A 72,089-nucleotide genomic window follows, 5' to 3' on the forward strand; every position below is an offset into this window, starting at 1 on the left:
CCTCCAACTCCACCCTCCAACGTCACCCTCCAACTCCACCCTCCAACTCCACCCTCCAACTCCAAATCCACCCTCCAACTCCAAATCCACCCTCCAACTCCAACTCCACCCTCCAACACTCTCCAAATCCAACCCCACCCTCCAACTCCAACTCCACCCTCCAACTCCAACTCCACCCTCCAACTCCAACTCCACCCTCCAACTCCACCCTCCAACTCCAACAGACGAGTTTGGTAAATAGTTATAGTGATACAAATTCACAAGCCTGTAGCGACTAACGATACCTAGCAAATGTATTAAACATATTCGTGCTCCACCCTCCACCCTCCAACTCCAACTCCACCCTCCAACTCCAACTCCACCCTCCAACTCCACCCTCCAGCTCCACCCTCCAACTCCACCCTCCAACTCCACCCCCTTCAACTCCACCCTCCACCTACAACTCCACCCTCCAACTACAACTCCACCCTCCAACACCCTCCAACTCCACCCTCCACCCTCCAACTCCACCCTCATCTCCACCCTCCAACTCCACCCTCCAACTGCACCCTCCAACTCCACCCTCCAACTCCAAATCCACCCTCCAACTCCAACTCCACCCTCCAACTCCACCCTCCAACTCCAACAGACGAGTTTGGTAAATAGTTATAGTGATACAAATTCACAAGCCTGTAGCGACTAACGATACCTAGCAAATGTATTAAACATATTCGTGCTCCACCCTCCACCCTCCAACTCCAACTCCACCCTCCAACTCCACCCTCCAACTCCACCCTCCAACTCCAACTCCACCCTCCAACTCCACCCTCCAACTCCACCCCCTCCAACTCCACCCCCTCCAACTCCACCCTCCAACTCCACCCTCCAACTACAACTCCACCCTCCAACTACAACTCCACCCTCCAACACCCTCCAACTCCACCCTCCACCCTCCAACTCCACCCTCCAACTCCACCCTCCAACTTCACCCTCCAACTCCACCCTCCAACTCCAAGTCCACCCTCCAACTCCATCTCCACCCTCCAACACTCTCCAACTCCACCCTCCAACTCCAACTCCACCCTCCAACTCCAACTCCAACTCCAACTCCACCCTCCAACTCCAACTCCAACTCCACCCTCCAACTCCACCCTCCAACTCCACCCTCCAACTCCAACAGACGAGTTTGGTAAATAGTTATAGTGATACAAATTCACAAGTCTGTAGTGACTAACGATACCTAGCAAATGTATTAAACATATTCGTGCTCCATCCTCCACCCTCCAACTCCAACTCCACCCTCCAACTCCACCCTCCAACTCCACCCTCCAACTCCACCCTCCAACTCCAACTCCACCCTCCAACCTCACCCCCTCCAACTCCACCCTCCACCCTCCAACTACAACTCCACCCTCCAACTCCAACTCCACCCTCCAACACCCTCCAACTCCAACTCCACCCTCCACCCTCCAACTCCACCCTCCAACTCCACCCTCCAACTCCAAATCCACCCTCCAACTCCAACTCCACCCTCCAACACTCTCCAACTCCACCCTCCAACTCCAACTCCACCCTCCAACTCCAACTCCACCCTCCAACTCCAACTCCACCCTCCAACTCCAACTCCACCCTCCAACTCCAACTCCACCCTCCAACTTCAACTCCACCCTCCAACTCCAACTCCACCCTCCAACTCCACCCTCCAACTCCAACCTCCAACTCCACCCTCCAACTCCACCCTCCATCACTCAGGAACACCACAACACCACTCGGGGACACCACCACATCACTGGGGGACACCATCACATCACTCAGGGGCACCACCACATCACTCGGGGGCACCACCACATCACTCGGGGGCACCACGACATCACTCGGGGGCACCACTGCATCACTCTGGGACACCATCACATCACTCGGGGACACCACCACATCACTCGGGAACACCACCACATCACTCCGGGACACCACCAGATCACTCTGGGACACCACCACATCACTTTATTACACCGCCACATCACTCTGGGACACCACCACATCACTCTAATACACCACCACATCACTTTAATACACCACCTCATCACTCAGCCCAACCACATCATCACTCAGCACCACAACAGCACTGTGCTTGCTTGCTACCAACAAGCATTGCCATAGCCAATAGGACTCGCATTAGGAAAGTGTAAGCTATTGGCTTTGTGAATAACGATGCTATTAATTTATATATTTTCAAAGCCAACACATATTAAAAAAATGTGTCATTTACAATACCAATAGCTCACACTTTCCTAATGCGAGACCTATTGCATTGCAAATGCTTGTTTCATTTACGACCTGATGAGACCCAAATATTCTTGAGGAAGCTCAAGGACTCATGAGCTAGGAGTGAAACGTGTCAGCTCCAACAGATATATTCTATACTCATGGTGAAATGAGGAAGGTCTTTTCACCTACATTTCTTGAAAGGAAATAATATAATACTTTTGACTAAAATTAAATATTTGGATTGGATATTAAATGGGTACTAAAAAAATGAAGATTTACAAACAGTATGACTGTGGTATTAATAGACTCTAATAGTATATGCAGTTCTCTAGGCACAATTCAAATGCCTTCCATGTTGAAAGAAGGATGGGAAAAATAGCACTTGATTTCTTTGATCCTATCTCAACCAGGCAACAGTTTCTGGTTGGTGAAGATGAATATTTCAAATTTTTCACAGTCTCACCCTCTTTTCATAGCATGCCAGAGGTGGTAAGCCCTTTACTGTACAATATCTACTTGACCTAAGGGACACCCAGCGCAGATGATGGGACTCCATTTAATAGGAAAGACTTTATGTCAAGTCATAAGATCGTCCTCGATTGGAAAGGCAAGACTTCAGTGACTTTTATGGTCATGGTAAGGCTAGCCATGCACGTTGTGAAACTCACCAAAGTTCCCATTATCAAGATTTTGTGTCATATACTGAAAATTATTGTGACACCCTAAACAGCAATACTGGACAATCTCCTGCTTAATTACTGTTTGTGGGAAGAATACACACAAGCAGGCCTCATATAATGGAGGTTGTGAAGAGATTCTCCAGCAGGATACCCACATGAAGAGCCACATGAAAAAATGCAGAGACAGGAGAAGCAACGACATCCCGTCTCACTTATGCCATGGTGGTGCCATACAGATTAGCTTGAAAAGCTGACATAAGAATGAGCTATTTGAGCCTCGTCCATACCTGATCAGTGACGTGAGAGGATCATTGACAGAATGCCTCACCACCATACTACCTGTGGGATAGGTCTAGTTCTTTATGGTGGTGCATCTATGTATATATAGTGGGATCCTACCACCGGTGTTTAGGTGATGTGTATCAGCCTTAGAATTTGTTTTTTAATCCATGATTATTTTGCTCATTCAAGACCCAGCTAGCCTGCTCAGCATACCAGTATTGGTCACTGGCCTGGACAGAAGAGAAGGGTGCGGTCAGAAAACTCTGTGGAATTCCAAATTCAACTTGGCATGTTATCCCCCCCAACCATCCTTTGATTTCCTTCCTTGATTTCAGTAACTCCATCATATCCCAATCACTACCCAACCTGGTCCGGTCATGGTAGCCTCTCAGCATCAGAAGGGAACAGATGCAGCTGAGTGGGTTCAGGCTTTTTATATCATCCTAGGTTGGCATCAGTATGGTTAAGGAGTAACGTCCATTCCCCTTTCCCTTCTATGAGCACCATCACCCTAACTGTGGGGGCTGCACTTGTCCACAGTGTCTCAGAGGCTGTAAAGACATGCCCAGGAATAAAACTTTCCGTGGTGTTGAAGCGACCGACAACTGGCTCCAGTCAATGTAATGTCCATGCTGAAGAACAAAGGGATGTTCCAAAAACAAGTGTTGACGTGCTGAGTAGCATGAAAGAGGAGTTATAGTGTGGTAGAAGGAACACTTGAATTGGTGCACAGAGGGCACCCTAACACCCACCTCACCCACATGCTGACTTTTGGTCAGGGGAGACAGGAGAAAGCCAGCTGAGTGAGAAAGGATGGCTGCATTACCTGACAGCAACAGCAAATCCAAAGCAACTCTGCAGTTTGTCTAACTGGTAGGTGATGACCATGCAGTGGGAACATAAACACTGAAGCATCGCACCAGGAGTGCTATCTGAAGTGTCCCCAGAGCTCATTTAAGAACGAGGCACTCCACCTCGATCATGGCATAATCCATTTCATGGGAATGCAGCTACGAATGGTGTGTAAAATGGACTGGGCGATGTCTTCAACGTCCATTCATTTAAAGGTCAGCCCCAAAACCTACTCTGTAGAAGTCTATTATGGAGATGAAGGGAGAGCCAAAACCAGGACAGGGGAGTACAGGATCTGAACCCAAAGCATGTTTAAGGTCGTAGAAGTCCATATATTCCTGTTGATCCTATGGAATCCTTACAGGTATTGCTTTCTGCAGTAGAACATTAGGCTATTAATATTAAGGGCCCTATTTATAGTTTGGTGAAGAGGGAACTCCATCATAACAGCAATGGCATATCCCCTCCACCTCTCTGAAGGTCCACCCATCTCATTTAGATATGGACAGACCTTCAGCACGTCGTCGATGGAGACTAGACAGTCTCCACTGTCAACATACACCTCCAACAGCCCAACAGAATTAGGGCTGACGGAGTTTTGGCCATTTGTCCTCCCACCCTATTTAAAGTGGGTGGATAAAGGGACAGTTTTCACTGTCTGTCACCTCCAGGTAAAACCTGGTGGTAAGAGACAGTGAAAACTGTCCATTGACCCCCACCCCATGGGAGAACACTTCAATGGCGAGGGGAGCTTAGTGTTTTTTTTATTTTCAAAAAGTAAATCCTGCTTTGGGATTTTCTTTTCCGAAAAAAACCATTGAAAGTTTGCTGCACTTCTCCATCATGTTGACGGAGCTATTCGTCAAACTTTCAATACATTTATAGGAACTGCTGTGACTACCGTTTCTGTAAATGCAAAAGATTTTTCACTGGACCGGCAGACATCTCTAAATTTGTCAGGCAATCACTCCCTCTGGGTGACTGAGTACTTTACTCCACTTAACAGTCATTTCCATTAACTGAGGAAACTTGCACTGCTTTTCCCCAGGGTTAGCATTATTTTAAAACTTGCTTGATGTGTCAAACCCTTTATGCCCAGACATTTTTGCCAAATACGCTCATGCCTAAACCCATTGAAATCAAAAGCATACACATACAATATCCTATCAACTCTATCTTGCATCATTCATATGTGTTCTTTATTATAGCAGGTGATAACAGCTTTTTTACTACACCCACCCTGCGTCAAGTTTTGAGTTCTAGGATCCTTGAACATGGGTTTACCATCAGTATCTACGTCATTCACTTTTTCACTTTTTCTTTGGTATCTCTAACAACCAACACCAAATTCTTCATGGATCTTCCCATACACATCACCTCTTCCATTTTCTTATTCTCATGTACCTAACAGCAACCCTATTCCCTTCTCTACCCATATCTCCACATGCTTTACATTCCTCAGACACCAGTTTTTAGCCATACATGATGGTACAAGGAGCATACGTGAAACATGTAACCTTATAATTTTCTTTATTTTTCTCTTTCCCGCTTTTAATTTTTTCACATCACTTAGGATCATTCTTGGTCGTCATAATGTTGACTCCCCTAGCAGTCGTATTCAATTTTCTTGCCCATTATTTTGATTTTTCCATGCTCTTTTTCCACATGAATCGCTTTATGAAAAGGCAGATTTTCACTGCAAGCTGATTTTACATTATCTTTAGATTTTCTCTGGTAACCAACTGGTCTCTTAGCAATTGCCCTCTGAGCCTCTCATATTCTCAGTTTGCTGCTAAGAGTTTGAATACTGAAATAAAAGTGTCAACATATTGGTTAGATCCTTGGATTCTTGTAATGAGTTGGTGACTGTACATATCCGCTCTTGTGTCCCTCAAATGAGTTTTCTTGTTGTTTACAAGTTATTTGAAACTCATCTAAATACCCGCTCTTGTCTGGTGCATGTTCTAGTAGATTATTTTAACCATTTGGACATTCCACTCCAAAGAAGAAAATCAGGAGTATTTTGTTTCTTTCAGGCCGAAATCTTAAAACTTCATTTGCTCTTTGGATCTTTTTTGGAAAGGTCTCCACCTCATAAGTGGATTTCCTGGCCTTTGCAAAAATAGAGGTGGTGATGCAATATTCTGCACACTGCCCCATAGTTAAAGTGAAATAAACTAAAAAAAGAATCTGTGTAATGAAACGGTTGAGCTATACAATGGCATGCTTATCACAGTCAACTCACAGGGTCTGTTTATACCATGGAAGTGTCTACAATCCAGATGATTATATTCCTTTTCAATATTATACTACTGATCTTCACACCAGCTAACAATGTAAAAATGCCATTGCGGACTGTCTGTTGCACTACCAGTTTCAAAACAGTGCCAAATGTAGCATGTGGATTACTGAGGAAGGCTCAAAATGTATCACCCTATAGTTACTGGCAACAAAGTCACAAACCTGCAGAAAATTGCTTTAACCCAGAGCAGACCTGTGGAAAATTGCTTTAACCTAGAGCACCCTCTTGAGACTCGCTCCAGAGAGAGAAGAAAGACTGGGACACTTCTTGACGAGAAACAGGTATATTTACTCGTAAAGGAACAAAGTGAAGGGCCCATCCAGCAGTGTCCAACCCTCTAGGATCCGCGTCTCCAACTAGTGCTGGACTGGGAACTCAAAGCAGCCCTGGCAACTTTCTCGGACCAGACCTAGGGAAGCACTCCCTTGGCCCGGGAGGCCAGAAAAGCTTGCTTGCTACTTTTGTTATTAGGAGCCGATATTGCATCACTGCTGCAAAACCGGCCCCCAGTAACAAAACAGGCCCCACTGCTGCAAAACTAGCCCCCGCCTTTCCAGCCTTCCGGGGAAATTCCCAATGACCGGTACAGCTAGTCCAGACCTGTCTTCTATCGACTCCTCGCCCACAGATCCAGAACCAAAAATCAAGGACAAGCCAGCAGGCAAAGGTGCAGGAAGCCCAAAATGTTATGGAAAACATTCCATTACCTACAATGGTGATGTGATACAGTGCACCCATATGTCACTGTTACTGTGCACATTCCAGGGTATATGTTTTTTCATGGGTTAGCTCATCGCTTATCTCTTAACATGAATGTTGTGTCTCCATTTTACTGCTTAGTTCACTGTGCCTCTGTCTTCATACAGTGTTGTAGACTAAAGATGGCTGCCATGTATGTGATGTAATGACCTCAACACCAACACCAACCTAGCTGAAACGGTACCGCCGCATCACAGTGTTGCGTCTAACGGTTGTCGGTTCCACATGTCACCAGCAACGGCTTCTTCAATAAATGTATATGTGTGTCAGCTGATCATCCTCCAGATGTCAAGAGACTTGACATTCACTGGGCTCCAAACGACCCCACTCGTAGACAATATCACCACCCTTCAACAATAGTGATTCTACCAGCTTTAGATGAAAGACAGGTGAAGGTATTGAAGCCTGTATGCACGTTGTAAATGGTCCAAATGTGCAAATATACATCCCACCTGGCGCACCTCTTCTCATACAGTGGGTAAGCAGGCACTCACCACTTTTCTATAAAGTACAAGCACATAGAATTAAATGGAAGAGGTGAACTTCCAGAAGCTCAGACTCAACTGTTAAATACAAGATTATTTGTTTGAGCAAACATGTGGAATGAAATCACACACATTACAATTTACATTATAGGAAAGTCCCCCTTTTTGTATGGTCACACCCACTTTTCGCCCCTAATGCTCATGGTTATGACTCTGCTGCCCAGACCCCAGTGCCTGTGCTCTCTTCCAAAACGGTTGTGTTCAACTTGGTAATCCCAAATTGGCAAAGACTTTACTCCCTTATAAGTTCCTAGTATATGGTGCTGGGGGTATCCAGGGCATTAGTAGTAAAGGGGTCCCCAGAGCTGCAGCATAGTTTTGTCCCACCCTGGGTGAACCAAGCAAACTACCGACAGCAGGCCTGCCATTACAGACTGCAGAAGCAGTGCAAACTGCTCAAACTCGACTATGCCCTCACCATGTGTGGCACTGTCAAACGCACCACTATTACTATATATCAGACACCCCTAAGGTAGTCCTCCACAGCCCAGTAGGCAGGGTGTAGTATATTAAAGGTAAGGGCATATAAGTGCAAGCCTATATGTCACTAAAGTGGCGTTTCCCCATTGGAAACTACTATAAGTGTTAGCTGTCCGTAGGATAACAAGGGCTGTGAACCAGGCACTTTCGAGATTGGCATCTCCATTATGCCTTTGAATCTCGGACTTGCTGAAGCGCGGTACTACGAACCCAGTACATTCCCTTAACATGGGGCGACTTTTACTATAGCGGTGAACACGATTAATAGATGCAACATCGCTTGCTGTTTCTTCGTACATGGAAGATCAATATTGCCTATGCATAACCTTGAATGATTAGGCTGTTGCTATAGGATTGACAACTCGACTTCTTTGTGGCCTATTACAACTGACGGTTCACTCTAGCCCTGACGAAGTCCCCTTGGGGATGAAACGCGTTGGCTGAGGCCTTTTTAACATTTAAAATAAAGGAACTTTTCCAAAATTACTTTGCCGTCTATGAACCAGTTCTTTTGGTGCACCATCCTTCACTCACACAATTTGCTATCTGTCTCGGCAGTGGAGCTTCTGTGCGGCTAGCCCCGGATGTGATTTGCACGACTACCAAAATACTGCAGCTTTCTTTTTCTCACTACAATATATCATGTTTGGTATCAAACAAAATGCCTTCTAACCTCTAAAATGAATCTCGTACCCTGGGAGACATGGCATGCACCCAGGTGGAGACCTTAGAGGTTGCTTACCTGGTTGTCAAAGCTTCACTGTGTTCTGGCTAGCACTTTACCTTGTCTGCTGCTGCCAATACAAGATTCTGACTTCATGCCAGGCAGTGTGATCACACCCAGGACTAAGGAACATAGGCTTGGGCAGGAAGGAGGTCACACCTCGCTCCTCCCCAGCAGGAGAGTAAAGTGGCACATCAAGGCAGAGAGCTTCAAAGGCTACACTGCCTCTGACATGCACAAGGGCTGACTACCAATGTAGCAAAGCAGCACTTCCCCTGCCCCTGGCACAATTGCACCAGAGCAGGTGGGAAATTACCTATGCAGGGAGGTGTACACCCCCAGAAGGCTCCCCATAGCTCTAGGGTGAGCAGCCTGGTCTGTACCCTACAATTCGATTTCTGCCATCTTTAAAATGACAGAATAAAGGGTTCTGGGTAGAAAAGGTGACCTACACACCCCAAATGTGTTCACCTCAGGGGCGAACTAGCTGCAGGGACTAGCTGTCCATTGGTTACTAGCTCCCTCAACCCTAACTCTCCTAAATCTAGGATTTAAGGGACCCCCTGTCACCAGAACCTCAAATCTGAACAACTTGCACCAAGAAAGCCAGAAGTACACTCAGACTCCACAGGACTAGTGGCACTAGTCCCCTGAAAAATGCAGGAAACAAACCCCTCACTGGATACAAAGAATCGCTGTCCATCAGGCCCTCCGTGGTATCGCCCAAATCTAGGTGGTCCAGTGCATTGTGGGAGTTGTAGTCCTACCTGTCTGAAGTTTCAGGCTGCTACCTCACTGCCCCGGAACCAGTACAGATCCAGTACCCTTTTGCTGTGCTTACCGCTGCCAAGACTTGTTGGTCACCAATCCAGTAAATGACCCTCACACTCAACGCTGCGTCTACAGGGAACACTGTGCAACCTTCGTCCTAAGTCAAACGCTGTGTATTTGTTGTGTTTTTACATGCTGTTTCTTGCAGCACCATGTAAGCAGTAAAATCAGCACCAGCGCAGCTCCTGTTCAGCACCAAGGACAACTCTGCACACAGATTCGAGAAACACTGATTCGTTATTTATTAGCCTGTTCTGTCTGCAGCTCTGCAGACAAAAAAAGTCTTAAAAACAAAGGGCAAGCTGTAACAACGGGGATGGATGCAAAGTTAATTATAGAAAAGGAGGCCCATAAGGTAAAATAATGAGAAAAAGAGAGGGGAGCAGAAGGAAGAGAGAAAGGATGGACATATGTTAAGAAGGAAAAAACTCTGACAAGGAAGGATCAAAAGGATGAAAGAATGGACGCGAGGGTGAAAGGATTGAAGGATGAAAAACAACATTTGCACGGGTGGGTGAAAGAAAGAAAGAATGGATGGATGGATGAATGCCTGAATGGAAGGGTTAATGGATGGACGGCAGGTTGATAAAAGGAGTGAGAAATGATGGCTGGATAAAAACAATTAATGGGAGTATGTGTAACAGGAAGAATGAATAATTGGGAGTATAAGTGGAAGGATTGGTGGAAGACTGTAATGATGAAATGGTGGGCGGGTTCTATGATAAAGGACGGATAAATGCAATGGTGAAAATATGGATGAAAGGAATCGTGAAAAGACGGACAGATGGATGTAAGGCTTTATGGATAGGAGATAGATGGACGGAAGGAGGGATGAAGGGACCTCATCTAGGATGGATAGGCCTCACTTGCATTGCTCTCCCAATTGCATTCCAGATATGGATCGAAGTGGTGGGTATTTTAATTTTCTAGCTACTCCACTGTAGAGGACGTTTGAAACAGCAAGCAAGCTGAAGATGCAAGTCGATGGAAAGAAAACATTATTTGCATGTGAAGATTGTAGTATATGAGGTATTTCTGATCAGCAATGGATCAAGCAAACAGTCTGTCAGCTGCTAGGCTTCTGCTAGGACTAGACCCTCGCTCCAGCAAGGTCGGCTGATCAGCTCAGAGGTTGGAAGCACAAAGTAATGACTGACAAAAAGAGAAACGTTCTATGTCTTTTTTTTCAGGTGGAGTACATATAAAATTAAAAATAAATACCTTCAATTTGCAGGTTCATAAATGGCAACAAAATTGGGTTTATATTCTGGGCTGTCAGCAGACAAAAACACACCCCTGTATTTAGCATGGCAAGGAGATCATTAGCACTACAATTCCCAGAATGCAGGTGAGAGAAACATTCAGAGCTGACTAAACTCCTTACATTAGAAATAGGACAAGTTCAGGTCTCTGATTCGAGGTAGTTTCTTTCTGTGTCTTTGTTTAGGTAAAGCATCAGACTTTTTATTCTCTTAGACAGTATTGTTTGGACGGGGCAGATATTTTGGGAATGCGGACTGGCTGAGATCATGTGAGAAGCGAGCATTGTCTTTTCTTTCCCTCTTCAATTGAATGCACCACTGTCTTTTTAAATCGTGGGTCGCGAAGCTTTCTTGAATCGAACCAAGGCCACTTTGGATCTGCGCGCGCTGCTCCGTGATTGGCTGGTGATTAAGCGGGGCTGATGAGTCCCACCTGGCCCCTTTATAAGCTGATAGAGAGGAGAAGACGTTGGTTCTCTTTTTGGTGCAGATCTTTAACGGACTTCTCAGGTGAGTTGCACGGTAGGACCGGCTACGCGTTGATGCGTTTGGGCCAAACCCATGGCTGCGGGGCTGAGCTATGTTAACTTGCCTCAAAGCTTTATGTGCTTTGAGACTTAAAGTGCGCCGCTCAGCCCCTAACCTTCGCTTTTCAGAAGGTATGCGTGTCACGTTGTATGCAGGGTTGGATTGGGATTGAAAATCGGCCCGGGCACGCAAAAAACAAGCATTTACAATGCAATGGTCTCGGCAATATTATAGGTGGAGCTATTGGCATTGCTCGTTTTTTTTTGTATCCCTAAATAAATGGCATTGTCATTTATATTGGCAATAGCTTAATTGCTTGCATATGCGAGACCTATTGCATTAGGGTAGAGAGAGAGAGAGAGAGGTAGTGAGAGAGAGAGAGAGAGAGGTAGTGAGATCGAGAGAGAGGCATGAGCTGGAATAGAGACTACACAGCCTGGGTATTCGACAATCCCAACATTTGGCATTGCCAGTTGGTTGGTGGGGGGGTGAGAAAACGTTGGGCCCGACACTTGTACAAATTATGCGCTGGGCCGTCAGTTTTTCCTTTACTGATGCGCGCCATATGTGTCCTTATAAAGGCACGTTAGCATCACGTCGCTTGAGGCAGCGTGAAGGACACGGATGTGCATAACATGGTCATTGGAGTCTCATGATGCGACATGTTGTGCACACAGGAGTGCAGATGTATCTGGAAATAAAGCCCCAGGCAAGCGGCATGGCACGCACGGTTTCACTCGCAGGGATAATTTTCACAAACAAGCTCTCCGAGTGAATGGGTCTTTAAATAGACTCTTAAACACGCGCTGTTAAACTACGCGGGATTGTGCGTGCCGGAGAAATAATCTTTATACTGTCACTTCGTCAGCTGGTGGCAAGCTGGGCACAATGGGTTCTGCTCCAGATCAAGTGGGGCTGGCATGTCACACCCCAGAAGTCCAATACTGGAAACATGCACAGCGAGTGAGTGGTTCCTTGGTCCTACGAGTATGAGAGATATCTCTAACTCCCGAGGCGACAACCCTTCAGCCACAGCCTCGAACTGACCATAAATCATGTTGATGACAGATTGCGTCAACCGCCCACTGTCAACAAATGACGCCCTTCCACCTCTCCCCTGAATGGAAGGCTGGATGACGTAATTACAGGTGGTAAAATCAGGGATTCTTTTCTCTTCCCCCCCCCCCCCCCCCCGACCCCTTGCTTAACTCTAAACACTGTGAGCCACACGTGCCTGTTGACCAGACACCCAAAAAGGAGAGCTCGACCAGCCCCGGCTAGCAGGGGAAAGAGGGGCATTACTAGAGGCTGTACCGCGTGCTCTCTGTTTTTATTCCCGGTCCACCAGCTGCGGATGCTATTTACTAAAAAAAATTAAGAAATGCTCTTCTCTCGTATGGCTTGAATAACGCCTTCTATGTACATTTGACAAAGGGCATGTTTGCTTATAAAGTTTGTAGTGCAAGCTTTTGTAACAGTAAAGGAACTGTCCCGCGCTGCCTCTGCCATCTTTACCAGTAACTCAAAATCAAGGGGCCTGGGAGGGCGGTGAGAGGGTGGTTTGGTGAATAGGTTCTGCACTCCACCAAGGTAGGTGTACTGTGTGCCCTCCCCTCTGTAATGAAGAGGCTGGGCGCAGCTTGGGGTAGATAAACCAAGATTGATGTAGTCCAATAAGTAAACGCCTATGACCGGGAGCCACACGTGAGCCTCGCACGACGCGGACGGCGTCCACGACACGAACACAGCACACCACTCAAATGACAACAATGTGTACCACTGGCATGCGCGGCCTCGCAAAACCAGACCACAGAGCCGTATATCTCGTGGCTACACGAGACCCATCACTACACCTTCCCCCTAACACACTAACACATACACACCAACAACCCCCCATTCAAACCAGTGCGCACAACTGCAGTTCACTGCACATAATTCATCATTGTGCTCCAAGGTCAACCTTTGTTGCTTTCCCTCTCCTACATGTTAGTACAGTAAATGGCGTAAAACAAAGCCTTAAATACTTGTAAATGCATGCCATCACGATATGGCTTGACCACTGAGTTTGTATGTATACCTTGCATTAATGTTTTGGCACTCTGAAGTGGCATGCTTTTCCCAACACATAAAGAGCACATTTATAAAATTAAAATAAAAAAGAGCCCCCTGTTTAGTTTGCAGCCACCGTTGGTGGGTGGCAATGTGCATTTTCGCTGCGGCGGCAGACATGGGTGGAGGTGAGTCCTTCCGGAGTCTGCTCCAGACAGGGGGACAGTGCCTCATCACGCACACATTCCAAAATAACTGGCTTCAGCTACCACCAAGGAGAAACCTCCACTGTTGAATAAAGGAAAGCATCTGACATAAGAAATAAACTGCCGGGGGGCTAGGTGGCGCACGAGCTGGCGGGCCGCACTTCCGTGAGGCTCCAGCAGCTCGGCAGAAATATCCGTTCGAATCCTGCCCAAAGAGTTTACTATGATGAAATATAACAGCAGCAACTTATGTACGGTGATCGAGGCTTCCCAAAACTAAAGACTGAACTTCGGAGAATGCGGACTAATTACTGAATCGGAAACGCAAAACTGGCTCGGTCCCCCTGACACTGCACCATGCAGTGAGAGGCAACGTCACGCAAGTCCGAGGCCACTGTGGATGGGATAAGCCTAGCGAGATAAAACCACCAGGTTACGATAGTAACGCAAGGCAACAAGAGAACCCTCCAGTAAAGCGGTAGAATCCAGGAGAAATATTGCCTGGGAAGTGATCCGGTCTCTGAGCCAAGCTGGGGAACTTAAGCCGCCACGCAAGGTAAAAGCGATCTCTGCGTAGATTAGAGGCGCAAGGCCGCAAAGGAAGCTCTCCTATATCGCGGCAGAGATCGAATCTGATACAGCCCGTGAAGAGACCACAGGACAGGACCGCGCTAGGGATCAGATGCCGCCGGGCACCCTAACAAATAAACCAGGCGGCATAGCAACAGGTAAAGGAGACAGTGGTAGCCGGGGACCGGTTGCCGCCTTGAAGTACCTGCATAAACAAATGACATTGCAAGAGAGGTCTTAAAACGAGAAGAGCAATTGCTGAGCCGGGTGCACTAGTATTTTTGCGCCGCCCGCCCGCCCACCGCGATGCGATCGATGCCGTGGCTGGCGACCATGGGTCTGTCGCGTCTGGTGGTCGGACAGAAATGGCGGCCTCAAGCTTCCGAAATTTTTCGGATTCGGGGGCGCGTTTTGCTGTCCTGAGTGACGGACGACGTCACGAGCTAAAGAACAGCAAAACTTACGCCCCCGAATCCGAAAAAGACAGAGCTTCTTTGGAGGGACGGTTCTCTCCTCCAATGGCTGGCCTCTGTTTAGGAAGCCAGCCAATGGAGGAGAGACAGGGCAGGGAGGCGGGATCCAAAGCCCTACTAAGGGTCATTAAATCTCCGACCCCAGACTGCGCAAGCGCAGCCTCTAGGTCCGAGACCTAAAAAACGGCCCACATTTGCCTAATCAATCTGCAAATCACTGCTTTGGCGTACTCTTATGAAAAAACTAGCATTTACAATGCAACGGTTTCACCTTTGGAAAAGTTGGAGCTATTGGCATTGTAAACGACAATTTGTATTTGTGTTGGTTTTGAAAACGGATAAATAAATGGCATTGTCATTTACATTGCCAATAGCTTAATCTAACGCAAACGTGAGACCTATTGTACCCTACGGATGAGCTCAGCAGACCGCAATTACTACCACACACACACACCCAGAGCCACACACACACACACACACCCAGAGCCAGCCACACACACCCAGAGCCACACACACACACACACACACACACACACCCAGAGCAGTCGCATACACACACACACACACACACTGGAGCAGTCACATACACACACACACCCAGGAGCAGTCACACACACACACACACACACACTCTGGAGCAGTCACACACACACACACTCGGGATCAGTCACATATACACACACACTGGAGCAGTCACACACGCACACACTTGGGATCAGTCACATATACACACACACTGGAGCAGTCACACACGCACACACTCTGGAGAGTCCCATACACACACACTTGAGCAGTCTCACACACACTGGAGCAGTCGCACACACTCTGCAGCAGTCACATACACACACACACACACATTGGGGCAGTCACACACACACTCTGGAGCAGACACACACACACACTCTGGAGCAGTCACATACACACACACTCTGGAGCATTCACATACACACACACACACACTGGAGCAGTCACATACACACACACACTGGAGCAGTCACATACACACACACACACACACTGGAGCAGTCACACACGCACACACTCTGGAGCAGTCCCATACACATACACACACACTGGAGCAGTCACATACACACACACACACTGGAGCAGTCACATACACACACTGGAGCAGTCACATACACACACACACTGGAGCAGTCACATACACACACACTGGAGCAGTCACATACACACACACACACTTGAGCAGTCACATACACACACACACACACTGGAGCAGTCACATACACACACACACACACACACACACACACTGGAGCAGTCACACACACACACTCTGGAGCAGTCCCATACACATACACACACACACTGGAGCAGTCACATACACACACTCTGGAGCAGTCACATACACACACACACACACACTCTGGAGCAGTCACACACACACACACACACACACACTCGGGATCAGTCACATACACACACACTGAAGCAGTCACACACGCACACACTCTGGAGCAGTCCCATACACACACACATACACACACACTCTGGAGCAGTCACATACACACACACTCTGGAGCAGTCACATATATACACACACACTGGAGCAGTCATACACACACACACTGGAGCAGTCACACACACACACACACACACACACACACACACACACTGGAGCAGTTGTGTGGCCCCCAGAGCTCTAGTTGGGTGCACTGTCTCCTTCTCTTGAGTTTCCCTGCAGCCATGGGTGCTTCAGACCCTAGTGTGTGGCTAAGTGGCTCCCACAATGCCCTGCGGCAGTGAGCTATAGTGAGGTTGCTGATGGCAGTGCACTGACTTGTGATGACACACTCACTGGAGCAGTTGTGTGGTCGGCAGTGCCTGGAATGGATGTCCTTGGGCCTACCACAATGCCCTACGGCAGTGAGTTGTGATGGTAATGCACTCACTGGCTGCGGTCGGTGCCCCGCACACACTGGAGCAGTTGAGTGGCCGGCAGTGCATGGTTTGGGTGCCTCCCACAATGCCCCGCGGCAGTGAGTTGTGATGGCATTGCACTGGCTGCGGTCGCTGCCCCGCATGCACTGGAGCAGTTGTGTGGCCGGCAGTGCCTGGGGTGGGGTGTCCTTGTGCCTCCCACAATGCCCTGCGGCAGTGAGTTGTGATAGCAGTGCACTGACTGGTGACACACATACACACTGGAGCAGTTGTGTGGCCGGCAGTGCCTGGTTTGGGTGCCTCCCACAATGCCCCGTGCCAGTGAGTTGTGATGTCAGTGCACTCACTGTCTGCGGTTGGTGCCCCGCACACACTGGACCAGTTGTGTGCCCGCCGGTGCCCTCAGCGCCTTGGAATGTCTGCCTTGGCACGGCTGCCCGCAGCCCTGCCCAGACGCTGCTGTGATCTTGGCCGCACGCAGGTGAGTGGGCGGCGCTGCTGGTGCATTCACGGGGCACTCTCGGGGCACTCAAGCTGCCGGGGATTTGTGCACATTGTTCTGCTGAGGGGTCTCACAGGGAGGTGTGTCTGCCTCCTCTGGCCCTAGCTGCTGTCAGCGGAGGGCCCCGGGCCTGCATCCGCCTTCTTGCCACATTCCTTCTCCTTCTGGCAGCCAATTAATGAAATGTCTGACATAGCACCGCAACGGGACTCAATGGATGCAAGGTGCTTCCTGCTGGAAGAGGGGGTGCGCGGAGCATCCGGGGAAGGTGAGATGGATTCATTCGCTGGGATCAGGCAGGAGAAGGGGTTAAGGAGCGGGTAATGCAGAGCTGGCTCCCACGCCGGAGGAGTAACTCTGTCCTACTCGGAGTTGTAATAGGGCTGTGCGGGGATTATTGGAGCACAAGGAGGGACGGACGGAGAGTGGGAGAGGGAGAGAGCCGCTGCGGCAGCCAGAGACGAGTCGAACTGCAAGGAGCGCAGGCGGTGCAGCACTCACTGGATCTGCATCTGCAGCAGCACGCCCTATTGTCATGTTGGGTATACTCTAAAGGAGATAGCATATGTATACAAGTCCAGTCCCGGGCCGGCAGCCAATCACAGCGCGGCCCGGGGAATGACGTCAGGGGGTTGTCCCGGGCCGACCGGCGGTGATTTTCACACGGCAACAGATGAGGGGTGAGCTCCCTCGAAATAAATAAAACGGGACTGAGCAAATTAAAAGAAGCACTCCTCCGCGCGGACCTCGGCGAGAGGGAGGGTGTGGGGGGCGGGACTTAAAAGAGACAAACGCCCCTGAATCGCGTTGTGACGGGGGAAAGAGTAATTGACAACCATCTCTTCCAATGGCTAGCCTCCACTTATGGAGCTAGCCAATGGAAGAGAAGGCGGGACAAAGCCCCACACTGTAGGATCATAAGATTTCGCCTGCGCGCGAGCACTGCTGCGCAGTGCTACGGCCAGGCGAAACCTAAACTTTAGGAGGGGGTCAAAAAAATGCACGCGTTAGTTCACAGTGGTGAAACAAGTGAGGCCACTTCTACTCAGGCCCCCTGCCACCTCTCAGTATGTGCACTCATTAATGGGCCGGCCCGCGAGACAAAAGGAGTTACACCTCTTGCTAAACTAAGGTAATGAGCGCCCATCTGCCTCTAGAAAGGCCACTCAGACACCCACTGGGACGCTGGCTGTGTTCAAACAGTAGAGAAAGCGTCCAAATGGCCCCCCAGACTGCTAAAAAAAAAAGAGGCCCCCCGCAGCACTCAGACACCGGCCCCTCGGGCATTGCCCGAATGCCTGCGTTACCAATCCGACGCTGGTTGTATGTCAAAATTCGTGCAAACACGGGTGCACCTTCCCAAGCTGGTGTCGTAGCTTGATGTGAGTAGTTTATGCGGTTCACCTGTCGGTCCAGTATGTTGGAGTTGGACCTCTGATTATTTATATATTTACTAGGTTAAGGGGCCCTGCCTGGGTCGAGTAGAGTGGCACCAATGGAGCTGCGCCGAGCTTAGGTGCTTTCACTTTACAAAAGTCAAAATGTATTAATGCTCCTATAGCAAGTCGTTGGACCGCCCTATAATGCTATAACTATCTACAACGAAGGTTGCTTTTTTCCTGTAAGCGTAAACTTCACTTTTTTTAAATTTTTTTAAATAAGAATGTTCCAGGAATATGTTTGGCTGTGTTCGGGCTTCTGGGCCTTCACGTTGCGTCGTGTGACGCAGTGTGTAATTTTTGGCTGCTCTCCTTCGGGCACGTGGGCCAATGTGAGGCACGTGCCTGTTAGCTGAAAGCACAGGGGTGTGAAGTAGCACCTCAGCAATTGGCTCCATACAAAGTGCCTAATAACCTGCCCAAAATTTGTAGTCTGCTGCCTCCGCCCCGTAAAGTTAACTTAGTCACCGTGCAAGGCTTCAGTTTTTTTATTTTTTTTATTTTTTTCCTTTTGTATTTTTATCTCCCCTGTAGAAATCTTCAGACATGGGACATAACGCTAGCAGAATGGACAAACCAGTGGCTCTGCTGTGGAGTAAGTTGTACCTGTTTTTTGGGGGAGTTTCTTTGTGGCATATGCCCTGATCTGTTCCTTGACGGCCGCATCACAGCGGAAACCAATGCAATATGTTCACTTTGTCATATTTCACTCTTCCACCCCCCCCCCCCCCTTCAAATGGATCAACTACTTTGAAGGCCAGCTTATCTGACTGATATCCCACACATTAACATCTATTTGGGGTGCAGTGGTGGGGCGGGAGGCGTTGTACACTTGCATAGCTGCTCTAAATAGCTCCTCCCTACTCAGGTTGTGAGTTGACTGAGCAGAATAAAAGCTTTTCGTTTAAAGTGGAGGTGGAAGAGTGTGAGCAGAAACAAGCCCTGAAAGCGCGCCCAGGCTCCATCAGCACCGGCAAATCCTACCATCGGTTGGTTCTTAACGCGGTAAGTGTGTATTTTGTCGAGGAGCAGTGAGTTTTCTGTTGTAAAATAAGTTGTTGTATACCCTTTGTGACCTTTAACCCTAGAATTGGAATTGCTTCTCTTTGACACTTCCCTTTCTAATTTCACACCCTTTTACCATGTGTTAAAGGTATCTGATTTTAAAACTTGCTTTGCCTTATGAATTCTCTAACTTGCCCAGCTCTTTGATGCCATCCCTGGATTTCTGAAGTATTCCAACTTATCTACTGTAGTTAAATAAATAGACCTTCTGCGTTGGCTTTTTCTTTTACGCCTAGTGCCGCTGCAGAGTATCTCTGTATATTCAGAAAACCTTACGCCTACCTCTATCTCCTTTGGTAATTTGTCTAAACACTTAATTTGTATGCGTTAAATGACATAATGGCAATCTACAATTTGACATCCCAGTAGAGGAGTGCTCTGAATGTTTAAGCAGGCCCTCCTCGCCAGTATGTAGGGATACTTTTCAAATGCCGTGCTCTAGAGTTGCCCTTGCACTGGGATGTTAGTGTTAGTATGCTGTATGACCTATTAATGTAGCCCCAGTGCTAATGTCTCTCGAAATAATGCAAAACAGACCATCTTGCATACTTACTATCAGTTAGAAGTGTTCTGGGTCTACAGTTGCAGACTTACTTCAGGAGTTTTTCCTAATTGGAGGTACCCTAATTTGGTTTAGTTACTTGGGAGTATGATCCTTTTTTGGATGCAGTAATTATAAACTATGTAGCCTGTTTGAATAAATAGAACTCTGATTGTTCTCAACTAATATATGAATCGGAGCTTGCTTTGTGTCCGTTTTTTTTTTCTCCATATGTTTATGCTTCATGGTGGTTTAAAGTTACTGCCTCTTAAGAGGCAGTTTCCTTTGCCTGATCAGAACAGCATCGGCGCCCATCTTGTCCCTTCCCGGTGAGCTGCTGGGTCCCCCTAAGGACTGTAACACTGGTTCGGGTCACCCAGGAGAGATGCCCTGTGGGTATCTTGAGATCCTATTCTAACCCCGAGGATTGGGTGGCTCTCCATATTCATTCAATGTCCCACGATACTGCCTGTTCACAAATAAAGTGGCCTCTGCTTTGAGGTCCGGAATGGCCATGGAACGACTAGGGGGGGGGGGGGGGGGGGGGAGAAGCGAGCAAGGCAGCTACGGGGTTCCATGAAACCAGTGGTTGATGCATGTTAGCTGAAGAATGGGTGACCACTGTCTCTCCCAAGCATTTGCTTGCTTATGGATTTCTGTTAAGATTCCGAGTGCTCATTTGAAGTGTGTATGTAGATAGATATATCCCCACTTGCATTGTATTCTGCAGCCTGGCACTGCTTGGTTGGCTCATGTACATTTCCAATAACACTTTTTACAGTCAGCACGCATCTTGGCACTAATGAAGGTTCAGCCATGTGGGCCACCTTCCATAAATACTTTAAATATCTTATTCTTGTCTCGCCTCTGATCACTTTGGGATGTGCAACCTGGGGCCTTTCGGAGTACTCCATATAAACTGTTAACCGTTAAATACTAAATTTAATGGGGCACCTTGGAGTGGTCCTATAGCTATAAAGCTTCCATATCACCACGGACACTCTACAGGCAGGAGGAGAAAACGAATACTGTCTGGCAACAATCCAAAATGAAGGCGCCCACAGAGGAAAGTGCTGGAAAGACACTAATCACAACAAACCGGACACGTTTTGTCCTGGAGGCCTGCGTGTGATTGAAGCCTGAGACGAAACGCATTACGTTGTGGTTAAACAAATGCTTTCAGCACCTCCTGTAAGTGCTTATATTTTGGATTATGAACTAAAACGTTGGAGTGAACAATTTGACAGCTATATGGGAGAACCGTTTTGGAGGCCAGGACTACCTATTGAGGCTGCAGCAGCCCTAACTTCTCATTCTTTCTTTTACCGAAAACGTAACTTTTTTTTTTATATTCAGAAATGTTATACTATGTCCTTGCCCTACTTATTTTTACGATTAAAACTACAGTGAACTAGTAATTTTCCAATAGTCTATTCTCTTCCCTCTCTGTAATTAGAGTTCGCCCAATTTAACATGTATTAATTATCTTAACACATGTGGTCTTTTAATTTGCCTTCAGCACTGGCTTGCTCTTCAAGCATTCCTTTTTGACCAGCTCATTTACGTGCGTTTTTTAGGTCTTCAGACTGCACATGCCCTCTGGCAGACCCTTGCCTTGTAGGAGCTTAGAGGCTGCCTATTGGTTGGCTTCGTTATCCCTCATTTGCTTGCTTGTCAACTTTTGTATGCTTCCTCCTTTGCTCCCTACCGGCACATGTACACATTCCTTGTATCCTTGCACTGCTTAGTTGTCCAACACCCTTTTTTTTCTTTTCTTTTTTTTAGTGCATGTCTCTTACTTCAGGTGTTTTCCTCTGCTTACTTCACTCCCGCAATTGTACATGTACTTGCCCCAGCCCCTCCTATGCATACTCTGCTGTCAATGTGTTTGCACTAGGCCTGATCACCTGTCCTCTGCCACGACTTCCCTCCCATGTTCACCAAAGAGCACATGACTACAATAAAAAATATATCCAGCACTGTGTAGATTCTAGCACTTATCTAGTGTTGACAGTGCTGCTGCTGCACAACATGGCTACACAACATTGCCAAAGCAAATAACACTCATAGGTGAGACCTAATTGTTTTGCAAATGCATGTTTTTCTTTCCTCAACTGCCCCATGGTCTCTGATCTAATCTTCTCCACCTGGTGCCGTAGCTTCAACCTGAGAATCTACTCCTTCATACTTCTGCTCTTTTTGTATTTGACCAGCAGCATGCATTAACTGTGACTGGTCTGCTGTACCCATGTTAACATGATCTGATGCTACTTTCATTTCTTGCAGTGCCACTAATGGGGCTTTAGTTGTGCACACCTGCCATACAAAGCCTCAGTCACAGGAGGGTAGTCTGTGAAGATGGGCTTGATGGTTAAGCTGTGAGCTCCAGTATGCAGACCTGTTTCAGCTGCTGCTGATGTATGTGCTCTGTTTTGGTGGTGGTAGTATGCAACAGGGTGGCTTGACTATTACTTATCTCTGCTCCAGGTTTGTATGGGAGAAAAGGCCAAGGATGAGCTCCACATCATTGAGATTCTGCCAAAAGAGGACGAACAAGGTGCAAAGCCCGTGCCTATTGCCTCTTTAAAGCCATCAATCCTTCCAATGGTAAGGTAACACTTGTTTTGCTGTAGCGCAGCGTTACCTGGCTGGGGCTTGGGGTTTGCGATGAGCCCCACACTACAATGCATCTTTACTACTGTGCCTACCCGTTTTGTTTCATTACTTGTTTGATCCTTTGCCTCTTCACTCTACCAAAGACTTGCAGTTAAAGCAGATGGGTTCAGGAAGAAAACAAATTGAAGTCCTGAGAGGTAGGTAGAAACTTTTTAAGACTGCCCGTCTCCTTACTGGCTCAGGGCACATACTATAGTTTCTTGCAAGCATCAACTTGCTTCCTTTTTCTAGGCTGTACAGTGGTAGGTATCGATTAAGCTTACTCAGAGTAACCCTTTCTGGGACCAGTCAGGCACTTCTTTGAAATCTTACAATGACAGACGTGACCTGAAAACAAACCTCCCTGCATTAGATACAGATTAATTAATTGATATGCTATTGGAACAAGCAAATTGTTACTGCCCAGTTTTCAGGGAGATTGTTAGCTTGGGTCTGCTCCCAAATCATTCACGTCTTTTGGATCATTAACAGTTTTCACTGGAATGTTTCTTGAGTGTTGGTGTTATAGCATTTAATTGGTTCAGTGTGTGGGGGGGGGGCTGTGTTCTGGAGTGAAAGCTCTAAGAGCAGCTCATTTTCACTTCTGGTCGTCCTATCTGACTACATATAGCCTGCCACATTTATTCCTGGTAAGAACATTGGCTGGTGTTGGAGCCTCAAGGTAGATGGCCTTGGGATGAAATGGAAGGCTTTCTTGGGATTCGTGTGTGTTTCGATTTTATTTTCTCTGCAGGCATGATGGTACAGTCTGAATGCCACCACCTTGGTTCCGCTAGCAAAGGGCGAGGAGTCATTTAGAGCTTTCTTCAGAAATGACCTACCATGTCAACAGAGGTGGGCTGGTGGTATTCGAGTATTCCAGGTACTGGAATGAGTCGTTGGCTTTCACTTTTTGGGATAACTGGAAAGTGGATCCCCTACAAACTATGCAGGAACTTCCCAGTAGAGCTGTTGTCACCCAAGATGTTACTAATTATTGAAGCTTCAAATGCCTTACGCATGCCATGAGGCACTTTGGCCATTCTTGCAAGGCCTGCATGGTAAATGGAGGATTTAGATTTTTAAAGCAGGTTGGGTGTCTTGAGGTTACCAATGGTGTTTGACTAACCTTTATTTCTCAACAGGCCACTTTGGTGGGCTGGGAGCTGACTCCCCCGGTCACATTCCGGCTGAAGTCCGGGTCTGGCCCAGTGTACATTAGTGGCCAGCACATAGCATGTAAGTTACTCACTGGTTCTCCAGTCCATCCCCCTTACTGACAAAGGGCCCTGAACACAACCCTTGCGGTAGCTGAATTTTGCTTCATGAAATTTCACATGTCTCCTACATGGTGCATGCAAGGTCTTGGATGCAGCTTTATGTACTGGACCACCATTCTCATCCCACTTACCTGACCGATTTCCTTCCTCTGAATTTTCGCTGCAGGAATCACTCATCCAGTCTGATACAAATTATTTGTGCATTAAGTAGTATTGATTTAAAGGTTTTACCCTATTGTGTTGAACTTGCAGCTGAAGAGGAAGCTGAAGAAGAGGCAGAAGTTTCTCCTGTGAAGCCCAACAATAGGCAAGCCACACAAGAGAACTTGCCCCGCTAAGGTAGGACAATCAGTGAGCAGAATGTCTGAACTCGGTATGTTGGCTTTCGGTTTTTATTCAGTTCATTTCCAATTCAAAGTTGCCGCCTCAATATTATCAGTACTTGTGTATCCTACACCAGCAGTTTGTGTGGGCCACAGATGTGGCCTTCAGATTTGTCACCCCTCTAGCGTTGAGTACTCAAATTATCCATGCAACTTCCATATGTTGAGATTGGTCATTTTGCTCATGTGTTTAGTCTCACTGTCCAGTTTGCCTCTGTAGATTGTATGCCAGGTTTTTAAGGAACCATAGTGGCTATCCACTTTACTTAATTTTCTGTTAAATAGGTTGAAATGGGAGGGGGTTAGTGACGTAGGTTTACTTTTTCGGCACTGTGTGGGCATGCATGGCACAGATCTGTTGCATTCTAAAGGTTAGTAACTTTCACCAGGTTGATGCCCGTGTTTTGCCCGAATTAGACAGCAAGCTTAGATACTGTTTGCATATAATTTGATTACTGAATTGAGCAATTTTACTCAATGACGAAATTTATTCTGAATGGGGGGGATGATTTTTGGAGAGCCCTGTATTCATGGTGCAAACTGGACCAAGAAAACATTACTGCACTGTCCCAAAGCCGTGTCTGGCCAATCTAGTGTGCTTGGAAGTTGTCATTCCTGTTTGAGGTTGAATCTAAAGAGATGCACATATCGGGGAGTAAGGCTTTTTGGCACATGAATGAGTTGTGCATTGCTTTTATTGAATACATTTGGGTGCATGCTGGTGCTTTAAGATCTCTCTGCAGACTGCTCCTCTGATCGTTTAACAGGCCTCCCTTGTTGGGTATTCAGTGCTGACAATACATTAGCAGCTAGTGGTAACATACTTCACCCCAAATGAAACTGGTTCTCCAATTTTCTATTTTCTATAGGAAAAGGAAAATGGACGAAGAGGATGAGGAAGAAGAGTAAGTATGACCAGCTGCAGTGTCTGGTATGCTACATCAGTTACCTCCTGTTGCCCGCTGAAACGTCGCCGATTGGCTAGTAGTGTGGCTAACTAGCGACTCAAAGATTGATGGGTGGAGCTGCTACTCATTTGCAGAAGTCGGACCAGTAATTGGTTATACTCTACACATGACTTTTACTCTGGTAAAATGCTCCTGTATGCTATAGGAAGCACCTTGTTGATGTGGGTGTTTGCGGTCTACTGCCCTGCTTCAGTACTCCTTAAACATCACACCTGTATCAAACTGGGGGCCTGATGGTTATGTTAATCTAAGTTCCCATGTTGCTCTTTAAAACTCATTTGACGAGGCTAATGGGGTATCATATTGGCGCTGGCATGGATTACTTTCATGCAAGATAACCAATGTTTCTATATCCTTTAACCTGGGAGTGTGCGCTCAGGTACTTTATTTTCGTCATGAAATTGTTTGATCAACGGGTTTGCCTTTTTATAGAAACTTCTTGTCCTTTCCAAGCTCTGGGTGGCACTGCATGCCAAAATGGCAACCGACTGAACTGGTCTTTGTTTCCATTTCTCTCCCTAGAATGGAGTCAGAGGAAGACACCAAAAAGGTATAGTGTCCAAGGATGGCCAATGCACTCATCTGAGGCCTGATGCTTCCCTTTGGCAGGAGTATGACTAGTGTCTGGAAGCTTCTGTCCTGACTGCCTTTGGAGAGGAGCACCTGGTGTTCTATTGCAGCCTATGTAGTGTCCTTGGAGGCTTAAACACGTCTACTCCTTCCCCATACATCACCAGTTTCCCATTCAGTTAGTGAGTCTTCTTACCACCACTTAGACTAATTTAACCATGGGTACTGTACTTGGTGTGACCATGGCTAGGGGCAGCGCTGTGACTGGGACCTCTGCCAGTAAGCAGGTGAGGGAGATTCTATATGGGTGAAATGTAGAGCATTGGAGAGGGGCCTTGAACTGACCAATGTAGTTGGGTACAGGACTGTTCTAGTTGACTTGCTGGACTGCAAACCACTCGATCCAGTGTTAGTACAAAGGCAGTATCATAGTGGCTGCCCTTGTGGGGGAGCAAAGGGAGGGTGGACTCGTAAGTCTTGCTCACGTGTTCAGGCACGGTTGGGGTAATGCTGCATGCTCAGTAACGGCTTTGTTTTCTTGTAGGGAAAACCAGCTGCCAAAGGAAGGAAGCCTGCGGCGAAGAAGTAGGAGCGATACTGCATGATTTTGCCTCTTGCTTCTAAATGGATAAAAAAATAAACACACTTTTCAAAAAAATTGCCCTGCTGCCTTTTGATTAAATCGGTTATGGGGTAGAAAACCTTGAGCTAGCTTATCCACGGTGTCATGAGTGGAGAGTACGTGTTCTGGAGAGTACGTGTTCTGAGCTACCTATGGAAATGGGGCAGAGTCGTGGCGTCTGATCTACTCCTTTTGAATCTGTGCAAACCATATAATGTCCCAGTGACTTGAAGAATAATTAAGTGTAGTAACTGCAGAAGTTATTCAGTTTCTGTAAAGCACGCTGCTCAATATAGTTGAGCAGAGTTTGCACTATATAAACTGGGAACAAATAAGCAGAGGGCGGCGGTGGGTGTCCTGCAGCATGGCTACTACAGGCATTCGGCTGGACTAGTCCTAGCGAACACAATTCACGTAACATTTTTTGTTAACCGGTCCAGAGCCATAACCATATACTGAAGCTCTGAAGCAGTCTTACCGTTTAGACAGCGATTTTCATTTTATGCATGTGCGGTTAAAGGGAGTTAACATCAATTAAAATTAGTGGAGCCCATTTGGCCACACCTTGAGGACAAGGAATCAGTTGGCTTTATTACAAATTAATGCCAAACTGATTAATCACTAGAGGCATCCTTAAATGTAAAGTTAAATTAAGTCTTTGTAGCATCCAAGAGTATCAGATGTAGGAATGCAGAAGATGACATGGGATCTGATCCGCAGTGTTAAGGTTTCGATCCGCCTGTCTCTGCATTGATAAATCTAGGTACCTAAACTAATACTACACTAAATTTAGAAAACTTAGTTAAATCTGTGCAAGCAGGATGGTGTCAAAGTATAGGTCATACAAATCATAAAGCTACACAGAATATGGGCAGAGGTCTGTACCCCTCAAAGTCAAAAATCTTCCCTAAAGACTAACAGTGTGAATTAACCCACAAAATTCCATGTCGTCAACTCCAGTACTGCCACTTTTCATTGTAGAAATGGTTACTTTACTTTCCCATCCTACAGTGTAAACATCGGGATGACCTTGGATGCCCTGCTCCTGGTAACTTGAATTGTAAGGAGCCTTCTCATAATTCATCAGCACCTCTCCTTGCCAAATGTTCTCCTACCGTACCTCACGATCTCTAGGACTCAAGTCTGTCACGGACTAAGATGTATGCATGCACCTGCAGAGGAGAGATGCCTTCAAGCAAAAGGCATTAGACATCGAAGGATGAATTTTTAAAGGATGGACGTTCGGGCCTAAAATCATAATCACAATACAATTTTACTGTGCACTTCAAATACACAACTGTTTACACAGCTACTGAATAAATAACACACGAATTGGATACATAGTATGGTTAAGTAAAAGCAATCGAACTCCAAATATAAAAGTATAAATGTGAACAAGCACTACAAGTTCTATCACGCTAGAACACAATTAGTGAAGTGCCAAACATGATTGAGTGCATTCACTGTAGAAAGTAGTCCTTCACATGAAATAGGTGAAGGCAAACAGTAGATGCATTGTATTGATGCATGTCAGTTCTACATCTGCTCTTTTGCACGCCTTTATCATAGCTCAATCGTGTGGCTTGGAGCGACTATTCACCTTCAAGGGTCTCAAGGTGCTAGGAAACTCCAAGAGGAGCTTCAAAATTACACCATATTTCATTGTTTCATCACAACAACCTAGTTGTCCATGTATAGGTCATGGCACTGGTTTTGCTTTGTTCACCTCAACAGGAGGAAAGGGGATGATGGACGAAGTGTTTGAACAATGCAAACACTCGCCCCAGTCAACTGATCTGGGTTTAATCCATCATTCTTTAGCTCACTCCGCCACCCCAGTTCAGACATGGCCATATGCAAATCAGTCTGACCCTGTGCCTCATGGGAACAGTCCAGCCCGAACTGCAAAGCCATGTCTTCCCTGGACCAGAAACCAGCATCCTGGGACATGTTTTGGGTTCATAACCCTCTTCAGCCAGGCTATCTTGAATCCAGTGGCAAAGTGAGCAAGGACCCACGTCTGGGCATACCCTGCCAACTTAGTGCAAACAAACCTGTTGAGGTAGGCTGTTGCTGCCTCAACCTGGTGAGACATAGAACACACCAACCAGTCCTCTGCAGCAACCCAGAATCCTGTCCTTTTAATTTTCACACTTGCTTTTGCAAGCACAGCTGACAGTCATTGCTCTGCCCATAAGCTGAGGGCGGGGTGCAACAATCCATTCCTCTGATCATGAATGCTGTGAAGACTCCTCACAATAGGCAAAGCATCTGGCCACTTCAAATGCATGGAAGTGCACAATTCTGTTAGGCTGGATTTCAGCAGGGCATTACATTTCTCCACCATATTGTATGCATCTTATCCGTGGCTACAATGCAGTCTCCACTAATGAAGCTGCACACAACCTTCAGGATCTCATTGTTGAGTGTGGGCCTCAGTCTGACTCTAGAGAAGTCGGTAACCTGAAATTAAGTATTTGCTCCCGCAACAATAGTTTAAGTACTGAAACTGTTGCATCTTCTGGTTGGGAAAGTTTTAACCCAACACGAGAAGATGCACACTGAGGAAACACTGCTTGTTCCACATGGGCATCTCCCTATAGGCCAACAGATTCCTTTTGAACCACCAGATCTTCCTATGTGGCTCAGTGCTACTGCAGTCTATTCCTTACAATCATCTTTTAAAACGCAACACATTGGGTAACTCTTTAGCCATCAGTCTGAATCTGGGGTTGAACAGTTTGCCTGAACGATCAGACCATTGTATTCCTCCCTACATGAATAGGAACATGATCATGCATAGCCATTGGTGGCAAAAGACTTTTTGGCAACTTGTCTCCATCTCCTGAAACCCGAATGTAATCTCTTTTGGCACAACCTGCTCTGATCCAATTTTGCTGCCACCACTTCCTGAAGTCTCCTATGTGTCGGCAGTTGTAGTTGGTCCTATCTGTGCCCTCATTTGTTCACTTTCCATTAGGTGCACAATATTTTGTGACTTTGTCAGCCTACCTGTTGCTGACTGTCTCCGTCTTCTTGCCTACAGTGTGCAGAGCATTTCACAACTAACTTGGGCAAGCATTTGCAATGTCTCAAGGCGTTTTCTCACTTGTTTGCCATTTCAGATGGGGCCTGAAGTCATAAATCCCTGCTGGCACCAGAACTGTCTGAAGTCATGTATGGTACCAAAGTTATACGATCTGAAGATTATCACCTTCAGCTGGTACAATGTGCAACCAATTCAATCGCATGTGAGGAGAATCCTCCTTGAAGCTCCAACTACTCTTGCAACTGTACAAACTTCATAAACTGCTCTCCAATTTCCTCCATTGTCTTGCAAACATGAGCCATTCACAGAGTTAAGTCGGGTGGTGGGTCATATCACCTCACATATCTGGTTTTGTCTTAGTGCACGGTTTAGTGACATTGAGACTGTCCTGCATGAATTCACAATCATTGAAATTCTCTGGAAGGGGCAACAAAGTAGCAGGATTCAAAACGTCACTTCAGGGTGACATTATCAGCTGTGTGTGTTTTTCCTTACTTTGTATGACAGTTGATGAGGTGCTCTGTACGAGTTCTGGCCACCAAAATTTTGAAATACTGGGGTACAAAGATGGTCCAGGCATGACCCATCATAATGCTTTCATACGTCTCTATGCCGACACATGTGGCTGCCAGAGATTTGAGATCCGGCCAACACTACAGGTACTGGGTCAAGTGTCTCAAAGACACTGGCCTCTGTGCATCTATGTAAGCACAGAGTGCTGCCCTTTCTTTCTGCAGCAAAGACCAAGTTTTATTTTAATTGGACATTGTCAGTGCAGGGGCATGACAGACTCCACTCTAGGAAGCCACCGAAACTATTTTCCCAGGGTCCTGCATCAACATATCCTTGTGTGTTAGCCTCTAAAGGCGTAGCCACTAGAGAAAAGTTTGGTATCCACTGACTATAGCAGTACACGGTTTCCAAGAACATCCTAACTTCTGTGTTGGCATGCATTTGCATAATTGCTTAGATTCTTTCCTATTACACCTTCCTTGATATTGTCTGTCATATCAGATACAGAACTTATTGGGGACAATTTGTCCATTATCAGCCAAATGGCTCAGCAAGGCAATGGTATCAGTCTTACAAGCTCATACTACACCCCCCCCTGAGATATTAGATATGGGTAAGCAGCTCTGGCAGGTATTCCTAGAGTATACAGAATGTTGCTGGGGTGGGGGACAGTTCCTTTAGTCTACGAGCAGCCAAGCTGTGGAACTCCATGCCCCTTGACCTGAGAATCGAACCTTCAGAGGCAAGGTTTTGAAAAAACATGAAGACATGGCTCTTACTCAGGTAAACGCTTGAAACCTACTAATTCTACTATGATATGGTGCTACTACCTAGTGAGGGGACACTCCTTGGAGTAACCAGGTGTGCAACAAATCCTAAATAATATAAGCTGCTGGTGTATGCGACGCAAACAGGTAATCACTTTATTGCACCAGGACTGAATTGCAGGGCATGACAAGGGACTCCAGATTCTTTTAAATGATCTGGTTGAAAATGGATGGACTTTCTGTATACCCTTTGACCTGGCACCATGCCAAATCATGGTTGCCAAACCGAAACGCAAAGCGGACTGGGCTATCCTTGTGCAACTGAAGAAGGCTTGTCAAAGATTGATAACAGTAAACCACTCTGCCTCACATGAAATCTGAAATATCCGCTGGATTTGGTATCACAGGGATCCACAATTGTTCTAATCCTCCTCATCCAATGATGCAGTACTTACCAAAAGTCTTCTGTAAGCCCATTATGGATGAGTTGCATGAAATTCTCAATCTCTTTGGGATGCCTTGTTGGATCATTGATTATCACCGGTGTAATCCCAGCAATAGTTTCAGGGGTCAGATTGTAGTGTGGGGTTCATGGATACTCTGCATTGGGATTTATTTGTATACGGACGGGCATAACTCCTTTAATGAGCCCAATATCCATTACTGAAAAATCCAAGACTTCTGGATTCACTGTCTATTTGAGATTGGGGGGGGGGGTAGCCTCTCACTTATAGGGAGCAATTACATTGAGCTTTGATTTGCGAATTTAAAGGGAACATCCTCATCATGAGCCTAGAACGCCACCCTCTTTGGTGTGCAGTAAATGGGTAGAGCGGGTAGCACCAGTATCTATCATGATACAGGGTGGCTATTCAGAGTACCATCTATGAATGACTCCCTCTAGTCTACCTTCAAGACTGTGACAAGCACACAATCTTCCTTCCACCCCCCCCGCCCCCCCTCTGGCAGGCAGACTGATCAGAGCCATAGTCCTCCATTGTATTGGAGGATACTGGTGGAATGGGTTATTGTTCTGGAAGGTGTTCTGATTGACATTTGGAACTTTGTTAGAATTTAATCTGGGGCCACTCACGTTTTGTTGTGGCATCGGAGGTTGTAGGAAAGCAAAGGTACCCCTATGTAATTACAGGTCCAAGAGAAGGGGGAAAAGCAGTCAAGATGTGCCGCGTGTGAGAATACATCGGGTCAATACCTGCTTAGTGATACGATGTTTAATCAACTTATGAGGGCTACCTGAATGAAAATATGCTGCCATACTTACATCGGCATTAGAACGTCAGACAATGGCTGTAGTCTGACTAACAACCTGTATCTTAAAAAAGGAAAATAGCACAGAGCTTGGTGGAATAAACGATACAGCGTCCTTCTGGCTTGTGGCTTTGTCCCTCCAATCATGCAAGAATGAAGTCCAAACCCAAGATGTATGCAAGTTTTGGTGAGACCAAACGCTAATCCCCACCCACTTTTTGAGGTTTATGTGGTCCAATTTGGTTCTGATGAAGGTGGTTTAATTGACTTTCCTCCCAAATGTGCACTGACCCCAACTAGATATAATGGGAATCCTTTATAGAGACATACACACCCGTGAATTATGATGGGATCTAATCACACCATAGATGACATAGTTTGTTTGTCTCTAACAATATTTCTAGGATCCCAGACACTATTGGACTTTTCTGATGTATTAATGTTAGTATGGCTGAGACGGTTTGATAGGTGAGAATGAAGATTTGATGGTTGAATGTGGGGTTATTTGAGAAAAGTGTATATGCATATTGATTTTAAGGTTGCATTGCTGGTCTCTATTATAGCAGTTGCAAATATAGAAATTGAAAGACCAATCTATGCAAGGCAATTTTGTGTCTGTTATAAAATGTCTGAATCATGTAGAATCATCACAGTTAGAAGCATTGCATATGTGTATTGGTTTATCTGTACAACTGATATATGTACTTGTAAATAATGAACAAAGAATAGACGCAAACTAAAGATGTATAACAAAGAGCTTTTGCCCCACTATTGGAACTTTCATAGATTCCCATGCTTTGTATCATTCCCCGTCGTCGGAATGGGAGCCTCGGTAGTATCACAACCATAGAAACAAAAGAGAAAAATAGGCCTAGGCCTCATCTCATTTTGTATCCTATCACCCTCTTTGTGTAAAAGAGACCAAACTTTTGTCAGGACCAATCGGAGCAGCCTCACCCCATAGAACCTTCCTGAGAGCTCAGAGCCTCAGATTTTTCTACCGCACATTGTGCCAGGGTGTCTCCACTGAGCTCTGCTCAGTTTTCTCATTCATACTAGTTATTTCTTCAACTTTTCATCTACAATCAAAACCTGTCTGACAAGGAGAAGAAGGCCTTATTAAGCTCCTGTACGTCTTGTGGAAAAAAGCGACTTTTTCTAGAAGATAAGCATGAAAGCTGTATCTATTGCTTATACCTGGACCATAAGGCCACTGACTGCAAGATTTGTAGAACCTTCTCTACAAAAACACTTCGGGACAGAGAGGGCAGGCTATTGACCTGGCTTCAAAAAATGAAGACTCGGAAGGAGGTGCTCTCATCGGGTGAAGAGGATTCAACATCTCTGGCTTCCCCTCGCAGATCCCAGAAGAGGGGTAGGTCTCCTCCTTCAGCCGAGCCCCCTATCAAGGCCCCTCATAAGATCTGTGACAGGTCTGAGAGGGCTAGTCCCATTAAATCTCCTCACGGAAGTGAAAAGGAGAGGCAGGGACAGGCTGCTGGATTGGTGACAGCCACTAAGGACAAAAAGGAGGTTTCTATCACTTCTCCTCCGTCCAAAAAGGAAAAGACTGGTGAAAAATACTCTACAGTCACTCCAGGGACCGTGCCTGAGAAAAAACAGCGTCCGTCGACGGCAAAAACAGGTACGTCGACGACGATTGCTTCTATGAAAGTTTCCTCTGTTTCCTTGGCTCCGTCGACGGGATCGTCGTCGGTAGCGATTTCGACGTCGACGACTCCGTCGTCGTTTAAGGTACCTGGTTTGTCGACTATGACTTCTTCCTCGTCGACGATGATGGTCTCAGGGAAGGTGCTGTCGACGGCCTCGTCGACGAAGACTACGTCGACGACAACGACTTCGACGACACTGATGGTGATGACGTCGTTCGTCGACGAAACTGTCGACGATGATACCGTTGACGACGGTCAAGACTCCGTCGATGAGGTCCAGTGTGCCGTCGACTAATCCATCGACGATCCCGTCGATGACTACTGCACCGTCGACGACGAGGCCGTAGACGGGTCAAAAACTGCAATTTCCAATACAGAAGATGAAAATAACGCCTGAAATGACGTCTCCAATGCGGGTTTCGGCGCTTCCACTGACAATGCTTCTGGATAACGAGTCTGATGAGGAGGAGGAAGATTGAGGCCATTATGGGGATGCCTACAGTCACTCAGATTTAAATGTAAAATTGCAAGAGACTGACACGGAGGAATATTATGAGCATGCATATGACCAACAGGTGCATCACTATGTTCCTCAGGAGCGACGTCCACCAGATTTGGGACAGGACATGGTGGCCATGCCGGCTTCTCTAGTCTCTGATCTACAGATGATGCTGCAGGACTACAGAAACAGGTTTCCTTCAGAACCTTCAATGCAGCCTGCACAACCTCCACCTTAGGTGTTGCCGCAAGCGCAACCAGTTGTCGTACTGCCTCCTTCGCAAGTGGTGCCTCTCACGTCACCAGTGGTCATACCTGCGGTCCTCTCCCGGACATCGGATCCCGCGCCCGCCAATACCGTTCTGCAGGATACCTCTTCTGATGATGAAGTACAGATGGATCCATTGCAGGACCCGGACTTGGATCCCGGTGACAGTGGACCACAGGATCCGGATGCCACTGGTCGAGATAATTCTGTTTCACCTCCAGTCGATATAGGGGGGTTCCATAACCTCATGGAGAGAGCGTCAAAGAGGTTTGGACTGCCAATTACAAGGGAGCAGTCTGAATGTTTCCTGTATGACTTCGAAGAACAATGCAGAAAATCGGTCAAATCCATTCCCATAATTGAACATGTTTGGGAGGAAGGGATCAAAATCCTGCAGAATCCAGCCACTGTTATCCCGGTTCTTCCCAGGCTGGAAAAGAAATATAAGGCTCCGGAGGGCAGTCCAGCTTGTCTTCTTGGGCAGCCGAAACCTGATTCTGTGATCTCACAGGCCGCTCAAAGCAAATCCAAAAACCCATCAACACCTTTGACTACGGCTCTGGACAAGGACGGTAGACGCCTGGATAACATTGGGAAAGAGGTGTTCTTCCATGGCCAGCTTGCTTGTTCGAGCAGCAAATGCTCTAGCAATTCTAGGCAGATACGATAGCCAGATGTGGTGTGACATGGAGCCATTTGTGGAACAACTGCCAGACTCTGCGAAGGAGGAGGCCAGGAGAGTCCTGATGGAGGGAGAAAAATCATCCTCCGAAGTAATCGATTGTGCTATGGATATAGCTTCAATGGCTTTTAGTGCCTTAGCAGGGTCAGCAGTGCTACGCCGTCAGGGCTGGTTGAGAGCCACCTGGTTTCGTCAGGAGGTCCAAAATAAAATCATGGACCTCCCATTTGATGGGGAGATGCTTTTTGGTAAGCATGTTGATGATGCCCTGCAAAGTATAAAAAAAGGATACGGACACAGTGAAGTCATTGGGATCACTAAACTATCGAAAGGTCCCATTTAGAGGTGCACGAGGCAGAGGTTTCTCGTCTTATAGAGGCAACACTCAGCAGAGATATTCCTCGCAGTCTTCGCAGTCTTATAAGACTCAATATTCGAATCAACGCCAGGGACAATCGGCGTCTTTCTCTCGCCAACCTCAGCGAGGGCGTCAGAACCGCCAGGGATGCGACAATGCCAAGAGGCTATAGCGGCCTCCTGGCTCTTACTACTGTTCCTCCCCTCCCAGTCACATCAATTGGGGGCAGGATAGCCTTTTGTCTGAACAGCTGGAAGACTATAACATCGGACCAGTGGGTCCTGAATATTGTTCAGAGTGGCCATACGTTGGAATTCCAAGATCTTCTTCCAACAAGAGCTCCTTGCGCCAACCGCACAAAACATCTGGGACTGCTCCATCTCGAAGCCCACCAATTGTTCATCAAGGGGGCAATAGAACCGGTACCTCTCTCTCAGAGGGGCAGAGGTTTTTATTCCTGGTTCGGAAGACGGCAGAGACTTGGCGCCCCATACTAGACCTACGGGAGCTCAACACTTATCTCATCAAACTATCTTTCAGGATGGTCCCTCTCCAAGATATTCTTCCTCTTTTGAACCCAGGCGACTATTTGGCGTCTCTGGATTTAGAAGATGCGTATTTCCACATACTGATACACCCAGCTCACAGACAATATCTACGCTTCACAGTAGGCAATAGCCATTTCCAATTCAAGGTGCTTCCGTTTGGCCTTCGGTCTGCACCACGGGTATTCACCAAAGTGTTAGCACCAGTAGCGGCTTTTCTACGAAAACAATCCCTGGAAGTTTTCCCTTACTTGGACGACTGGCTCGTCAAGGCTCCATCTTTCAAGGAAACTTCTCAAGCCATTTCAACTTGCATCCAGTTGTTCAGTCACCTGGGCCTTCAGCTAAACAAACACAAGTCAGTTCTGCAGCCCTCTAGATCCACAAGATTCCTTGGGGCCATTTTAGACACAAAGCAATGCACAGCTTGTCCTTCGGAGGAACGTCAACAAAAGTTGATCGTCTCGGCTCGCCAGGTGCTCAAAAAGAAATGCCTTTCAGTCCGACAATACAAGTCCCTTCTCGGGTCGATGTCATCCTGCATACCATTAATACCGCTTTGCAGGCTGCGAATGCGTCCTCTGCAGGAAGAGCTAGACAAACAATGGTTCCAAGCAGAGGGATCATTCAACGACAAGGTGTTGGTGACGCCACAAATGAGAGAGGCATGCGAGTGGTGGCTAGTAAAAGACAATATCGCAGAAGGTCTTACATTCAGGATTTCACCTTCTCCCCAGATCATGACTACAGATGCCTCTTTGGAAGGCTGGGGAGCAGTGCCCCGAGAGCTTCAAGTCAGCGGACACTGGAGTCCAGAGCAGCGCCAGTGCCATATACATTTTTTGGAGCTGACGGCCATTCGGTGGGCTTTGCAGGCTTTCCTTCCCAGAGTTCAGAATCAAACAGTGCTGGTCCGGACGAACAATACGACGGCCATGCACTACATCAACAAGCAAGGAGGAACGAAATCGCAAACTCTATCCAAAGAAGCTCAGAGAATCTGGGATTATGCGATTCTTCACAGGATCAATTTGCAGGCCGAACACCTGGCAGGTTCTCGGCAGGTTCTCTCAACGTCACGGCAGATGCCCTGAGTCGCCAGGCAGAGGTGAATCACGAATGGGAATTGAATCAGTCCATTCTGGAGAGTGTGTTCTCGGTCTGGGGGACACCGACCATCGGCCTCTTTGCATCTCCGGTGAACTCCAAATGCTGGTTTTACGCAAGCAAAGTTCACCATCAGGGATCTCTGGGGAATCGATTGCCTGGTACGGCGCATTCTTTTCCGCTTTTCCGCCAATTCCCCTCATTCCACGAGTACTCAGGAAGATGAAGGCGGAACCATGCAAGATGATTCTCATTGCACCGGCGTGGCCCCGGCAATTCTGGTACACAGAACTTCTTCTACTCTCCCAGAATCATCCTATTCGCTTGCGACCGATTCCGTCCCTATTATCGAGGAATCAGGGGCAGGGGTTCCATCCGGATCCGAAATCACTGCACTTGACAGCGTGGCTCCTGAACACTGAGTTCCGTCATCTGAATCTCCCCGAGGAGTGTAGAGAAGTTTTGTCCCAGGCTCGAGCACCAAGCACTAATAAAACTTACAAGGCGAAATGGAAGAGGTTCTGCCTGTGGTGTCAAAGACAAGGTCTCCATCCTTACTAATCTCTGCCTCATCAACTTTTGCCATATATACCATCATTGGCTAAATCTGGGTTGGCGCATTAGTCTGTGAAGGTACATCTTGCAGCCATATCGAGGTTTCGGCGCAGTTCTTCAGGCCCGTCCTTATGGTCCTCTAGGATTGTTAAACAATTCTTGAAAGGCTTGTTTCGTAAGTATCCTCCAGTTTGCCCTCCTCCGCCAGTTTGGCAGCTCAACCTTGTCCTGGCTCAACTCATGAAAGCTCTGTTTGAGCCGGTGCACAAGGCGGACTTGAAATTCCTGTCTTGGAAACTCGCCCGCCTCTTAGCGCGAACATCAGCTAGAAGAGTTAGTGAGCTTCAAGCCCTCTCCATAGTGCATCCATTCCTTCAATTAAAAAAAGATGTGCTTATCCTTCGCACCAATCCGAAATTTATTCCGAAGGTGCGGTCTGAGTTCCACTTGAATAAACCTTTGATTTTAAAGTCTTTCTTTCCGTGCCCTTCTACGCCTGCGGAACCACATTACATTCTTTGGACGTTCAAAGATGGTTGAAATTCTACTTGAAATGCACACGACCCTTTCGAAAATCATCCCAATTGTTTGTGTCCTACATGCACCACGGAAGGGGTTTCCTTTGGCAAAGAGTGGCATTTCCCGCTGGATCTCCAGTGTGATTCAATTCTGCCATCAGGAGGCGGGCAAGCCACTGGACAGAAAAGTCTGTGCACATTCCACAAGGTCTGTGGCACCGTCTGTGGCTCTTTTCTCTGGAGTCGCCATCAAGGACATATGCAGGGCAGCAACGTGGAGCAGTACTCATACCTTCACAAAACACTACTACCTGGAGTCTGCAGGACGCGACGACGTGGCTGTTGGTCAAGCAGTCCTGCGGAATCTTTTTCATCGAGAGATGAGCTTTTCCCTACAATCCCTCCTTCCTAGTGAGCAGATTGTGTTTCTTGTTTTGCTATGCTATACGTATTGCTATATGGTTATGTGATGCCATGTATCTACAAAATGTGTCTTTACTGCTAGCTACTCTGATACAAACCATGGGAATCTATGAAAGTTCCAATACTGGGGCAAGAAAACAAGTTACTTACCTGTAACTTTGGTTCCCCAGTATTGGTAACTTTCATAGATTCCCATGTGCCCACCCTCCTCCCCTGGGAAAGCTCAGTCTTTTTACAGAGATAGTGGCGGTTTGCACAACGGCTACGAAAATCTGAGGCTCTGAGCTCTCTCAGGAAGGTTCTATGGGGTGAGGCTGCTCTGATTGGTCCTGACAAAAATTTGGTTTCTTTTACACAAAGAGGGTGATGGGATACAAAATGAGATGAGGCCTAGGCCTATTTTTCTCTTTTGTTTCTATGGTTGTGATACTACCGAGGCTCCCATTTCGACGACGGGGAATGATACAAAGCATGGGAATCTATGAAAGTTACCAATACTGGGGAACCAAAGTTACAGGTAAGTAACTTGTTTTCTTATATATAAAAAAATACATTCCAATAAAATATATTTTTTTGAATTAATCTTGGTGTATGACCCAGATATTGGGGATTTGTTTTGTAAATGAGCCCTAGGAGGCCATATCAAAGTAATCTAGGTCAGATAAGAGGTTTTCCTTATTTTCCATTTATCGGAGGTTGCAGGACCTGCATCACTGGATCTTGGGGCACCTTGAAATTCTGTACTGTCTTTGCACATTTTGTCACTGCACAGGGTTATTTTGGTGCTGTGTAAACCCTGAATTTTGAACCTGATTAGCAGGATTAAGATGATATGCCCTCTTCCAGTACCCCAACTTATTTCAATAGTGACAATGGTTGGTTCTTTTGAAAGTAGCTACATCCATCCCGGTACACTGATCAGTTGCAACACCACGGCCTCTATCTTGTGATTGAAATCCACATCACAAGAACTCCTTCCATAGGAACAACATTCCCTACAGAAGGCCGATTCTTAACACCTTTCTGAACAGCTTTCAATTGTGCAACCATCAATTTCGCTTCATCTCATCATTGCATTACTTTGCATACCTCAAAACCACTTCAACTGACTCCTTTTGTTGAAAAACAAGTGCTGCTGAATCATCATGCTAATCTAAAGTCTCAGCCCCGTCCTAAACCTTGACACACAATGTCCTATATATTTGGGCTCAGTAGTCTCTATTCCACACTACTGCTTAAATGCCTACAACAATCTCTCATAATGGGCATCAATCGACTCTTTGGGTCAAAATTGACAAGACGACCCAAGAACACAATCATTCTCTTTGGGTAACATTTTTAATTTAAAAATTCATCACCTGCTGATACTACTTCAATATTGAGGGCGGTGGACTTTTAGTCATCTGATTCCCCATCTGCTCTTTCTCTGGCCATTCTGTAGCTATTTTACATTCTGCTCACAAATCACTGGGAACCACAATATCAAAGTATTCAGATCAACCCACAAGAACTTTTGAGATTTTCACAAACTGCTCAACCTGCTTGTAGCCACTCAATTGGCTTCTCCCTTAAATTTGGAAAATTATTAGTGAATGACGCAGGATTACTCCAAGGCACATGGATGTAACCGCCACTGGGTACTTCCATCCAGGAGAATTTTGAGGTAACCTCTAAAGATGGAAGCAGAAGATGGAAGCGGCTCTCCTGTGGGTCTCTGGGTCATTCTTTTTCACCCATTTAACTTTCCATTTATCTTGCTCCATTTTCAAATGTTTTGAATCAGTTCTCTAATCTGTTTTTCCATTCCTTGTACTCTCATACAGGTCATGTCCTCACCAAAACATACAGTGTAGCTGTTCTGCAAGGCCATGTTCAAACCGACTCCATATTTCTGAGCTAATTGAGATGTCATAAACCTGTCCTGCATGTCTAGTAACTTCATCACACATAAACGCAAGTACTTCTTGGTATGAATTAAACTGAGACAACCTAAGATTTCCACTGATCAGTTTGTCTAATTCTAACTAATTTACCCACATCCACTGAATTGTTCCTTAACTCTATTCTGAGCTTCCACCTTCACTCAAAGTAGTATTGTGCACCATCACCCATTCAACTCTTTCTTGAGCAATAACCCTACTTTGCACTATTGGGTCATTCAAAACTATCCCTTCCCTAGGGGTGATTTAGTGTGCATTTAGAGGTGACTCCCAAATGAGTGTGCTAAGATTTCGGGGTTTCTGGAATTACCCTGTGGGGCCAAATCCTGCCTAGCTCATCATTGAATCTGCACTTGCATCACAAGGGATGATCTCTGACTGGGATCAGGGGAACAAATCCGCCTATATCCAGATTTGTAGGGGTATTACCTGGGGTACTTACTCCAGTAGTAACAGTCAAATTGTGTTCCCTGTCGAATTTGGCTTATATATTGGAACCACAGGACCAATAGTAACCAGAACAGTTGGCGCCTCCGGGGAGTTAACAGAGGCACAAATCCCTGTACTCTCCCATTGGGTTGTAACTCGTGCTCACTGGAGGCACTCCCATCAGGTATATTATCTGGTACGGTAGCCACTCCATGGTTCCCACTAACACAGGTGCCACATCCTCCCGCCACTCTGGTCTCATTATACGGAGGTTGGTGTGCTGACAACAATGCATCCAGGAGATTATCGCTAGAGTCACTATCACTGACCTACATCATATTGCCTGGCTCCTTTGGCTTTCCTGCTTTCGCTTTCATTCTCTGCTCCCCTTTCTCAAATTCTTCCCTTGTCAAGGCACGGTATAGTTTGACTTCCACTATCGTATTCATTCTCTATTTCTTCTGTTCTGCATCCCGCCTAGCATCAGCATAAGTACGCATGGCTCTTCGGGTTCTTCCCTGATATTTCTCGTTTATCCTACCATGAACCACGTGCTCCTAAGCATTGAGTGCTTCACACTGTGCGGGTCTAGCAGGTGGCTTCATATCATAGTATCCGCCTCAAATTTTCATTAATTCTCTAAATAAAGGTACCATAGCGTTGAAACGCCAGTGCACGTATTTTCTCTGTGGCCTAGTGACCAATTTATCGTCCTATAGTGACCTGGGGTATCTTCGGGTAGTGCCTCTTCTGTAACAGGTATTGCCATATGTCCCCAAAACAAATCTTGTACGACTTTAAAGCTTTTACATTTTGCAGCAAAATATCAATCACTGATAGAATTAGTTCCAGGGCAGGAAATAACTGTTTAACCATGAATCTTGTTCGACTGCAACAACCAACAGTGCAGCACTTTATGATGTAATTAGCCAATAACAGCGTGGTTCCTCACCACTCGACGAATCCCAGTGTGGAACACTGACACCAATCTCACTCCTCGCAGCAGGTCACCCTCCCTCCTTTACAATTTCATAAACTCTCTTCTCTATGCTAAGCATGCAAAACAAAATGCAAAGTAATTCCAACCAAAAACTTTGTCTTCTCCACTAAAGAATCCATAGATTTCAATCATGTGAAAAATAATACGGATTCTAATTCCCACTCCAATGAAACCTAGACCTACGGGGTATCACCCAGATCTATACAGCTTCTCCCTGTGCCCTGGGATTCACTATAACAACCACACCTCATATTCAAGCAGAGAAAATGTCCATATCTCAGTTTGTGGCGTCGACGTCTCAAGACTATCACCACAGAACTTTAGCAGACAATTACAATATAGTGTCTTCTACGCGTTTTAATATCATCCCGGGATCATAGGCCACGTCTGACCCGATAACTTTAACTTCTCCACATCAAGCACTACACTCTCACAACAATTGTAATCTCCCTGCAAGACACCACACAATCTCCACAACAGCACCGTAAACTCGAAGTGTAAGCTGCTGCAACCTGGAACCCTATTAATACTCACCCCTCTGCCGTTACAATTCTCTCCTGAACTGCTGGAACTCTGCCAATTTTCCAAAGTGAAACATGGGCTGCTGGGGCCGGGTATCAACTAGTCTAAAATATTAGAACCCCCCCCCCCCTCCCTCCCTCCTCCCCTGCTCCCCCTCCCCCCACTTCAGTAGCTAACCATTCTCATTCTGCTGCCATCTTCTGGAGCTCTGAGGCGGTATTACTATTTACCTGGTGATAAACCTTTTCTTTGTTGCCTGAGAGGTAAAGGGGAGTTAACATCAAACAAACAATTTAAACTGCAGTGTAACCCATGTGGCCACACATTGAGGACCTGGAATCAGTAAGTGTTCCAATCAACAATGTAGTCTTTTAGGTTACAAAAGGAGTAGGTTTAGAGCAGGTTACAGGCAAATCATGTAGAGCCCCACCAGGAGCATCATCCTGCTGCTCATCCCTTCTCACTCCAACTGTCCACTCATCCAAAAACTAACACTCAACATTCCAGCCATACAATGACCTCACTCACTGGCTGAGCATCAGGGTACATCAAGACTGGGGAGAATGCATTGGATAGCAAACAACAAAACTAAATAAGGTTTATTACAAATTAAGAGCCAAACTGATGTAAAATGAATCTCAAAAACATATTGTGAAGATTCAGTCTCACCAAAGGCATCCCAAATAATCACATGAAATGAAGTAGCATAAAAGCTATTCAGTTACAGCAAAACAAAAGATAAGAAATAGGATCTGATGGTTGTTGTACAATTGTTGGTCCTACTTAATATGCCTGGATCAATATAAAGTTACCTAAACTAATCCTACACTAAATTTGGAAAAATAGGGAAAGCAGAAAGGTAACAGCATAGCGGAGACTTCAATAAAAAATCCCCAAAACGAGGTCGTGCATAGCATAAAGTTACACAAAGAATATGGGCAGAGAGGTCTGTGCCCCTCAAAGTCCAAAAGAATCTTCCCTAAAGACTAACAGTTTGAACAAAATTTAAACAAACAGAACCTTCAAGAATTCCATGTCATCCTCAAATGTCAGAACACGTTCACGCAGATGACACCACTTTGGGCGTCACGCCGCCTCGGCCGTCTTTGTAATAGTAAGGGATTTGAGGCCTGGGACCGCATAGGTATTTCGACGATTGGATACATTTATAGACGGGGCAAGGTCCTTACTTTTGACCAACTAGCAGCACAGTTCACCTTGGTGGAGACGGAACGTTTCCGCTACCTGCAAATCACTCATGCCCTGCGGTCAGTACTCCCGGCAGAGGGAAAACTACCTGAATCTACTCCCCTGGAGGATAGACTGCTTACGGAACACATGCTTCATAAGGCGACCTCACTGGTTTACCGTAAGCTAATTAATAATATGCCTGACCCTATGGATAGACTTAAAACCGCCTTGGAGACAGACCTAGGTGATCTCGACGAATCAGACTGGCAGACTGCGCTCTCCTCACCTCGGGAGGTTTGACTGTCATCACGGCTCAGACTGATACAATTAAAAGTCCTACACAGAATGTATTACACTAGGGTCACACTACATAAGATAGGCAGAGCCGCAAACCAATATTGCCTTAGAGGCTGCGGAGAGGAGGGGACGTTTTACCATACTAGCTGGGAGTGCCCGGTGATTGCTAGTTATTGGACCAAGGTACTGCGAACCATATCCCAGGTGGTTCATGTTTCGCTGCTCCCTGAGCCGCGACGGTATCTATTGAACATTTGGGAGCCGAATGACCTCAGTAACCCCTTGCAGGCTTTTTGCAACGTTAGGTTTTATGTACGCTAAACGAAATGTGGCCAAGGCCTGGGGATCCCCTGTGTCTCCAGCGCTCAGAGACTGGAGCAAGGATTTAGACTCCTCAATGGTTGCAGAAAAGATGGTGTATTTGCATAGGAAATGTCCACGAAAGTGGGGGGCAATTTGGGGAAACTGGAATGAATATAGAGGAAATATTTGTGAACTGCCCCAGTTAGAAAGTGATACTGATTCGGATGGATAGAGGAGAAAGATGGGGGTATTCAGGATTGAGGGGCTGCTGCTGCTGCTGAGATGTGCTGATTGTGATAATTGTTTTCTCTTGCGAGCTTATAGTGTGTCCACCATGTGTCATCATATTACCTATGAACGATTGCTGAGTACAATGTAACCCTTGAAACTGTCCAATGTTTACTTTTATTATCAATAAAAAGTAAAAAAAAAAAAAAAAAAGAATTCCATGTCATCAACTCCAGTACTTTTCCACCTTCTCACAGAAGAAATTGGCAAGTTTACTCAATGTTCCCATCTTACAGTTTGAACATAAGGACAACCGTGGATGTCTCCCTGCTCCTGAAACAAGAATAAGAGAGTCTTCTTGCTGTATTCGCACCTCTCCTAGCCAAACGTTCTCCTCCTATACCTCACTATCTCTACTGCACAATGTCTTTCACTGACAGATCATATGCACACACCGGCAGAGGTGAAAAAACCATTGCACAGCAAACAAAACAGATTTTACATTGAAGGTTAAATCATTAAAGGCTAAACGTTAAGGCTGAAAATCAGGCTAACTTAAAACAATTGTACTTCGAATACATAATTATGTGTACAAATACAATTACAGAATAACTGTAAAACACTAAGAGGAATACATGTGATAGAGCGCGGGCCCACCTGCTCAACATACTCACCTAGGCACATATATCTATGTATACATTAAACAGGTAAACCTACACTCTATTCAATTGGGGTTTTTTACCATTTGGACTTTATACCATTTATCTTATCAATCCAAGTCACCGATACCTATAGTCCTAAAGGATCAAGGGAGTTAGAGAGAAAATAGGTAAGAAATATAAGGTTTAGCATTTCATGAATAATAACCACAAACTCGGGAAAGTCTTGACATCTTTATCTAATAAATGCTGCTTTAGGCACTCTTCCTTCACCTTGCACAAAACCCCGACCCAACTTAATTGTCAAAGTACTCTAGTAACCCCGTATTATTTCCCACCCTACCTCCACCTCCTTCACGTGGACAAACCTTTCCCTTCGCTGCACGGTGTGGTGACGGATAGTCAACTCCATAGTTAGGGAAAACTATATAGTAACTGCTGTTCTCTCTTCTTTTGAGCTCTCTGGTACCCCGTGGACATACCACCAGAGACAGAAGAATAGAAGACCGGACCCTACAACAGAGGACAACAGAAAAGAACATTGAAGCACTTTTTACCTTACCTGTTTTTTTGGCCAATCCCGACAATTTTTCCTCAAATTCCTTCTCCCCAACCACTGCCAATTTTCTTAATAAATCTACAATATTGACCCCATACGGCCTCCTCGCTTCTGTTTCCGACCTTCCCTCTGACACTCCCTCACCCCTAACTCTGCTAAATTTAGGATTTGAGGGACCCACTGTCACCAGAACCTCAAATCTGAACAACTTGCACCAAGTAAGCCAGAAGTACACTCCGACTCCCCAGGACTAATGGCACTAGTCCCCTGAAAAATGCATGAAACAAAATCCTCACTGGATGGAAAGAATCGCTGGCCATCAGACCCTCCGTGTTATCGCCCAAATCCAGGTGGTCCAGTGCATTGTGGGAATTGTAGTCCTCCCTGTCCCGAAGTGTCAGGCTGCTATCTCACTGCCCTGGACCCAGTACAGTTCCTGTTCCTCTTTGCTGTGCTTACCACTGCCAGGACTTGTTGGTCACCAATCCAGTAAATGACCCTCACACTCAACGCTGCATCTACAGGGTACACCGTGCAACATTCATCCTAAATCAAACGCTGTGTATTTGTTGTGCTTTTGCATTCCGTTTCTTGCAGCACCATGTAAGCAGTAAAATCAGCACCAGCGCAGCTCCTGTTCATCACCAAGGACAACTCTGCACCCAGACTCTGTGTGCTTGGTAAAATTGATCTGACTGTTGTGACCTGGTCATGAGTCCCGCATGACCTTAACCCTGTATGGATTTCACGTAATTCAGCCTGCAACTAGCCGATTGTCACAAGTGGTTTTTGCCATTCACCGCAATGTTTTAATATTGCTTTGAAAATCTATAACTCTGGTTATATGTATGCTATTCCGTTCATTTTTGTGTCCGAATTAAGACAAAAATACACTCTGTTTTCATTAATTAGTGTTGGATTTTTCTCGAGTCGTGTCAATTACTTATCGTCCATGTTGCTACTCTGAAATGATTAGCACATGTTCCTCTAGTAAAGCCTGTCTGCTCTTTACCACTGTACCATGACTGAGCTAAGGATTTATTAGTGCAAATTCAAGGACCATCTTTAAGGTATTGTGATAATATTACATGGTAAGGCTACCCAGCCATACCACATAATATCCCACTTTCCTACAACACCATAAAGATAAGTAATGCAGAACACCACAATTGCATGCTCTCCAACTTCTGTGTCCTATTATCCTGACATGTTCATCTATACCATAGTTGTAGCATCCAGATTCCAGCAGCTGAACAGGAGAATCACCATAAACTCCCTGTGACAAGACAAAGTTGTTTATTAACACACTATGAGTAATCTGGATTATTGCAATAACCTGCTCATGGTCCTTACGGTTTTATATCAAAGTATCGCATTTAGAAATATTGTCTCACATAAATATTGTGACTTAAATATCATTAAAAAATTGTTACCCCAATTGGTGCAGATTTTCTATTATTAACTCCAATGGGGGTAAAACTCTTCGAATTAAACACTGCAGTTAAATGAGGAATTACCAGGTAAATCAGACTTAGTATCAAGATTCCCCCATAATTCCTCATTTTCTAGAGGAATACTGTTAAATCCGCCACCCTGGGATTTACTAGTAACTAATGCTTCATTTTAGCCGGTGGTTTCCGGTGCTCAGCACCAGCACTTAATTGGTTTCTGGTGCTCAGCACCAGCACTTAATTGTCATCACCACACTTATGACACTCTAAATTAGATGAGCAGCGCCACCATATGACAGAGATGAGCAGAACACTGGTTGCTTATGAATACAATATACATTGAAAATACTAATACCTGCCTTCTCAGCTATTCCTTTAGTTTTGAGGACCTGAAATAGTTTGAACTGTCACACTTGCAGGTGAGCGAGGTGATTAGTAGTTGTTTTGGCACCGATGACAGGGCAATAGGTGGTGCAAGCTGCGGTGGCCTCCTGGTCAGGGCCCTGGCACTTATTATTTTACAAATTAAGCACTGCCTGTAACCCGGTTATGGGTAATGCCAAGTATTGTATTTAACATGGATAAAATCGGGGAAGCCTAAACCCCACCAAGTTGTCTAATACTCAAGTCTGAGTAGCTTTCTGTCAGAGCTGAAACAGGCCAGAGGTGGCCTCGCAATGAGTCCAAATTCACCAGGGGTTTCAAGTGCCCTAGCATGGCATTCATTAAATAACATTATGCTGTCTTGGAGCTTCAATCTTGGGACACTTCTCTTGGTCAGATTGGGGTGAAGAGCCAGCCTCCACAGGTGTGCCAGGACAAGGAAGGCAAAGAGCTAACCATATTGTTTAATTGGACACATATGAGTCTTCTGGTAAAAGTAGTTACTAAGTTAAGTCTTCCAACCACAAGAAACCATCACCTCTCAGACCAGGCCTGATGTGCTGGGACAAGATGATATGGTCTAAATCTGCTCCAGTGTTGCTTCAACCCAAAACTTTTTCTTGACCGCTGCAAATAAGAACCAACCACTTTTGCATCAATCAGAAAAACCAAGTAACGTTTTGCAGCGCTCTCAAGTTTCCCAGGTCTGTTCACCAGTAGCTATTCTAGACCATGTTTTTTGTTGCATTCTGACACATGTTTTTTTTTTTTTTTTTTTTTTACCATTTATTAAGCGCACTGTTACCGGGCGGGTGTCCTGGCGCTGAAATGATGTGCTTTCTCCATGCGATGTTAGTCCCTATAGATTGAAAAGCCATGTTTTAATGTTCTTCCTAAATGTCATTAGGTCAGTGCTTTGTTCCAGATACCAGCTGCTCCGGAGATAAAACTGCGACCTCCCCATCGAACTTTCCTAATACGATCAGTCTTGACAAGCCATTTATTGGATGATCTTAAATGTCGACCTGGCTTGTACAGCTGGAAGTGTTGTTGAAGGAAAGACGGACCTAGTCCATTCACTGCCTTGAACACTATGCACAGTGCTTTGAACATCATACGTTTCCGTACTGGGAGCCAGTGCAATTTGCTCAGTTCCCCAGAGACGGAGGCAAACTTGGGTAGACCCGTAATTAAGCGGACAGCAGCATTTTGCAGCGTCTGTAGCTTGTTCAAGATCCCTTGCTGTGCTTGTAAATACAGACTATTGCAGTAATCGAGGCGTGACAGCACTAATGCTGTCACGACAGTTTTCCTACTGCTAATGGAGAGAAAGGGGATAATTTTCCTTATTGTTTTTATTATCCAGTGGACCGAGGATGAGAGGGCATTGACTTGTGCTTTAAAAGTAAGTTGGTTGTCAATGAGTACCCCTAGATTTTTTACTGTCGTGGCGGGTATGGGAGGTTCTCCCATTTCTTGAGGCCACCAGTTGGGGGTCCATAAGTTGGTCTCATTGCCAAAGAGAAGAACCTCTGTCTTCGAGGAGTTCAGTTTAAGGCAATTCCTAGCCATCCATGAGCTTACTGCGATCATACAGTCCTGAAATCTTGCTGCTGTTCCCTCCTCTTGACCCGGGAGCAGAGATACCACAATTTGTGTATCCTCTGCATAAGATGTAAGTTCAAAGCCAAATGACCGAATCACCGGGGCGAGGGAGGAGATGTATATATTAAAGAGGGTAGGGCTCAGGGAGGAGCCCTGAGGAACCCCTCCTGGGAGTGTAAAAGGAGTGGATTCAAAATCTCCCAGGGCAACCACCTGAACCCTGTCCGAGAGGAAAGATTTCAGCAAGCTCAGCGCGACTCCCCGCACTCCGCAGCCCTCAAGGCGGTCCACCAAAATACTATGGTGGACCGTATCGAAGGCCGCGGACAGATCGAGAAGCACCAAGACCGCCCGTCCGCCCACATCCATCACCTTCCTAATTTCTTCAGTGGACTTAATGAGGGCAGTCTCAGTGCTGTGGCCCTCCCTAAATCCATGTTGTGCCATGTCAAGCCCCCGAGAGGATCTGAGGAAATCACAGAGCTGAGCATTCATGGCCCTCTCAATAAGCTTGGCCGGCAATGGAAGTCTAGCTATGGGCCGGTAACTATTGGGATCTGAGATGTCTAAAGTGGCTTTTTTAAGCAAAGGTGCGATGGAGACCTGCTTCCAACACAATGGATATTCTCCTCCTTTAAACATCGTGTTAAAAACTTCAGTCAGCATAACTGAGATGGGAGTGGCTGCCAGATGGGCCACAGCAGCTGGACAGGGATCGTGGGGTGAGCCTGATTTAGTTTTTAGTAATAACTTTATAGTTTCTTCTACTTTTACTGGGCTGAACTCCACGAATTCCGAGGGCTGTGAGTTCTTTTGCATGGGCTTATGAGTTCTCTCACTGAGAGTGAGCCTCACTTGATGTTCCAGGGCGGTGAATATTTGCTCTACCTTTCCCAAGAAAAATTTTGCAAGAGTCTCGCATAGCTCCAGACTAGGGGGAATAGTGACTGATTTCAAAGTACTTAGATTAGTCACATGTAATCCTCTTTATGCTGTAACAAACGTGGGATTAAAAGTACAAGAATGCAAAGGGAATAAATGGACTGGATGAGCTACTCATAAAAAGGCCAGGGAAAATTGAAAGTTCTCCTTTTGTCATTTGTTCACTAGTCAATCTGTGCAAATCTAGTTGCACCAGTTTTGAGACATGCATTCTAGATAAAGTACATAGATTCAAGCACCCCTATTTCAAGAACAGGTCATTAATAACACAGTATTTCTCTAAACGTTCACGCAAAGCCATCACACACACACACACATGTAAAAAGCAAAATGATAAGTCCTAGAGTGCAAGATGCTGCTGGTGCCACACATGACATGAGTCCACTTGCAATATAATTGTATTGCAATTGCATTTATAAAGGGCTTACTACCCCTGATGAAGAGTTAAAGTGCGTTGTGGTTAGTTCAGAGTTAATGGTTATTGGTGGATATTGGGCTTAGTCTTGTGCACTCAAGCAAACTATTCCATGCAATCATTTGAGGTGCAGAGCATTAGCAGGAGCTATATGTGCCCACCAGTCGGTGGTATGAGAGCTCATGCAGATGTTTGGTGGGATTAATAGATGAACTATAGATGAACTAGGCATGGTTAGGTATTTGTAGGTTGGAGGGTGTTAGAATTGGGGGTCTCTGGTTGGCGCAAGTAGGTACTTGTGACAAGCAGGGACCCTCTCCTCTAAGTCAGGGCAAAGGATGACCCTTCAGAATTACCCTTGCTCACCCTCTAGGTGCGTGGCGTGAGCAGCCAAGGCTATTCTTCAGGCGTTAGTCAGTTAAGCATTTGTAGTCACACACACAGTAAAATATACCAATCCCCCCACAAATGGACACCAGGCTGTGAGTATATAAAAATATGCTTCTTTATGGAAAAATTAAATATACTCTTTAGAACAGACTTATTACAAGATCAAATAACGTTTCTGTATGCCCACAGGTTGTAAATAGGCAAGCTTCTCATTCAAATGTTCCACCAACAGTTCTTTGTTGTAGGTTAAATTGCACTTTCAGTCTTTAAAGCGGATGTTTCTGTCAAAATTCCTTCTTGGCAAGTTTCTCTGTCCCAAATTACTTTGCTCTCGCTTCCTGGGCCGGTTCCAGGGACCTTAGGCCAGTCTTAGGCCCTCTGTGCGCTTCGCAGCGCTTCTGTGCACTCTACACGGGAGAAATCACGGCACCCTACCAAGTCTCACGCATCTGGCGTGGGGCGCGATCGGCCCGGCCGGGTCTCGTGGAGCGGATGGCCCCCCTGGTCTACGGGACCCACACGGAGGGGGAACACCGACCTCAGAGCTGTCCAGGAGGAGGGAAGGCCCCAGGACCCAGCGCAGCCCCAGTCACTTGGGCCGGGGCTCAGATTGCAGCCTGCGGGACCCGACAGCTAAAGGATTCCAGCGGGAGGGGCTGGAGCGCTCTCTCAGCGCGGAGCTGCAGGCAGACACAGAGAGCGGTGCGAGTCAGCTGGAAAGGGCGGCTCGCACCACAGCGGATCTTTAGGCCGGGGGGGCGCTTGTGAACAGGACAGTGGGCAGAAAACAAAGGGGGTCAAGTAACGTTGCGGGCCACGAGCCCGATGACAGTCTCAGTGGCGGCTTTTCTCCGGTGACAGATGCGAGGTGCCCAGCGGCTCAGGCAGAGCGAGGCTGGCACCCGAGGCGTCCGTCCAGCGGAGGTCTGTCCCCTGGGTCTGTTTGAGTCCGGCAAAGGATTTCTGGCGGGAGGGTGAGGCACCGCAGCGAGCCTTCCCAGGCGGTCGACACAGCGATCCCCTCAGCGGGGGAAGAGCGGCTCAACGGAGCGGAGCTCTTCCTCGGCGGGGACGAGAGGACACAGTCGGTCACGGCCTGAGGGAGGGGCTGGGGGGCACCACAGCAGCGAGCCTTCCCAGGCGGTCAACACAGCGATCTCCTCAGCGGGGGGAGAGCGGCTCAACGGAGCGGAGCTCTTCCTCGGCGGGGACGAGGAGACACAGTCGGTCACGGCCTCAGGGAGGGGCTGGGGGGCACCAAGGTCACAGCTCCGGCAGTAGTAGATATCCCGGTTAATTACCGGCAGACGAGCAGAGGCAGGTTGAGCCAGATGGTCCTGTGGCTCAGGTCAGGGGGCAAGCTCAGTCAAGCCCTTGGAGAATGTTTAAGCACAAAGCAGCAAAGTCTTTTCTCATCAAGTCTTTTCCTCTCCTTTCTCAGCAAGGCAAGCAGCAGGCCAGTTCTCCCAGCGTCTCTTCTCCTTCTAGGCGGGCAGAGGTCCTTCGTGGTAAAACAGGATTCTGATTTACAAGGAGCAGGGCTCCTACTTTTATACACCGTTTCTTTTGTTCTCACAGGCCAGGGGGGCCTTTGCATAACTGCTCCAGTCCCTGAGCACTTGTGGTGGGTACTTCTGCTTCTGCATTCAGTGTGAGGGCAGGCACATCAGCCGCTCCCCAGGGGGCGGAGCCGGCATTGTGAGGACAGGGGCAGCCTGAGCACTTTGTTGACAAGCTTCGGTCCTTCCTGGGCCAGGTGCAGGCTGAGTCATCAGTCGCTCCCCAGGAGGGCGGAGCCAGCATTGTGGTGGCAGAGCACAGCCTGATGCATCATTCAGGGGAAACTCCCACCACCCACTAAGGGGTCATCCTGCTATTCACAACCTGTCAACTCCCAGCCCTGTCACTCACACAACTCAGACAGTCAGATACACACAAAAGCAGAGGCGGGCTGAAATAGTTAGACAAGCAAATGCTAGCTTTCTAAAAGTAGCATTTGCAAACACAGGATATTAAAATAAACTTTACTAAAAGAAGTATTTTATTATTCTGAGTTCAGGCCTACTAAACATTAATTTCTACCATGTTCCCTGAGCCTGCTGGGATTATAGAGTGTAATAATTCCAGCAGCCCATCTGGCCTAGAAGGGAACTGGTAGCCTTACAATAGTGAAAAATGAGTTTGGCAGTAATTCACTATTAGGACTTGCCACACACATCAGGGCATGTCCTACCTTACACTTACAATGCACCCTGCCCTCAGGCCTACCATAGGGGTGACTAATATGAAGTTAAGGGAAGGTTTAGGGGCTGGCAAGTGTGTGCACTTGCCCAGCCAGCATGACAGTACCAGACTGCACACAGGTTCTGCAATGGCAGACCCTAGACTCATTTTAAGGCTGCTTCTGTGGGTGGCGCAATCAGCGCTGCAGGCCCGCTAGCAGTATTGGCATTCACAAGCCCTGGCACTCCTGGTGCACTTTACTAGGGACTGACAGTAAATCCAATGAACCAATCATGGACATCAATCACATGTATACTTTTCACAGGGAGAGCATATGCACTTTAGCACTGGTCAGCAGTGGTAAAAGTGCCCAGAGTCATTAAACCAACAAAAATAGGTCAGAGAGAGTATTGGAGGAAGGCAAAAAGTTTAGGGATGACCCTGCCAAGAGGCCCAGGTCCAACACAACCCCCTTCCAGCCTAAACGCAGGGTAGACCAATCACCACTGTGATGGGCTTCCCTGCTTTGGGCGATAGAACCTGGACCTGGCCCGCAACAGCAGGGGCACATTCCAGTTCTACGCCAATCTGAACCTATTTCAAATCCTCTGTCCATACTCTCAGGGTCCACCCAACTAATCCATGGGGCACCCTTTTCTTCCTCTGTGGACACCACCTGGGCAGCCTCTAACCGTAACTTGCTCACAGGTGTGTCCCAACAGACAGTCATCAAATCCCAGTGGCCACTGACAGTAGTCAGGGCTGAGACCCAGGCCTTATGCCTTTCAGGGCTTTCAAACCTCTGTGGCCTCAGAGAGCGGGGGGCAGTAGCCCCAGGTGCTTGGCACCTTTTGTCCCTTCTCTCTTCTGTTAGTCCAGGTATGCTATCCTGGCACTGACCCACCAGCCCCAGGCCTGTACCTGGCGGCTGGACCAAACACTGGGGTGGCCTCTCCCACACCCGGTCCTCTTCCTTGGGGCTCTGTACCCTCCCACCTGGAGTGGTACCCCCTTCCAGAATTGTTAGGGCACCTGTGGCAGGTGATCTGCACAATTCTCCCACCAGTTCAGGGGTGCTATCCTGCAACTGGGGCACCAGGTCAGGGGGGACACCCTGCACCTGGCCCTCTACCTTAGGGTCTAAACTCAAACTGCACCGGGGTCAGAGGCAAGGACTCCCTCCCTCTGCACCCCCTTCCAGGGTCCGGCCCACTCCCAACTGGAGTGGTACCCCTAGAAGTGACATGGGTCAGGACACTGGTTACAGTGGTCCCACCCTCCAGGTCAGACAACACCTGAACCTGGCTCTCCAACTCAGGGACCCAACCCTGCAGTTGAACAATTGCCTGGCGCACCAGGACTTCTCGGGGAGCACACATGCGCCCCCTGAGGGTGGCACATAGCTCCTGTGCCGTGCAACAGTCTGCCTGGCGCAGATCTCCCAGCCTCTGTCCCTCTGACAGTGTGGGAAGATCCCCCAGGACAGAAGTGGTGTCCCCATGGTCATTCACTGGGGACGCAGCCCTGCTGGCTGGCCCCTGACCCACTGGTTCTTCCACGGGGGACTCTTTCCCCCTCTCGCCCCTCCTTCTGGACTTCTGCACCCTCCCAACTGGAGTGGTACTGCCAGTCACCAGAACTACTGGAGCCCTGTTTACAGAGCCTCCACGTTCTCTAGCCACTGGGGGATCCCCCTCAGCAGGTGACTCATCCGGACAGCCTAGGCTCCCCACCTGGTGTTCCCTTAAAGAACCATCCAGGCTCTGAGACTGAGGTTGGGCACTACCGGGACAACACCCATTCTCACTCCTTCCCCTTAAGGACAGGACGTGAGGCCCTACACCCCTCTCACTACTACAGGACCTAGCTGGGCTACTCTGCGCCACTTCCACCACTCTGGGCTGGAAGATACCTGAGCCACTCCCTACAGGATCACACCCCAATGCCTCTCCAGACCCTTTGGAATCCACCACAAGGTCTGCCTCCAATGTGAGCTCCCTGGGGTCAGAGAACTCACTCTCAAACAGGTGTTGGCATAGCTCTGGAAAACTGGGACTTAAAGTATGCTCTCCCACAATTGGATTACACAGCCCCCTAGCAGGGTTAACCAAACTATCCTTCACCTCACCATCCAGCGCCTCACACACATACTCCACACCATTCCCCTGAGACTGGCCAGACAGTAGCGGACTGTCTCTGTCGCACAACCCACACTCTTCTGGGCAGTCCTTACACTCACCCACCAGGACCTCAACCATGGGGGAATCCCTCCCACCACTAGGACCATGAACTCCTACGCCAGCCACCCTATTCCCTTCAGGGACGCTGCGCACTACTGGAGCTACCTCATGCCCTTGAACCTCCTGGTGTAAGTTAACCCCCTCCAAGTCAGGTGCCATATCTCTAGGTGCGCGCGCTATGCTGTCAGCACTAGATACCTGAATGTTGCTGCCACCTGCTGAGCTGGACTCCACCTCCAACTCAGCAAAGCTCAATCTGCGAGCTACACAAATCTCTGGATGTTGGGCTGAGGCCCTCCTGGCTTCAAGCTCCAAATCAAGTTCTTTCATCCTTAAGTAGTGATCTCTTTGGCGTTTTAGCGCCTCCATGGCTAATTTTTGGCTTTCCATTGCCAATTTATGCTTGTCCATTTCCATTTGTCCTTTTAATTTCGCCATCTCTATTTCATGCGCCCTGGTTGCTGCCCTGTCTGCCAACTCCTCTGGCGACAGGCATCTGGTTGCTGCCTTTTCCATCCTCACTGAACCAGGCATGACGTTTCACAAGCACATGGAGATCTCCCAGCAAAATTATAAAAATGGAAACCTGTGGCTACGTTATAGATCTGCTCTCACTATGTGGTGATCAGTAATTCACTGTATGTAAACTACAAATGCAAATTCGCAAATCCTCACCGCTGCGACCAATGTTAGAATTGGGGGTCTCTGGTTGGCGCAAGTAGGTACTTGTGACAAGCAGGGACCCTCTCCTCTAAGTCAGGGCAAAGGATGACCCTTCAGAATTACCCTTGCTCACCCTCTAGGTGCGTGGCGTGAGCAGCCAAGGCTATTCTTCAGGCGTTAGTCAGTTAAGCATTTGTAGTCACACACACAGTAAAATATACCAATCCCCCCACAAATGGACACCAGGCTGTTATAAAAATACGCTTCTTTATGGAAAAATTAAATATACTCTTTAGAACAGACTTATCACAAGATCAAATAACGTTTCTGTATGCCCACAGGTTGTAAATAGGCAAGCTTCTCTTTCAAATGTTCCACCAACAGTTCTTTGTTGTAGGTTAAATTGCACTTTCAGTCTTTAAAGCGGATGTTTCTGTCAAAATTCCTTCTTGGCAAGTTTCTCTGTCCCAAATTACTTTGCTCTCGCTTCCTGGGCCGGTTCCAGGGACCTTAGGCCAGTCTTAGGCCCTCTGTGCGCTTCGCAGCGCTTCTGTGCACTCTACACGGGAGAAATCACGGCACCCTACCAAGTCTCATGCATCTGGCGTGGGGCCCGATCGGCCCGGCCGGGTCTCGTGGAGCGGATGGCCCCCCTGGTCTACGGGACCCACACGGAGGGGGAACACCGACCTCAGAGCTGTCCAGGAGGAGGGAAGGCCCCAGGACCCAGCGCAGCCCCAGTCACTTGGGCCGGGGCTCAGATTGCAGCCTGCGGGACCCGACAGCTAAAGGATTCCAGCGGGAGGGGCTGGAGCGCTCTCTCAGCGCGGAGCTGCAGGCAGACACAGAGAGCGGTGCGAGTCAGCTGGAAAGGGCGGCTCGCACCACAGCGGATCTTTAGGCCGGGGGGGCGCTTGTGAACAGGACAGTGGGCAGAAAACAAAGGGGGTCAAGTAACGTTGCGGGCCACGAGCCCGATGACAGTCTCAGTGGCGGCTTTTCTCCGGTGACAGATGTGAGGTGCCCAGCGGCTCAGGCAGAGCGAGGCTGGCACCCGAGGCGTCCGTCCAGCGGAGGTCTGTCCCCTGGGTCTGTTTGAGTCCGGCAAAGGATTTCTGGCGGGAGGGTGAGGCACCGCAGCGAGCCTTCCCAGGCGGTCGACACAGCGATCCCCTCAGCGGGGGAAGAGCGGCTCAACGGAGCGGAGCTCTTCCTCGGCGGGGACGAGAGGACACAGTCGGTCACGGCCTGAGGGAGGGGCTGGGGGGCACCACAGCAGCGAGCCTTCCCAGGCGGTCAACACAGCGATCTCCTCAGCGGGGGGAGAGCGGCTCAACGGAGCGGAGCTCTTCCTCGGCGGGGACGAGGAGACACAGTCGGTCACGGCCTCAGGGAGGGGCTGGGGGGCACCAAGGTCACAGCTCCGGCAGTAGTAGATATCCCGGTTAATTACCGGCAGACGAGCAGAGGCAGGTTGAGCCAGATGGTCCTGTGGCTCAGGTCAGGGGGCAAGCTCAGTCAAGCCCTTGGAGAATGTTTAAGCACAAAGCAGCAAAGTCTTTTCTCATCAAGTCTTTTCCTCTCCTTTCTCAGCAAGGCAAGCAGCAGGCCAGTTCTCCCAGCGTCTCTTCTCCTTCTAGGCGGGCAGAGGTCCTTCGTGGTAAAACAGGATTCTGATTTACAAGGAGCAGGGCTCCTACTTTTATACACCGTTTCTTTTGTTCTCACAGGCCAGGGGGGCCTTTGCATAACTGCTCCAGTCCCAGAGCACTTGTGGTGGGTACTTCTGCTTCTGCATTCAGTGTGAGGGCAGGCACATCAGCCGCTCCCCAGGGGGGCGGAGCCGGCATTGTGAGGACAGGGGCAGCCTGAGCACTTTGTTGACAAGCTTCGGTCCTTCCTGGGCCAGGTGCAGGCTGAGTCATCAGTCGCTCCCCAGGAGGGCGGAGCCAGCATTGTGGTGGCAGAGCACAGCCTGATGCATCATTCAGGGGAAACTCCCACCACCCACTAAGGGGTCATCCTGCTATTCACAACCTGTCAACTCCCAGCCCTGTCACTCACACAACTCAGACAGTCAGATACACACAAAAGCAGAGGCGGGCTGAAATAGTTAGACAAGCAAATGCTAGCTTTCTAAAAGTAGCATTTGCAAACACAGGATATTAAAATAAACTTTACTAAAAGAAGTATTTTATTATTCTGAGTTCAGGCCTACTAAACATTAATTTCTACCATGTTCCCTGAGCCTGCTGGGATTATAGAGTGTAATAATTCCAGCAGCCCATCTGGCCTAGAAGGGAACTGGTAGCCTTACAATAGTGAAAAATGAGTTTGGCAGTAATTCACTATTAGGACTTGCCACACACATCAGGGCATGTCCTACCTTACACTTACAATGCACCCTGCCCTCAGGCCTACCATAGGGGTGACTAATATGAAGTTAAGGGAAGGTTTAGGGGCTGGCAAGTGTGTGCACTTGCCCAGCCAGCATGACAGTACCAGACTGCACACAGGTTCTGCAATGGCAGACCCTAGACACATTTTAAGGCTGCTTCTGTGGGTGGCGCAATCAGCGCTGCAGGCCCGCTAGCAGTATTGGCATTCACAAGCCCTGGCACTCCTGGTGCACTTTACTAGGGACTGACAGTAAATCCAATGAACCAATCATGGACATCAATCACATGTATACTTTTCACAGGGAGAGCATATGCACTTTAGCACTGGTCAGCAGTGGTAAAAGTGCCCAGAGTCATTAAACCAACAAAAATAGGTCAGAGAGAGTATTGGAGGAAGGCAAAAAGTTTAGGGATGACCCTGCCAAGAGGCCCAGGTCCAACAGAGGGGTATAACTTTTAAGGAAGGTGAGGTTGTGATCCATGAAGTTAGGTACCAGCAACTTGCAGAAGAAAACAATAAAAGAGATTAGGACAAACATGATTGGAAAGGAGGCATGCTGAGAATGGAAGTAACAGAGGGACATTTGAAAGAAAAAATAAGAGTTGACCAGACGTTTTAAGTCAATGTTAGTTTTTCATGTAGGATTTTAAGAATATAGAAACCAGAGGCATTGTAGACCCCATTCGCTTTAGAAGCTTACGCGGGGGTGGTGATGACGAGAAACATTGATTCGTTATTTATTAGCCTGTTCTGTCTGCAGCTCTGCAGACAAAAAAGTATTAAAAACAAAGGGCAAGTCCTAACAACGGGGATGGATGCAAAGTTAATTATAGTAAAGGGGGTTACTGTGCAAACCTTGGCAAATACTGAGATCCTCACCTGCTTTCCTGGGGGCGCTCTGTTATTGGGCCCGTTGTTGTAGCCGGTCCCGCTGTCCTGTGCCGCTGTGCCCTGCGCACCCCCTGCCGCCGCATTTCCACACCATCGGTGCGGCCGCTGTGTGGGGGAGAACGCGGGGCACAGAAAACTACCATCTCCAGCTGCCTTTGTGGCCGGAAGCCGCCTACGGGGGAAGAGCGCCAGGATGCGCATAAATCACTGCGTCAATCCCCGCGTCGCAGGAGCGCGGGGGACTGCGCCAGGCTAAGCCCGGGCAAAGGGCGGGCCGTCTGTGGCCGTCCGGGGCTGGCCAAGGCTGGGCTGGGCCACCTCCTTTGGCTCTGACTATCCGGAACACATAAAAAAAAAGTAAGAACTATATGCTATATGCATTATTAGAAGGTTTTACTTTCTGATTTCACTTGTTTATTTAGTTGCAGCTTTTATTTATGTTGTAGAAATTGAATACTATGTCCAGTTTAGGCCGGAAATCGCTGGTGGGAGGTTCTGTCAGAGGCACATTGGATAATTTCGTCACGAGGGCCGCCTCAGTGTTAGAACGTGAAATTGCATACACTGAGCGGCGTATATCCTCTGAATGGCATAACAAACGCTCTTCTCTGGGGGCTATCCAGTTAGTAACTACCCCATCGCATGATGGTATCAGCATAGAACAAACAAGTGATATAGGTATTCCCCCACAGCTACAAGACCTACCTGAACGATCAGTGAGACATGGGAAACGCGATGTCACAGATATCAGCATAGCATTACTAACTGAGTCCTCCTTTGAGGAACAACCATTAGTGACATCTAGTAAGCCTACTACCAAGAAGATTAATACAACAAAATCAATAGGACCAGGTACTTCCATAAAAAGAAAGTGGGGCGGAAATAAGCAAAAGGGAAGCCGATCAAAAACTTCTAAAGTTGCCACGAGTCCCACTAATCTTAAAGGCCCAGCTGGATGTAAAACCGCCCATGAATACTCGACTATACCCTTTCATCAAGATCTAATGAAGAATATAGAGCAACTAATTAAATCTCTATTATTGCCTCTTGTTGAGAGGGTAAAGAGAATGGCGGAGCAACTCGGGTCTATTCAAGTTACTGGGACTGCTAACACAAACCTACTTAAAGAGCTGTCAACAAATAGGCATCCCCTGATCCCGTCTGTTCCGGTGACAGCATCAAAACCAACTAACCCGGTAATAAGTGCAAGGCTGTTACCTTCTGACCTTGATAATATTATGGCCACACAGATTTCAAAAACAATTCCTGAATCTAATAAACCTAGCGAAGTAAGAGGCAGTGGGCAAGTAAAAAAGATTGGCCAGGAATACGGTAACATGGAGAGGAGCTCCCACATGGACATGAAGGTTAAAGGACCTGCTCAGCACATAGATCTCCCACCAGAGGCAGAACCTTACGTCATCGTACTTACTGGGGTACCAGAGCTGTTAACGGGGAAATTCGAGAGTCATCAAACCCTCAAGAACAAGGTTATGCATTGGCTAAGAGTGAACAGGCCATTACCCCCAAACTTAGATGGCGAAATCTTACATGTTAGAAGGTTAGGCAGGGTGGGCCGAAGGCCAAAGGATGTACATGGGGATATCGTCATTATAAACTTCAGGGATCATAGGGCGACTAATCACATTAGAGATTGGTACCCTGAGGGCTATGAAGGAGGTATATCCACCCGAGATCTCAGTTTTTTTTATCCAAAGGTCCTAGTAGGAAATCCCATATGACCAGAATATCTAAATACCCTGAGTATGGCGGTTCCTATGTTTAAGATTGCCACCTCTAACCGCTTCTTTTCACTCTGTGGAATGGAGGGGGTTGATTGACCTTTAAAAGGGATTGACGAGATCGTGAGGGAGCATGAGATATCCACAAATATAGCTGAGGATATAATAAATAAAGAAGAACTCTTATGTGGCCAAGCACAGGAACAGGGAATAGCTTGTACAACTAATCTTAAAATGTGTATCCCTATTGGACAAGGGATACAGGAATTAAATCCTTCTGTAGAAATAGACAGAATTATCAGAGTACAATCATCCTACAATAAGGTTAGAAGCAAAAGTAATCCAGACCTGAGAATCCTGAGCTGGAATGTTGCTGGTTTAGAATCTAGACTAGGTGATACTGATTGGCTGCGTATAATATCCTCTCAGGATATAATTATGTTGCAGGAAACATGGGCAACACATGATCTATATATTGAAGGCTTCCATTGTAGTGGCACCCAAGCCCAACTTTGGAAGAGCAGTTGGGGGGTTATTCATTGGCATTAGTGTAATGCTAGGTGGGAGTTTTAAAACAATATACACAAGTAGCCCTAATTTTCAAGCAATAGAGTTTAAAAGTCAAGTACCTTTTTATTTAATAAATTTCTATAATAATGACTTTCACTCTATCCCAAATAGGAATTACATTAGGCTTTTTAAATTTATTTCCAAATTAGAGAAAGTTGGGGATGATGGCATGGGGATCGTTTTGGGTGGGGATTTTAATGCCAAATTATCATTAGATCCAGGAGGTACAGGATTACGACACACTGATCAAGCGGAACGGAGGGGAGTGCAATTAGATTCCCTACTTAAGGAACATATTTTGTACAATGTAATGGATTTAGGTCAACCCTCCTCTAACCAGCTGGCACCGACATTTAGAGGAAGGGACAGTGCCTCTACTAATGATTTTATTTTTATAACTTCGAGGCTCGCAGACTGCCTATTGGGTAAAGAAGTCCTCGTAACTGATTTTGGGGATCATAACCCGCTTACAGTGGTACTAAGATTAGTACAACGTCCTGTGTATATTAGTGCATTAGGGGCGAAGGATTTAGCCCCCACAACAGACAAATTAAGACTAAAATGGAGGCGGGTAGATAGTGGGGCAATAACAAAGATCTTATTAGAAGAACATTCTCTTCTAATTGCCTCATGTTTGTCGAATAGAGCATCCTGTCCTAGTATAATTGCAGATTTTATCATACTCTGCTCGGAGATTAGATCCTTATTATCAGTGCCAGTTTGCAAAGGGCGAAAAGACCCAAGGTGGTTTGACTACAACTGTTCAAAGGCGAACAGAAGCTTGCGTATGGCACTAACTGCCAAACCAAGAGTTAACGCTGATATTAGAGTAGCTAGGAAAGTTTATAAAACTGCTACATCCAAGCGCAAGGGGACCCTTTACAGTGAACGCTGGGGAGCTCTTGTGGTAATAGCTGGAAGATCGACTGGTAAACCTTTTTGGTCTGCAGTGAGAGAGCTACGTAATATGGGCCAGCAGCTAACACCGATCAGCTGCAATATTACTAGCAAATCATGGTAGGATCACTTTTCCAAAATCTATGCATCACCATTATATACCCCAGATCAGTATGTGCAGGGCTACTCTGGAAATTTACAAGTAACATTGACAGAAGTAGAGGATGCTATTACACAGAGTCTTGGCAATAAGGCCCCTGGACCTGATGGGTTGCCCATAGCCATTACAAAATGGAAACCGGATCTTTAGGCTCCAGTTTTATTGAACGTTTTTAATAGTCTCCCAGAAGCTCCCATGCCTGATTCATGGGCAACAAGCGTAATTGTCCCAATATATAAAAAGGGCGACCGGTCGGAACCGGCCAACTGCAGACCGATCTCCCTGTTGGACAATACCTTAAAGATTCTGGGCCGTATTATCTATAATAGGATTTTGACATGGTCAGAGTAAAGTGGTATTTTATCACCATGTCAACTGGGTTTTAGAAACAGGGTTGGCACAGTAGAACAGTGCTTGAATTTAAATTTGGTTATTAATAAATATAATACTGCCCGTTCTTCCCCCATTTATCTAGCATTTATGGACCTATCATCCGCATTTGATTTGGTAAATAGGTCCAAACTTTGGTCTATTTTAATAAATTATGGTTTGGACGAATCTTTAATCCATTTCTTAGCATTCTTGCATACTGACCTCAAGGCACAGGTACGGATAGGTCAAGGTGGGAAACTGTCAGGTGCTATTAAGATAGGAAGGAGAGTTAGGCAGGGGTGCGTTTTCCGGGTACATCCAGATCTGCACACAAGAATGACCTGAAGAAAGCACTCTACGCACTTTATGATAGGGACAGGGTCAGGGAAGAATCCAAGAAAACCACGGTCCTTATTTATATGGGCAGGGAAACACTCAGTCACATTCTGCCGTTATACCTCATGTTGCCAATGACAAACTGGGAACAAAGTTTATTGTTCCGATTGAGGTCTGGGTCTGTAGGATTTTTGTTGAATTTTCCTCTAGGTTATCTGTCAATGGGTGATAACATAAAATGCCCTTGCGATGGAGTAAGCGCACAAACAGATCTGCACTTTCTTTTTATTTGTAAATATTATTTAAAATATATAAAATGGTTTTTAATTCCTCTTTTTTTTTTTTTTTTTTTTTTTTTTTTAAAAACCTTTATTTGAGCAAGCAGAAATGTACAAGGATGGGCCTACAACCACACGGGCCAGCCGCTAAAAAGGAGTAGACACATATCACATATGCCCGCAGAGGTAACCGTCAATCAACAATGCAATACTCCACATTATATACAGGACCAAAACAGGTTTTATATATATGAAAGAACAAACATACAGAAAGGCGAGAGTGTATCACTGAAGGTCAGCCCAAGGGACGCAAGGGGGGGACAGCAGCGGAGGTGCAGTAGTAATATCCTAAGCACTAAGGAGTATGGAGTGGGGGGGGGGGGGGAGGGGGGCAGAGATCAGGAAGAAGAAGGGGGGAAGAGCCGGAGACACCAGCTCAGTCCCTATATGAAGATTCCGGGAACGCTAGCCTAAGGAGATAGGGTAATCTCGATAGTGTCCACAAGGGGAGGAGTACAAATGTCGCCACGGTATTCGTTCCATTGACCCCACACCTTCACCCATGCCCTGGGTCTACCCCTGGCCACATAGACAGTTTTCTCACGGAACATGGACCAATCCATATTATCCTCCCATTGCGAGAGGGCTGGGGGCCTGGAGGCCCCCCAGAGTTGCGCAATATCTCGCTTCGCAATCATATAGCCCAGGGTGGCCCATCTAGTCTGTGCCACCGAATAGTCCGTGGGCTCCCAAACATTCAAAAGACAGCGACGAGGTTCCGGTCGCAAGGATATCCCTGTCACCACAGTCATCAGATCAAGCACGGCCACCCAATAAGCAGCCACCATCGGGCACTCCCAAAGAATATGCAGGAAAGTAGCACGCAAACCACATCCACACTTACACAGTCCATCGGAGGAAAAGCCCATCACCATCAGTCGCGGTCCCGTCACGTACACCCGATGAAGGATCTTCAATTGGACCAGACGGAGTCGAGCCGGTATAGCCACCTCCTTCGGAGAGGAGAGGGCCGATTGCCAATCCTCATCATCAAGTTCCAACCCATCTCCTAACCACTGTTCCCGAAGTCGGGCCAATAAGTCAGTCCGATTGTTAATCAACTTTTTATAGATCAGGGAGATAGTGCTATCAGGAAGATGTTCGTCAAGGATACGGTCTTCAAGTGGGGAAGAGTCAGGCGGAATCTCACCAGGAGCAAACACCGAAACCAAAGCGTGCCTGATCTGTAAATAACGAAAGAATTCCCGACTACTCAGGCCGTAGTCAGCCTGGAGGGCCTGAAACGGGCGCACAGAACCCTTAGAATATACATCCCCCACTTTAGAGATCCCAATCAAGTCCCAACGGTCAAAACCCTTGGAAGACCAAAGACCGCCCAGACGTTCTGAAGCATAAAGCGGCGTCGCCAACGTCAAGCGATCCTCCCAGCCCAGGCTCACATTCGCAGCACGCCACACTGTCAAAGCAGTCAAAGTAGGTCCCACAAGATGGCGCCCAGCGGAGCGAGAATAGAGCACTCTATTAAAGTCACCTCCCGGAAGCTGAAGTTTATCCATCTCAAACGCCGGATTACGACCCGGAGAGAACATAGCGTGATTAATAGTGGACAGATGGGAAGCCCAGTAGTATCTCTTAATATCGGGGAGCGCCATGCCCCCATCGTACCACGGGATGGAAAGTTTCGCGAGAGCAATGCGCGGTCGCCCATCCCAAATAAGTTGCCTCTGAAGGCTCTCAATCTCCCGAAAATAGGTCTTGGGGATAGGATCATAATAATTCTGGAGAGCGTAGAGAAACCGCGGTAGTGACATCATCTTAAACAGGGCCGCCCGACCCAGTGGAGACAGGGGAAGTTTGCGCCAGCGGGCAACGTCCAAACGGAGCCTAAGCAACGGGGGAAGGAGATTACGATCAAAACGAAGGGACGGATCCAAGGTAACGAAAACCCCCAAGTATTTGAAACCATCCCGGACCACCTGAAGAGGAAGTCTACTCGGCAACGGAGGCAAGATACCAGATAAAACGTATACACAGGATTTAGACCAGTTGATGACGAGGCCTGAGTTAGCGCCAAAGGACGCAAGAACGTCAAATAAAACAGATAAAGACTTGCGAGGAGAAGTAAGATACAAGAGGATGTCGTCCGCATAAAGCGAGACGCGGTCTTCGAAGTCCGGGGCCCAACGAATACCTTTAAGGGACGGTTCCCAACGGAGCCAGGCCGCCAACGGTTCAAGAGCGAGCGCGAACAACAGAGGGGACAAGGGGCAACCCTGACGGGTACCCCTGCCCAAGGAGAAGGGGGCCGACACTCTACCGTTCACTACAACTTGCGCCAGAGGTTCCGCGTACAACAGCCTAACCCAGCTAATAAACTCGCACCCGAATCCAAATTTCTCAAGTGTCGCCCATAAATAGGGCCACTCCACAGTATCAAAGGCCATGGAGGCATCCAGGGACGCCAAAATGGCCGGTTCAGTCAAAAGCCCCGCCCTCGCCAGCGCGCCGTGGAGGCGACGTAAATTCAGAGCAGTGTTGCGATGCGGGATAAAGCCAGATTGATCCGGATGGACCAACTCCCCAAGAACCGAAAGGAGACGGGTCGCCAAAAGTTTAGCCAACACCTTAGGTTCAACATTTAATAGGGATATGGGCCTATACGAGGAACAGAGGTCACGCGGTTTACCCTCTTTGGGAATGACGACGATTGTCGCCAGACGCTGATCATAAGGAAGTATGTTCCGCTCACGAGATTCTAGAAACATGGCGCGGAGATACGGCGCCACCTTATCGGGGCGTAATTTGTACAACTCAATAGGCAAACCGTTCGGGCCCAGTGCTTTGCCCGAACGGAGCGATCGAACTGCATTGGCTATCTCATCATTCGTAAAAGGGGAGTCCAAAGCAATACGGTCCAAGTCGGTGACACAGGGCAAAGTGATATCACGCAGAAGAAGGCGGGAGTCAGCAACATCCCTCACAGACACGGGAGCATATACCACACGGAAATATTCCGTGAAACGATCAACAATGGCGGTCGGATCAATCACATTCTCACCACTTGCAGACTGAATCACGGGCACCACACGATTAACTCTTTCTTTCTTGTCCAACCATGCTAGGAGTTTGCCCGCCTTGTCACCCACATCGTACAATATTGCCCTGCTGCTCACGAAACATCACCCTTGCAGCGTCAGTGACCAGAGATTTATATGCAAACTGTTTTAGACCCAGGGCATGGAGTTTCTCAGGCGTGACACCAGATTCCAACTCGTCCTCCAAATCAGAGATCTCCCCCTCAAGGTCCACCACCTCCTTCCTCCCTGCCCTCTTAGCTTCAACAATCAAGGAAAGGGCCTGTCCACGAATCACAGTTTTAAAAGCTTCCCACAGGGACACAGCCGAAGAGACCGACCCCTCATTTTCCAGGAAATATGCATCCATGGACTTGAGCAAGAGGGTACGAGTCTCAGGGGAGGAAAGATACCAAGGGTTAATGGGAGCCACTCGGCCCGCCGCCTCTACCCCAACCTCGAAACGAAGCCAGAGCGGCGAGTGATCAGAAATACCCCTCGGCAAATGTAAAATCTCGCGAACCGCAGATGATTGGGCTGCGGGCATCAGGAAATAATCCAGCCGGGACAGACTGCCATGGGCCCCAGAATGGAAGGTGTATTGGAGCTGAGTAGGATGCAACAGTCGCCAGCAGTCCACAAGGCCAAAGGTATCTAAAAACCCACCCAACCACTGCTGAGCCTGCGGGGTATCTCTAGGGGGATGGCGATCGTGAAGGCCGGAAAGCACCGAATTAAAATCACCGGCAAGAAAGAGAGTGCTATCAGGGAGATCTAACAAAACACGGCCCAAGTCAGTAAAAGTAGAGGCCTGCAAACCCGGGGGAACATAAACATTGAAGAGAGATAGGGTGCGGCCTTCATATCTACCCACCAGGACAGTATATCTCCCACGGTCATCATGAATCACCTTATCGATAGCCAGGGGGAGGGAGGTGCGAACAAGAATACCCACACCCCTAGATCCGGAGGTAAACCCCGAGTGCGCCACAAGGCGGTAGCCCCATCTATTCATTGCATAACAAACATTACCAATCAAATGGGTTTCTTGCATGAAAACAATGTCCGGTGACAAACGTCGTATACATTTTAAGACCACACTGCGCTTAATACGATCTCCCAGGCCATTAACGTTCCAGGAAAGAAATTTCAACCCTCTACCCCCCCATCCCAACCGCCCGAGCCAAGACCCCTCGTCCATGAGCTAGACATCAGAAACAGCAGCAAACACAGGAGCAACTCGCCTTGAAAACAACACACAGAAAAGAAAAAACTTCCCAACCCCCCTCCCCCAAACTGAAGAGAAACACCCCCCACCCTGCACCCCTGCAAAAAGCTAAAGAGCCACCCCAACCTGCAGTGTGCCTGTCGCCCAAGAACCCCTATTCTACACAAAGACCCCGGAGGAGGAAAGGTCTCCGTTCCATCCACCCCCCGACCTCAGCAAGAACAAAAATAACAAACGAAAGATAGAATGATCACAATGTAGAGGGACGCCGGCCAACACTCCTGAGAATGTATTCAAAATAAGACATAAGAGCCGAACAGTTAGATCTCCACACCACCTTCGGCACCACCAGGGTGAGCGGCGGAGTCTGTCTCAGGAGGACGGTCAGGCAATGAGTCCAGCCAGTCATTAACAGCATCTGGCCGATCAAAGAAAAGGGTACGTTCATTGTATTCAACCCGGAGTCTAGTGGGAAAGAGCATGGCGTAACGTAGGCCCCGATCCCGGAGACGTTTCTTGGCACCACGAAACTCCATACGTTGTCTCTGAACCTGTTGGGAAAAGTCCGGGTAAAAGTTCACCGTAGCATTCTCAAAGGCCACCGGGCCCTTCACCCGCGAGGCCTGCAGGATAGCGTCCCGGTCTCTATAATGAAAAAGCTTCGCTACAATGGGTCTCGGCGGGGCTCCCGGCTTGACTTTGCCCCCTGGAACACGATGTGCACGTTCCACCGTGAAAAATTTTGTGAGACCAGAAGGGGCCAAATGGTTCAAGACCAGATCCTCAACCAGGAGATCCACCGAGTGGGGTTCAGGGTTTTCCGGTACACCAACCAGGCGAACATTGCAGCGACGCGCCCTATTTTCAAAGTCCTCCAGGCGACGGGTCATGAAGTCGTTCCCCCGACGGAGATTTCCAATCTCTGTTTGGAGCTCCGAGACGTCATTCGTAAGGCTAGAGGATTTAATATCCAGTGATTGTACCCTCTCATTCGTCTTGCCGAGATCAGCACGAATCAGATTCACCTCAATAGCCACGGTGTCAAGTTTGTGGGCCAAGGCCTCGTACTGTAGGCCGATGGATTCCCTCACACCCGAGATGGCGCCCATGATATCCTGTAGGGAGGGCTCCGCCGACTCTTCCAAAATTCGTTCGGACGCTATACTAGAACCAGGCAGGGCAGCTCCGGGGGACCCCTTAGAATGGGTATAACGGTCCATGACATTTGATTGAACTGGAGCTCCGCGCAGAGGTGTTTTCGTCTTGCGCGTCTCTCTGTCCCCTCTGCCCGCCATTTTGAAGATGCGTCACAGGACAAGCCACCAGGTTCGACGGGCCCGACACCCAAAGTACAGGATCAAAAGTACATAAAAAGGGGGCACAACTCGGGTAGAGGTCGCCAAGCCAGCAAATAGGTCACATGAAAGCCCAACAGCCGATCTGCCTCCAAGTCTCAGTCGCAACACAACATCCACATCCGTGGCCCAAGTCGGAACGGAATCGAAACCGAAACTTAGGAAGGGGGGACCCACAAGGCCAGATCTCCTGCCGTTGTTGTTCAATTGCAGGACGGCTACAGTACCGCACCCCGTCCCGGGCGCACCTCAAGGGCGGAGCCCAAAAGTTCAGAGCACCATATTTCAGGAATACGAGATCCAAATCGATTTCTGAAAAGTGCCAGGGTAATCAGCCAAACGTCCCCTACACGAATTCTTGCAAGAAATCAGGATTCAGCCAGGATAAAATGTCGGGAGCGGCGAGGGTCCGGAGAGCGCTGTGCTCAAGCGGCCATCTCGGATGCCCGCCAAGCTCCTCCTCCTTTAATTCCTCTTTTTAAAAAATATAGACCAATCACCATGGGGGAATCTTATCAGTTATTGCTCTCCCTGGACAATGAGGAAATAATTTGTCACACTAGCACTTTCCTGAGGACTTCGGTACGTGCTCGAAAAATGATGGACAAACCTTGACCACTCTCTATTTTATAATTGGAAATGTTGTCTTACCTGATTCAAATTTGTATGTATGTATTATGTAATATTTTATTGCTTTTGTATGTACTTTTATGAATTCATGGAATTCGAATAAAGATTCCTGGACTGAACTGAACTAGTAAAGGAGGCCCATAAGGTAAAATGATGAGAAAAAGAGAGGGGGGCAGGAAGGAAGAGAGAAAGGATGGACATATGAAAATAAGGAAAAAACTCTGACGGGGTAGGATCAAAAGGATGAAAGGATGGACACGAGGGTGAAAGGATTGATGAATGAAAAACAACATTTGCACTGGTGGGTGAAAGAAAGAAAGAATGGATGGATGGTTGAATGCCTGAATGGAAGGGTTAATGGATGGACGGTGGGTTGATAAAAGGAGTGAGAAATGATGGCTGGATAAAAACAATTAATGGGAGTATGTGTAACAGGAAGAATGAATAATTGGGAGTATAAGTGGAAGGATGGATGGAAGACTGTAATGATGAAATGGTGGGTGGGTTCTATGATAAAGGACGGATAAATGCAATGGTGAAAATATGGATGAAAGGAATCGTGAAAAGACGGACAGATGGATGTAAGGCTTTATGGATAGAAGATAGATGGACATAAGGAGGGATGAAGCGACCCCATCTAGGATGGATAGGCCTCACTTGCATTGCTCTCCTAATTTCATTCCAGATATGGATCGAAGTGGTGTTTTTTTTAATTTTCTAGCTACTCCCCAGTAGAGGACGTTTGATACAGCACGCAAGCTGAAGATGGAAGTCGATGGAAAGAAAACATTATTTGCATGTGAAGATTGTAGTATATGAGGTATTTCTGATCAGCAATGGAATCAAGCAAACAGTCTGTCTGCTGCTAGGCTTCTGCTATACCCTCGCTCCAGCACGGTCGGAAGCACAAAGTAATGGCCGGAAAAAAGAGAAACGTTCTATGTGTTTTTTTCAGGTGGAGTACATGTACCTTCAATTTGCAGGTACATAAATGACAAGATTCTAAATTGGGTTTATATTCTGGGCTGTCAGCAGAAAAACACACCCCTGTATTTAGCTTGGCAAAGAGATCATTAGCACTACAAGTCCCAGAATGCAGGTGAGAGAAACATTCAGAGCTGACAAAACTCCTTACATTAGAAATAGGACAAGTTCAGGTCTCTGGTTCGAGGTAGTTTCTTTCTGTGTCTTTGTTCAGGTAAAGCATCAGACGTTTTATTCTCTTAGACAATGCTGTTTGGACGGGGCAGATATTTTGGGAATGCGGACTAGCTGAGATCAAGTGAGAAGCGAGCACTGTCTTTTCTTACCCTCTTTAATTGAATGCACCGCTGTCTTTTTAAATCGTGGGTCACGAAGCTTTGTAGACTCGAACCGAGGTCACGTTGGATCTGCGCGCGCTGCTCCGTGATTGGCTGATGATTCCGCGGGTGATTGGCGCGGGGCTGATGAGTCCCACCTGGCCCCTTTATAAGCTGCTAGTGCGGAGAAGACGTTGCTTCTCTTTTTGGTGCAGATCTTTAACGGACTTCTCAGGTGAGTTGCACGGTAGGACCGGCTGCGCGTTGATGCGTTTGGGCCAAACCCATGGCTGCGGGGCTGAGCTATGTTAACTTGCCTAAATGCTTTATGTGCTTTGATACTTAAGAGTGCGCCATAAATCCTCAATCCTCGCTTTTCAGACGTTATGCGCCTGTGCGCCTTCCCAGTCTGATGTAGCTTGATGTGAGTAGTTAATGCGGCTCACCTGTCGGT

General features: G+C 47.2%; 2 protein-coding genes across 3 annotated transcripts in view; both read left to right on the forward strand.

Annotated features, from left to right (window-relative positions):
* The first annotated feature begins 11,407 nt into the window (after nucleotides 1-11,407).
* On the forward strand, nucleotides 11,408-26,750 carry LOC144790852 (nucleoplasmin-like). The gene is made up of 11 exons (XM_078665517.1): nucleotides 11,408-11,471; nucleotides 19,165-19,225; nucleotides 19,499-19,661; nucleotides 22,022-22,079; nucleotides 22,724-22,843; nucleotides 24,037-24,130; nucleotides 24,424-24,504; nucleotides 24,749-24,770; nucleotides 25,424-25,459; nucleotides 26,045-26,072; nucleotides 26,637-26,750. Exons 2-11 carry the CDS (start codon nucleotides 19,177-19,179, stop codon nucleotides 26,679-26,681), a joined length of 696 nt encoding a protein of 231 aa, XP_078521643.1. The 5' UTR covers nucleotides 11,408-11,471; nucleotides 19,165-19,176; the 3' UTR covers nucleotides 26,682-26,750.
* Nucleotides 26,751-71,783: 45,033 nt separating this feature from the next.
* LOC144790802 (nucleoplasmin-like) overlaps nucleotides 71,784-72,089 on the forward strand; it is an 8,875-nt gene continuing 8,569 nt past the window's right edge. Inside the window, exon 1 of one of the 2 annotated variants that reach the window (XM_078665484.1) lies at nucleotides 71,784-71,870. The gene's annotated coding sequence lies outside the window, so the exon portion shown is untranslated. The remainder of the gene's footprint in view (nucleotides 71,871-72,089) is intronic. The other variant, XM_078665486.1, reaches the window with a different exon arrangement.

Source organism: Lissotriton helveticus, chromosome 11 (assembly GCF_964261635.1).
Source record: "Lissotriton helveticus chromosome 11, aLisHel1.1, whole genome shotgun sequence".
NCBI lineage: Eukaryota > Metazoa > Chordata > Amphibia > Caudata > Salamandridae > Lissotriton > Lissotriton helveticus.

Coding starts and splice junctions, on each gene's coding strand:
- LOC144790852 (XM_078665517.1), top strand. CDS start 19,177: ATGGGACATAACGCTAGCAGAATGGACAAACCAGTGGCTCTGCTGTGG. Junction 19,226..19,498: donor ACCAGTGGCTCTGCTGTGGA/GTAAGTTGTACC, acceptor CTCCCTACTCAG/GTTGTGAGTTGACTGAGCAG. Junction 26,073..26,636: donor CAGAGGAAGACACCAAAAAG/GTATAGTGTCCA, acceptor GTTTTCTTGTAG/GGAAAACCAGCTGCCAAAGG.